Consider the following 67,958-nt stretch of genomic DNA (forward strand, 5'->3'; position numbering starts at 1 on the left):
TTCAGTACTTCGTTCAGGAATTGTTTAGGGATTTGTTACGGGTATAAATATTTGTTACAATTATAAGACAGAATAATTGTTAAATGTGTTATAAATTCTATATTCGTGCGTTCTTTGTGTTCTATGTTTTATTTTAACTTGTAAATATTCCCCGAGCTTTAATATACATTTATAGGGTTCTGGAAAAATAGAGGCCCATGAAATGCAATCCAATATTGATTGCCAACTTTCGGGCTATTTCGGGCAGCGGTCAAGTGCTAGAGATGTAAACCTTTCCCTGCCACGGACTTCAAGTTGTTGAGCTCAAGTATCGAACCCTGAAACGGGATGCCCGATTAGGATTAGTTTTCCTAGACAAAATCAAGCTATGAACACAGTAACAACTACTGTGGACTAAGAGGCATATTGCCAACTAAAATACAATTCCAGGATGACTGATGGACCCAAACCAATAAATGAAACCTCGTCATCCTGTGATCGGAAGATGTTATCAATCTGGATAACAGGGCACATTTATGTTATGTGTTGTGCTGCGTCGATTTGTAATGTTCCTAATTTGTGCATTTGTAAGGTTTTATGTGTGTCGTGGTATGTTGATCCTTTAATAATAATTAATTTCTTTTATTTTTGTAACATGGCGCCCAACGTGGGGCCCTTGCATTTGTAGGGTTCCGTGTTGTGTTTTGTAACATGGCGCCCAACGTGGGGCGCCATGTTACAAAAATAAAAGAAATTAATTATTATTAAAGGATCAACATATCACGACACACATAAAACCTTACAAATGCACAAATTAGGAACATTACAAATCGACGCAGCACAACACATAACATAAATGTGCCCTGTTATCCAGATTGATAACATCTTCCGATCACAGGATGACGAGGTTTCATTTATTGGTTTGGGTCCATCAGTCATCCTGGAATTGTATTTTAGTTGGCAATATGCCTCTTAGTCCACAGTAGTTGTTACTGTGTTAATAGCTTGATTTTGTCTAGGAAAACTAATCCTAATCGGGCATCCCGTTTCAGGGTTCGATACTTGAGCTCAACAACTTGAAGTCCGTGGCAGGGAAAGGTTTACATCTCTAGCACTTGACCGCTGCCCGAAATAGCCCGAAAGTTGGCAATCAATATTGGATTGCATTTCATGGGCCTCTATTTTTCCAGAACCCTATAAATGTATATTAAAGCTCGGGGAATATTTACAAGTTAAAATAAAACATAGAACACAAAGAACGCACGAATATAGAATTTATAACACATTTAACAATTATTCTGTCTTATAATTGTAACAAATATTTATACCCGTAGGAATCCCTTAGGAATTCTTCTTGAAATTGCTACCGGGATTCCTTCGGGAGTTTCTTTGGAACTCTTCTAAGGATTCCTCTAGAATTTCTCAAAGAATTCCATCTGCAATTTTATCAGGAATTATTCCTGGTATGTCTTTACGAATTCCTTGAGAGATTCATCCACTAATTTCTTCAGGAATTCCTCTACAAATTTTTCCAGGGATCTCTCTGGGAATTCCTGCAGAGATTTTTCTAAAAATTCCTCCAGGAATTCATCTAGAGATTCCTCCAGAAATTCCTCTAAAGATTTTTTTCCAGGAGTTCCTCTAGAGATTTCTTTAGTAATTCCTACAGGTATTCCTCTTGTATATCTTCCAAGGATCCCTCCAAGAATTCCTGCAAGATTTTTTTCAGAGATTCCTCCAAGAAATCCTCCATGGTTTCCTCAATATATTCCTTCAGTCCTTCCTCAAAGGTATTCCTCCAGAGATTCCTCGAGTAATTGCTTCCGGGATTCTTCCAAGAATTTCACTAGGAATTCATACAAAAAAAATATCCAGGAAATCTTCAAGAGATTTTTTCCAGAGACTTCTGCAGGAATTCCCCCAAAGATTTCTTCAGAAATTACTACAGGGAATCCTTCAAAAATTGCACCAGGAATTCTCCTAGGCATTCTTCCAGGAAATTTTCCAGGCATTCTTCCAGAGATTCCTCCTTGGATTCATGCAGAGATTCCTCCAGGAATTGCATCAGGGACTCCTCCAGGAGTTTCTCCTGGGATACCTCCAGAAATCCAGGCAGGTATTCCTCCAGGATTTCATCCTGGAAATCCTCCAGGAATTAATCAAGGAATTCCATCATAAATTATGTCAGCAATTCATCCAGGAATTTCTCCAGGAAAAAAAATCTTCCAGGATTGTTCCTAAGAATACCTTCTAGAATTTTTTTCAGGGATTTCTCCAAGAATTCTTCAAGATTTTCCTCCAGGAATTGCTACAGGGATTCCTTTAGGAATTCCGCTAAAAATCTTCAAGCAGCTTCTTCAGGGATTTTTCCAGGGATTTCTCCACGAATTTCTCCAAAGATTCCCACAGGAATTCCTTCGAGGATTTTTTTCTAGAAAAACCTCCAGCATTTTCTCAGCATTCCTCCAAAGATTCCTCCAGCAATTTCCAAAGGAACTCCTCCAGGAAATTCTCCAAGAATTACCCCAAGAATTTCTTCAGGAATTCCTCCAGCAATTTCTCTAGGAATGGCTCCTGGAGATCCTTTAGAAATTATGTCAGCAATTTCTACAAGATTTTTTTCCAGAAAATCTTCTGGGGATTTTTTCAGAAATTCTTCCAGGAAATTTTCAGGGATTCCTCATCCAGGCATTTCTCCAGAAATTTCTCGTGAGATTCCATCATGAATTACTCCAGGGAATTCTCCTCGAATTTCTCCAGGGATTCCTCCAGAAGTTCCTTTAAGGATTCTTCCAGAAAATCATCTAGGGATTTCTTCAGTAATTCTTCCAGGAAATTCTCCAGGAATACATTCAGAAATTTTTCAGGGATTCCTCCTGGAATTCCTCTAGAGATTCCTCCAGAGATTTCTTCACAAATTTCTTCAAGGATTCCCGCAGGGATTGCTTTAGAAATTCCTCCGAAGATTTCTCGAGGAATTCCTCCAAAAAATCCGCTCCAGGATTTTCTCAATGGATTTCTTCAGAAATAAAAATAATAATAGAAATCTCCCAGAATTCCTCTTGAGATTTCTCTATTAATGTATGCAGTAATTGTTTCAAGAATTCTCTAGAAACTCCTTCAGTTTCATCACCTCCAGGAATTCCTACAGGATTTTATCCAGGATTTTTCCAGGAATTCCTCCAGAAAATACTCCAGAAATTTCTTCAGGATTTCCTCTAGGAATTTTTCCAGGAATTGCTCCTGGACATCCTCCAGAAACATTGTCAGCAATTCCTCTAGGAATTTCATCAGATTCTTCCACGGATTTCTCCACGAATTTCTCCAGGGATATCCCAGAGATTCCTCCAGGAATTCATCCTGGAATTTCTCAATGGTTTTTTTTTTTAGAAATTTCTCCAGCAATTCCTCCTTGAATTCTTCTGGAGGTTTCTCCAGAATTTTTTCCAAGGATTGCTCCAAGAATTCATCCAAGAAGTTTCTCCAGGGTTTCTGCTGGGTCTCATCCAAGAATTCTTCCAGGAATTTGTTCACAAGTTTCTCCAGGCATTCCACTAGGAGTTTCTTTAAAGATTTTCCCAGGAATTGCTTCGGAGATTCCTCCAGCAATTCCTTCAGGGATTTCTCCAAGAATTCCTCCAAGAGATTTCTTCTGAAATTTTTCTAGGGATTCCTCTCAGAGTTCCTCCAGGAATTTCACCAGAATTTTCTCCATGGAATCTTCTAGAAATTTATCTAGAATTTCTCATAATTCATATAGGAATTGCTCCAGATGAACTTTCAGAAATTCGTCCTGGGATGCCTCCGGGAATTCCTCCAGGGATTCTACAGGGCATTTATGTAGGAATTTCTTCAGAGATTCATCCAGATGTTTCTTTTAGGGATTTATCCAGGATATCTTCCAGGGATTACTCCGGAAATTCTTCCAGGGATTGCTCCACGAATTCCTCAAATGATTTCTTCAAAAATTCCTCTCAGGTTCTCTTCAAAAATTCATTCAGGAGTTCCTTCGGAAATTTAATTAATCCTTCAATCATCTTTTCAGGGATGTACCCAAGAACTTATCCAGGATTACCTGATGATTTTTTAAAATTATTTCAAGAATTTCTGGAGGAATTCTCCAGCGAATAGTATTGGAAGCAGTGCTGCAATTTTTCGACAGGCCTTTTTGATAGCGATATTTTGCTTTTTTCATATTCTCCGTTTTGGTTTTCCTGTCAATGTTGCTTTCCGATCAGCGAGCTCAAAGCGAGAGCTAACAGGGCTAAACTTCCATTCAATTTTCTGTAGTTGAGTGTTTTCACCCGTGGTAGCATATAGGGCACTCTCTCTCACAAGCCACCGCTTGAGATGAATGGCCTGTCAGCATGAGTAGTGTGTGAATAATTGGGAATTGACCTTGTTGGGCCGCTCACGAATGAAGCTCTCGGACTCTGTCAGTTCTCAAATCGAGGAACTGAAAACGACTGCTGCAGTCATTCATTTTCGGCTGAAAAACAGGCACTGACATTGATAGTTTGCAGGCCTCATTGGAAGATAATTTTAAAAGGACGCATACAGGAATCATGGAATTCTAGGTTAGTCCTCAAAAGAGTTCATAATTTCCAAAAGAGTTCAGCTATAATTTCTTATGAATGTGTTGTAGACATCCAATTTATCAATTAAACGTACTTTGCCTTGAAATACTTCAAATTTTTACGTCTATTCCAGGTATACGGTATAGCCGGAAAAGGGTAATACATTCACATTCACTGATATCCCTATCTTTCTTCGCCAGCAAGAGCTGTCGTGGTAGCGATATTCTTCCTTTATTGTTTTTTATCTATATTGTATTTCCTCACAAAATGATTTGATCGTCTAAAGAGAACGCAAAGGTGAAGCGTACAATAATTTGTAAATTAAATTTATTTACATACAAGAAAATAGAACGCGCCAATGCCATCAATTATAGCTTACACACATTCTTGCGATGTTTGTACCTATGTGTAGAGTAGATGTGACGCTCAAGCGTAACAATAGCGTGCTCGAATACAGAGGGTAGTCAGACGTTTATGTACTTGGGGATATGTAGAGAGAAAGAGGCAATAAAGAGTTCAGTTGATTGTTACACACCAAGCGACGTGGTTGACTTTAATTCGTCCGAAGACACTACAGTTTCTGGCGAGAGGATTAAAATTACTCGGCTAGTTCGACGGGTTGTGAAGTGCTACAAATTATTTTTAACGGTCGTTTTAATAAGTGTGGAAGGTGAGTCCATTTGGATGAAATAAAAATATGCTCCGAATCTGTTGAGAATAACAGAGTGAAAAAGGGCACAGGTCGTGATTTCTGTGGGCTAAACAAAATGGCGGGGATGAGTGCTGGTTTCATATCTGGAGTCGAAGTGCGAATAGAAACGGAAAATGTGGGGTCGAAAAATATAGAGAATATTTCGAGTTGCGAATCCTGATCAGTGCATGATGAAGATAATTGGAAAAGTGGGAGATCAATCATGATACCAGGGAAATGGAATAAGAAGTGCAAATATGCTTTGAGTGTCTCTCTAAATAGCGTGTGGATTTGAAAAAAAGAAAAGTAAATGGGGAAACCGGTGCCACATGGTGGAATTTGTGTAGATGACCGTGGCCATAGCTGCTCACCACGTGTGTATGGTAGAATAAAACAACGGTGTGTTGGTGACAGGTAAGTCAATTGGAATATTATGATTAAAGTATGGGGAGAGCGGACCGCTACGCAACTGGGTGCGAATGAGAGAGGCAACATAGTGCCACAAACTTAGTAGGCAAAAGTCGGGAACGCAACTGTGTGCGAAATAGACTGCCGCTTGGTGGTCAGCTTCAGCAACATAATACATATATCATTATATCAAATATACTATATTAACAATATAGGTCACTCTTACGATTTTTTGGCGACACCTTTTTAGTGAATGTGGCGCCACCAAGCGTCAGAAGAGGTACTACTACACACTAAATGCATGCGCTATCCGAATGACGTTTATTCTGTCGAACTGTCATTGCATGGTGGGGATGCCCATTTCTTCTGAAATAATCGATTAAACATTAATCGATTTTTTTCAACTACTCAACCTAGAACAAATTTAATTCTAACTTCTTGAACAATTTCTGGTGTATATTATTGTTCGTTCAGTTGAAAATCGGAAATTTTGACACGCGAAAATCGATTTTTCTCCTAAACCGTGTGTCGGACGTACGTCGGACACAGTGCGCTGGATAGAGGGTCAGGTCCGCTGTCCAGCGCACTACGTCCGACGTTAGGTTTCACGTATGGATTTTGAGAAAATTCGATTGTCGGGTGTGGGGAAACTTCGGGTTTCAACCGCGACGACAATATCGTCGCAGCACCAAATCGAAGTTGCGACTCGCACGACATGCGAAAATGCAGATGAGAAGTAAATTTGAACCGATAAACGTTCATAACAGACTAATACACAGACGACCCAAATCGAACTTTCCGTTAGCGAGTTATGAACGGTATTTTCTCCAGAAATCACACAAGAATTTCCTTGTGGGATCCCTTTAAGAATTGCACCCTGGATTTTTTTCTCCAAAATTCTTCCAGAAGCTCTTGGGGGATTCTCCTAGAAATTATTCTGGAATTATTTTAGGAAGCGTTCCTCCTCCATCCTCCAACATTTTTTTTTATCTGGGATTACATATCTCCATGAATAAAACGTGGAAATCCTTAAAGGACGGAGTGAATTCCGGTAGGAACGTTTGGTTGAAATTCCCAGGAGGAATTTTTCAATGAACTTTTGGATAAATCCTTGAAACAACTCCTGCTCGTTCTTGGAAAATTTTGGAGGAATTCCAGGAGGAACTCCGGGAGGTATTCGTAAAAAAAAACTCCTGAGGGAATCATTGAGGGAGCTTCTGCAGGAATCCAAGAAAGACTCCAAGAAACTCCTATAAGGAAATCCTATAAGGAACTTTTTGACGAATCCTAGAATTCTTGAGGATTCTTAGAATTAATTCTTGAAGAAACATCAGAAGAAATTGCTGGAGTGATTTCAGTAGGTACTCCTGGGGGTCCCTCGAAGGAACCTCTGGAGAAATTTAAGAAAAAAAAACTTTAAATCAATCTCTGAAGGCACTCCTGGAGGAACTTCACAAAAAGCTCCAGAATGAATCTAAGAAGAAAAAAAAATTAGGAGGAAACCAAGGGGAATGACATATCCTTTTCTAATCGGAAAATCCGCATATATCCTTTCCTAACCGTTGCTAACCGCTGCTATCTGAGCCGCAGGTACAGTTAGACGCGGTTAACGACGGTTAGCAACGGATAAATGCGGATTTTTCCGATTAGCAAAGGAAAAGAGAAAACTTAGAAGGAAGTTCCGTTAGAAAATCAGAAGGCATTCAGAAGGAACATCTTAAGGAATGCCTGACTAAATTTATGGAGGATTAACACTCTGCAGCAGGCGAATTTGCCAGAATATTTTTACTAAATTGAAGCACAGAGAACAGACGTCCAAGCTCATGTAGTGCTATTGTGTAAAGCATTGCAACGGTTGTTTTGAAATAACTGGGAATGTGGCCATTACGCGGCGCTGTCAAATTTCGAATCGGGGTACAAATTTGCCGTTTTTTTACCTTTTGGCGCTAGTGTCACCAAGTGTGCACCCTAGTATAGTTCCACCAAGAGAATGTGGTGGTTTTACTTGGAAAACAAAAATTGAATTATTGTTCAACTTGTTTCTAATTGAAAATAATGAAACTAATAATCAATGAGTTGCTCAAATGTTGTAGCTGGATTGATGAAATAATCATAAACATCTTGTTATTTGAGCAAATACAGCTCAGAATTTGAGTAGGAAAATTTGAAGGTGCGCTAGTGAAATATTTCTTTAGAAAACGCCATCATGGTGTCGAAACAAGTTTTTGAGTGGGAAAGTCACCGTCGATGTCGCTACTGAGCTTGTTTTTTCTTTACACAAGATTTTCAAGCAATTTTGTTCGAGCATGTTCGTCTGTTCTCTGTGATTGAAGTCCGACATTTATCCAAGGTTGCTATGATTCAAGTTGTGTTGGTCATTTGTTGGGCTTGATTGGCCAAATATTTGTCACGTCTAATGGGACCTTAACTGAAGTTCACCCAGTAGCCCATGACTGTATATTTAAAAATAATGAGCTTTGTAAGGATTTCGCGACGATCGTGTAAATGTTCTATCTTTGCCAGCCAATGTTCACACATCCAACAACAAAGTCCGATTAGTCCGGAATAAAACAATCAGCATTCGAATGAACTCACAGTTCACTTAAGAAGAACAACGAAATTAATCGAAAATAAATTTGGCGAGTTCTATTCTCAGGTCCGGCCCCGGAGCTCATTTTTTGTAAGCACGGAACGCTCACACGTTGAAATTATTAAGTTCGTGCATCGGTCCATTAGCTTGTGCACCCTTGAATTCAATGTCTTGTTCTCTGCCACGAGAAATTTGACGTGCACTTGGTTGGTGATCTTCCGGATTTTTTGTAAGCTATCCAATCCGATGTATGTTTGTCAGCGTGGACATTAAGAAAGATGATATTAAAAGCCTTTGTCAAGAGAAAATAGCTATCATCAGGGCAAAATATAAGTTAAATTTGAGGGTGAAAATTTTGAATTTTGAAGTGAACCGATTTCGGTGGCGTTACAATGATGGCGTCAAATTCTTCTATAGATGTATTCGTAGATGTCATCTAATGAAATATTATTTTGTTTGTGTATATTGTTAATCGATTATTTAATAATCGATTATTTGGGAACAAAAAACTTTGACACCCCTAACATATTTTTTCGAGAAATGTCACCTTGCACGGTAAACAAAAATTGATCAAAATACAATTATTGACTTTTTCTGACAACAGGTGGTGCTGTAATCATTCGTAAACGGCGTCTCCATGTCGTTGTATGTGAAAACACGAAGTGACCTATATTGTTAATATAGTATATTTGATTATATGGAGTTCACAACTGTGTGCGAGGGGTTTGGCAACTGGGTGCCACGCGGTAAATGTCCGTTTTAATTGGGATCGCAGGCAAGAGGGAAGGCAACTGTGTGCCAAGCGCATGATTACATAAGAACAAGAAAATCGCAACTGGGTGCGGATACAGCAGCGACGGTGTATATAGAGTAAAGATTGGTAATGAATTTCGCAACTGGGTGCGACGTGGGAGGGAAGTAAGTGACACGATGGTTAGGAACATTGATTGCAACTGTGTGCGTGACTAAAACAACTTGGTTCTTCTCGGATTATGCAATGAATACATGTACAATCGGAAAAAAAGATGCGGAAAGTAGTCGAATGAACTGAAAGTACAGGGATGCCAGATTGTTGGTGAATAACATGCGCAGAAAGTTCTAGTTGGTTTTTGGAAACGATACAGGAAATGTAAATAAATTGAAACAAATATATATACCAAATAATTCAAATTGAGATTTTACCTTATTTATATAAGAAATATTTAGGGGCACAATATTATTTGCACGATTCCAGGTATGAACTCAGCAAAACAGAAACAAAAAAAAGTGGGAGTATAAACCAGGTTATTTTATTCTCGACTTTTAGAATGGATTCGTTCCGGAGGATCAAACCGTTCGAAATGGGGGCTGATCGGTCGCAATTGCCAACCGAGTGGCAGAAATGGAAAAGAGAGCTTGAGCGTTATTTCGATGCAACTGGGTTATCTTCTCAGTGGGAAAAGCGATCGATGCTTTTGCATCTGGCAGGGCCCGAGATACAGGAAATTTTTGACCACTTGCCAGGAGTCGATGAAATCCCGCAAGTCTTGATCGATCCTCCGTATTATGACGTGGCAATCCAGAAGTTGGACGAACACTTTGAACCGATGCGCAGGAAAAATTATGAGAGGCATCTGTTCAGGCAAATACTGCAAAAGTCGGAAGAGAGGTTTGCTGATTTTGTTCTTCGCTTACGTATTCAGGCTAAGCGTTGTGAATTCGACAAGTACGATGCCAGAGAGGTTGAGGAAAGGATTATTGAACAGATTGTGGAGGGATGTAGATCAACAGAGCTACGGCGCAATATTTTGGCCAAAGATTTGAGACTAGAAGACATCATAACACTTGGGACTACATTGGCGGATGTGCAGGAACAGATGAAGCATCTGGATCGCAATGATGCGAAGCCGTCAAGCGGAGGAGGCAATCATTTTGGGGTGAATTCAGTGTTCAAAAAGGGACCGGCATCCAGATGGAACACCACTGGAATCCAACGTGATAGAAATCCTCACAGTTGGGTCCCGGCAGCAAAATCGTTCAACTCAACGGACCGAAAATGCTTTGCTTGCGGATATAGAGGTCATCTGAAGGGAGATTCTACTTGTCGGGCAAAAGGTGCCAAATGTCTGAAGTGCGGGCAGCTGGGACATTTTATGAATCGGTGCTTGAAGCGCATCAACCAGCCGGATATGACAATGGAGAAACCAAAACGAATCCGATTGGTTGCAGAGGAGGAAGAACCGAAGGAAGGGAACATCTTTTTCGCTATGGGGAATAACTTGTTCGAATTCATGGTGGGTGGTGTGAAAATCCCCATGATCATAGATTCCGGGGCGGCTGCGAATCTTATCGACAAAGCTACATGGGAACGAGTTCGGAAGACAGGAATGAAGATTAAAGAATATTGGGCGAAACCGGACAAGAATTTGCTTGCGTACGCTACGAAGGAACCGATGGAAATTGTGGGTATGTTCACGGCCGAAGTCCAAGCGGGTTCGATTAAGACGGATGCTAAATTCTACATCGTCGAACACGGACAGCACTGTTTGCTGGGAGACAGCACAGCAAAGGAGCTGAAAGTGCTAAGAGTCGGATTTGATATCGGATCAGTTGGAACGGCCAAAGACGCATTCCAAAAAATAAAAGGAGTTCTAGTTGAGATCCCGATCAACAGGAAGGTTCAACCAGTGCAGCAGGCGTATCGCCGAGCGCCAATTCCCTTGGAAGAACGGATTTTTGAGAAGCTGCAGTATCTTTTGGAAAAGGACATAATTGAGAAAGTAGAAGGCCCATCAGTGTGGGTGTCACCACTGGTTCCCATTCTGAAGGAGTCGGGAGATGTCAGGCTCTGTGTGGACATGCGGCAAGCGAATCGGGGTGTGCTTCGAGAACATCATCCGTTCCCGCTGATCGAAGAACTGCTCGGAAGGGTGAATGGAGCGGTGAAATTTTCAAAGGTTGATGTTAAGGACGCTTATCATCAGCTAGAATTGTCGGAAGATTCGCGGGTGATCACTACGTTTATAACGAAGTACGGCTTGTTTAGGTACAGTTGTTGATCATTTTTAGTTTGCTTGATTTATATTACGAATGTTGAAATAAATGCTTCTGGTTTCTTTATTATTTTGTATTCATTATCCAGATATAAACGCCTAATGTTCGGTATTAGTTGTGCGCCTGAGATCTTCCAGAAAGTCATGGACACGATTGTGGCTGGTCTGGAAGGAGTCATTGTTTATTTGGACGACGCGATGGTTTTCGGTAGAACACCACACGAGCATGACCAAAGGCTTAAGGCGTTGCTTGCTCGTTTCGAAGAATACGGGGTCTTACTGAACAAGGAAAAGTGTTCATTCAATGTGGACAGCCTGGAGTTTCTTGGTCATCGATTAACCCCGGAAGGCATCAAACCAACGGACAGTCGAGTTACATCAATAACTAAGTTTCGAGAGCCTGAGAATGTAGGAGAGTTGAGAAGTTTTTTGGGTTTGGTGACCTATGTTGGTCGATTTATACCACATCTGGCCACCAGAACCGATCCACTCCGAGCTTTATTGCGGACTGGAAATAAGTTTGTTTGGTCAGCGAAGGAACAGGCAGCGTTTGATGAGATCAAAGCAGCGGTTTCCGACATCAATAATCTTGGGTTTTTCGATCCTCAGGATCTCAGTATACTTGTCACTGATGCTAGTCCATCCGGACTTGGAGCGGTCTTGCTTCAAGAAGATGCAAAAGGAGAAAGGAGAATTATTGCATATGCGAGCAAGTCTCTATCCGAATTGGAACGAAAATACTTCCAGACCGAACGGGAAGCTCTTGGTCTAGTTTGGGGCGTAGAACATTTTCGTCTCTACCTAGTTGGAACCAAGTTTAAACTGGTGACAGACTGCAAACCCTTGCAATTTTTGTTCAGTCGTCGTTCTAAGCCCTGTGCACGGATAGAGCGTTGGGTACTTCGGCTACAGTCTTTCGATTACGAGGTGGTTTACGAACCTGGAATAACTAACCTAGCGGATGCTCTATCGAGACTTTCACCGTCGGAACCCAAAAGCTTTGATGACGAAGGAGAAGAATATATTCAGTTGATCATAAAATCGCCAGCTCCAATAGCAGTGGCTCCAGAGGAGATCGTCTCAGAATCGCAAAAAGATGAACAAATCAAGGAGGTGATTGAAGCGCTGAATAACGGTAGTTGGGCGGATTTTTCCAAGGAGTTCAAGCCGTATGCTGCAGAGTTATACCAGTCAGCAGGAGTATTGCTGCGAGGTGATCGGATTGTCATTCCAAAATCGTTACGCCAACGTGTTTTGGAGCTTGGCCATGAAGGCCATCCCGGTATAGTAGTTATGAAGCGACGGTTACGGCAGAAGGTGTGGTGGCCAGGACTGGATTCGGAAGTAGAACAACTGGTGAAACGCTGTAAGGAATGCCTACTTGTATCATCAGCAGGACCTCCAGAACCACTAGTGCGAACGAAGATGCCGGACAAGCCATGGGTGCACATTGCGATAGATTTTATGGGGCCGCTTCCTTCAGGCCACAACCTGCTGGTTATGGTGGACTACTTCAGTCGATTTGTAGAGGTTGCCATCATGAAGGAAATAACAGCGAAACTAACGGTACAGGCACTGCATGAATGCTTCTGTCGTTATGGCATACCAGAATCCATCAAATCGGACAACGGTCCACAATTTACGAGTGATGTACTGCAGGAGTTTTGCAAAGAATATGGAATTGAACTACGGAAGACAACACCCTATTGGCCGCAAGCGAACGGGGAAGTAGAGAGAGCCAATCGTGCTCTAAAGAAACGGTTACAGATAAGCCAGGAGACAGCAGGAGCCGATTGGAAATGGGATCTAAGAATGTACATTCTTATGTATAATTCTACACCCCACTCAACAACTGGAGTAGCACCATCCTTACTGATGTTTGGAAGAGTTTTGCGTGACAAATTACCGGCAGTTCCACTCACGGGTTTGAAGTTAGTTGAGGACGTCCAAGATCGGGACCGCGAAAAAAAGGAAAAGGAAGCGGAATACGCGGATATACGACGACGAGCGAAACCGAACGCGCTCAAAGAGGGGGACGTAGTATTGGCGAAGAGAATAGCGAAAGACAACAAACTCGCAACTAACTTCAGTCCGGAAGAGTTAATCGTATTGCAACGCAAGGGAGCGGACGTTACACTACATTCTAACGAAACCGGAAGAACGTTCCATCGAAACGTCTCGCAATTGAAACGAATGGAAGTTGGATCAAGGGACAAGCCGACAGGTTCAGAAACCCTTGAACACATCCCGAAGCTACATCCAGAAACTTCAACTTCAGCAGAATTGTCAGATTCGTCAGCAGGTGTGACGTCGACGGGAAGACCTCGCCGTGAAAGCAAGCAACCGCAATACTTGAGTGACTATAGATTGGGGACAGTTACAGACTATCCAGAAAGGGGGGAGATGTAGAGTAGATGTGACGCTCAAGCGTAACAATAGCGTGCTCGAATACAGAGGGTAGTCAGACGTTTATGTACTTGGGGATATGTAGAGAGAAAGAGGCAATAAAGAGTTCAGTTGATTGTTACACACCAAGCGACGTGGTTGACTTTAATTCGTCCGAAGACACTACACTATGTACCTACAGTATGCTCGTTCACATCCAAACGGTCTCTCTCCGGTATGAGTTCGTTAATGTTGTATCAGTATGCACATACTGTCCTCTGGAATTTCTTCTCGCAGATGTCGCACTGGTGTTTCTGATGCTCGCCTCTGTAAACCTCTTCATGTCTGCTCAAATGATTCGCATTTCAATTGAGGCTCTTCATTATGGGACAGCTCGTGGGCTTTGACCAAAATCTTCGTTTGGAACAGTTTGCCGCAGTTATTTTCGTTGTATCTTGGCGTGATTTTTCACGTGAAAATAGTGTCGACGTTTTTTGAGGAAACGTTGATCACAAAGCTTGCATTGGAAGAATTCTACTTTCTCATCGGCATGTTCACTAAGAGTGTGACTGACCAATTTCTTGTGTCGTTTGAACTCAGCCGAACAGAACTCACATCTATTGCTGCTATCTATCGAGCTACTCGGTTGACAGTCCGATTTTATATGTTGCTTGTAGAAGGACGCTACGCGATATTGTTTCCCACATTTCTTGCAAGTGAACGGTTTCACCGAGGTATGTGTAGCATGGTGTCGCTCCAAGGAAGTCAGATTAGCGAAGCTACCGTCACAGATGGTGCATTTGAATGGTTTTATTCCCTTATGAGCGTCCTCGTGCTGTTTAAGATAGCTCAGCGAAGGGCATACTTTGCCACAATGTTGACAGGTGTAGACTCGTCGTGTTCGATTAACAATCCGTTTTTCGCCATCGTTATGGACATCCGCCTGATGGATTTTCCTCGCTGTTGCGCTAGAGAATCCTAAATTGCAGTGCTTACACTTGAACGGCCTTTCATTGGAGTCATGCTTCGCCATATGTTTGTTAAATGCTATCAAATCCCAATACGATTCGCCACATTCTTTGCAATCCAGTGTTTCATCAGCATGTTCGAGAAGATGTGTTCTTAGGTCGTCGTTTGATTCGAAAACCTTTACACAAAGATAGCATTTTTGGCTGTTTGGCTTCCTCAGGTAGATTTTTGGTTCTTGTTTTTTGTTTGGATTCCTAGATTTGTAAGGCTTCCTTGGCTTTTTGGCACAAGATTTTTCTGTACGAGCTGTACTTTGCGCTTTTTCACTTTTCTTCGAATTTGTTTTGTCTTCGCACTCGATTGGTGGGTCATTGGGAACGTTTTCTCTTCTGTTAGCCGAATTCTCTGCAAAACGTGTTGGACCTTCTTCTGATGTCAAAGTGAGACTTTCGTCAGTTTCTTGAGATTGAACTGATGTTTCATCAACAATGGCTGGCGTACTATCTAGCAACTCAACTTCCAGTGTAATAGTTGAAAGTGATGACTGTGAACAGAATAACAAAATTTAGTTCTCCAAAAAATTTGTATACAATATAACGCCGCCGTACCTGTTGTGACTCGATCTGTATGATCGATGGGTTGTTCTGTGTAGCTGTCGAGATACTGAACCACGTTCGTTTTTCTGCCTTCATAAAAGTTTCCATTTTCTTACTAACGCCAGCCTGTTCGGCTATCTCTCTAGTGACGGTCGCCATCAAGTCCAATCGGACCAAACATGGTTGGCAAATGCCGTTGAACAAATCATCGGGAAGTGGCTGGTCTGTTCGGAGTATCGATTGCACCAGTTGTTTAATGTTCTTGTCACCGAGCGTGATATTTTCCCAATTGAGGACGATTTTATTGAAGAGAACAAACTTCAGGCATAGTGAGCAACAGGTGAGACGGATTTTGTGGCATTTACTGTAATGTTGGGAGAAAAAATAGTGATAATAGTGATGATTTTGAGTTTCACTTTCACTCATAGGTATGATTTTAAAAATTTGCCCAGGTGTGCAGAATGGTTAGGATTCGAGGCCTTAACTTAGTTTTGATGGACATTTTTATTTTATAATACCTAACGGTCTGTGGGGGCACCGTGGGTTCAGCTTCTGAAATGAGCTGTAGTGTAGGTCATTGAATCTGGACATGTTGAAATGACATTCTCAGCACTGGCTGTGATTCACATACCTATACTGTCTCCGATCGCTATGTTGAACACTCTTCGTCAATCGGACAGGATCAGTTTATTCAGAAAAAATTGAAAGGGTCCAGCAGGAATAGGGTGACCATATGGAAAACAAGCGAGGGAGGACATTTAGACCAAATTCGGTTGAAAAAGGAGGACATTTGTACAAAAAGGAGGACACTTATTAAAGCAGCAGTAAATACAAAACATATTTTCCTCTAAAAAAGTCACTTTTTTGTATTTGACTTATAATGTATTCAACTGAATAGCATTTGATCAAGAGTATCCAGATTATTCAATAAGCTGAATCGGTCGGGTCAGAAAAATAATTCAAATCTCAAATGACATCATTTCTAGTAAACCTACTGCAACTACTTTTAAAATGCATTTAAATTCTGTATGTCCTTCTTCGAACTGTCATTCTATTCTATTGAGTAATGATAGACCAATAAAAATTAATACTGTGCATTTATTTATTTGATAAGCAAAACAAAAATATAGGAAGCAATAAAATTATTTTATTTTCATAAAAATAATCTCTTCAAATTGGGATCGAAGTAGGCATCGCCGCGATCGGTCGTGTTTTTGTTTTACTTGTCCTATGTTATCCGGAAGCAGACCGCGAGTGATTGACGAAATTTGATGGGCGAAAAAGGCGGATGATTACATTTCGAGAAGAGAACTGTGTTAGCCCAGCACCAGCTGCATCTGACAGAATTTCGTCTAATATTCGGAGCATCGTCGTCGATTTCTGCAACTTTCTGTAATGCGCGTGATTTTCTTTTCTTATCGCGAATCTGTGTAATTAATTACCCTGTGAAAGGTTGTGCCACATGAAAGGTGAAAAAATCTACAATTCACCTATATGCCAGTCAAAATCAAAATAAAATTAAGTGACTTGAAAATAATTTAAAGAAAAGTAAACAATGTACACCCATCTAACGCGTGCTTTAAGGTTGAAGGATTCGTCATTGACATAACCATCATCATCGAAAATTCAAAAGCAGTTTTCTCGTTCAAATCTAAAATTTTCGCAGTGAAAATGTATTCACTGTGTTGCGAGTGGAGAATGAAGTACAGTGAATACATTTTCAATGCAAACATTTAAGTTTTGAGCGAGAAAACTGCTCTTGAATTTTCAATGATGACGATTTTTTCAATGACGAATCCTTCAACCTTAAGGATGACTCAGTTAAATCAGTTGACAGGAGACCGGTAACATCATAAAGACAGTGCCACCTTGGATGAATTTCGTTTATGGCAAGTTCCAAATTACTGAATTCAAGTAACATTGAAGAAAACGGTAGTGTTGCGTGAAGCTATAGTTTTGATGGTGATGGATGATCGTGACAGGATGTTGTAATGGACCTCCGGTTGAAATTTGGTGAGATCAGTCTGATTTTCATTATTTATTATATGTTTTTTATATATTTTATGACAAAATTTAGAGTGCAATTGCGAGGGATAGGTTGTATTTTTTGTTTAATTTCAGAGAGCGAGTAAAGGCGCTTAAGCCTAGGCATAAGGGCCAGGACACGGACCAAATACCTGTGTTTCATCCCAGGAAGCGACGGACCAAGGGGTGACATTAACCTTCTTAGCATCGTCACCCCCATCGATTTTCACGTATTTTGCTTTCTCAAGAGCTGAGCGGTTGGTACGAGATGTCCCCACTCAATGGCTTTATTGTAAAACCAATAACGCTGCACAGTAGGCCTGGCTGCTTTAATGCTTGTAATGCATCTCCGATGTACTGCAAGCATTAATAATGACAAGAAAAATGGTAGAATTAGTCGATTTTATCATTTTCCAGGATTCTTTCAATGAATGGCTGTGTATGTGTAGACTAGACTAGACTAGACTAGACTAGATAAAAATAATCTCTTCAAATTGGGAAAATAGGAAAAATAGCATTATTTCAATCGTTCAACTACCCAATTATTTGTTTTCCGCTGTATAACAGTCGAATTGAAGCAGTAAACGTTGAATAACAAGTAAGCAATGTAGAACAAATCATATACAAATTCACAGCTGCTATAAAACCATCTTATAGTCTATTTGTCTTATAGTCCTGGAATGAAGAACTTCTCATTTTTGATACTTTAACTGCACTCTATTCCAACTTCTGGAGATTTGCCAGATAATTGATTACTATAATTTTATTAAATGTTAAAAAGGAGGACATTTTCGAGGGAAAGGAGGACATTTGATTTTTAATCAAAAAGGAGGACTTGTCCTCCTTTAGGATACCATACCCGAGCAGGGAATGAGAACAAACCTATAACAAATTGAAAACTCATTTTGTTATTGATAACAAAATGAAATCAAAACAAGTTTTCGTTCCTAATTGTTTTTATTTAATATCAAATTGAGATATAATTTTGTTATCATTTCAAAAACTCAATGATAACAAAACTTGATTTCAAAAATCCAAAATAGGTATAATATGCTTTATTAACATTAATTATATTATCAAAATGCTTGTTAAATCTACCTGAGTATTGTACTTACATGTTGACACAAAATTTATAATACCTTTTAAAGTTTTCCCGCGTAGGAAGGATTCATTGTACCTCCGTACAAAAATGATGAATCCCGTGAAGTTTGATACAGTTTTGAAAATTACACAGATATTTATCATACATGAAGAAAATGATGAATGACATTTCACTTATTGTTAGGCCAAACGACTATTATGCCAGCTTATGCCATTTGCATTATGCCAAAAGACTATGCCAAACCCGTTAGAAATAATGTAGTAAAATATTTTTCCAATCGGATGTCTTTTTTTAAATGTCATCATTTTTCCGCGGGTAACGAGGGAAAGAGCTGAGAAGCCGAATGCGACTCAATTCGTTGCTCGATGTCATTTAATTTGAGTCCCGATGCCTGTGGCTCTGGGATGTCGTGAACATCTCCCACATTTGTTTTACTACAGTACATATAATCAGAAGGAAAAGCTGAAATATAATTATACAAAAATATTACGTGCAGTTGTCCTTTGACACCAAATTTACTTTTCTTTGTCACTTCAATGCCCATCAGGGCCCTGTAGCATAATCGGGCTAATAATATTAGCTACAAGTTACAAGTGCTAATATTACAAGTGCTAATAATTTGTGTTGCATAAAGGCTCAATTTTCCACTAATATTATTAGCACTTGTAATATTAGTGACCATGAAAATACAAGTTGTTTTGGTTCATTTATCTGTCAAAATTCAACCGACAGTTCACTATTATTTTGAAATTGCAGTTGATGTTTGTTTATATTCTGCATTGTCCGCGTAACATCCGGAAATAACTTCATTTATTCCGAAGTTTTGCATTCTTTATACGATAGATGAAGAAGAGCATGTGCTGTTTGGATAATTTTCGGCCGCTTTGACGATTTTTTTTTACAAAGTATGGCACTGTAAGTACCTAGATTTTTAGTAAAATGTCCCAAAGACTTAATAGTACTGGGCCCTGTAGCATAATCGGGCTAATAATATTAGCTACAAGTTACAAGTTACAAGTACTAATATTATAAGTGCTAATAATTTGTGTTGCATAAAGGCTCAATTTTCCACTAATATTATTAGCACTTGTAATATTAGTGACCATGAAAATACAAGTTGTTTTGGTTCATTTACCTGTCAAAATTCATCCGACAGTTCACTATTAATTTGAAATGGCAGTTGATGTTTGTTTATATTCTGCATTTTCCGCGTAACATCCGGAAATAACTTCATTTATCCCGAAGTTTTGCATTCTTTATACGATTGATGAAGAAAAGCAGTGCTGTTTGGATAATTTTCGGCCGCTCTGACTAAATATTTTTTTACAAAGTATGGCACTGCAAGTACCTAGATATTTAATAAAATGTCCCAAAGATTTAATAGTACATACTGGTTGAAAAACAATGTATAAAGATTTAGCAACATGTGTTATGCTTCTTGTTAAAATCCGAAGTGATCTGGGATGCAAAAATTGAGTGAATGTATATTGTATATTGTAGCTCTTGATTAGCTTAAGGTGAAACGGGACGCCGTGTTATTTTTCCTATCTTGCCTATCTTTCTAACAATTTGCCTCACGATTTTGAAGATGGTAATCTCGAGTTCTATCGCACTAAAGATGCTGAAAAACAATCAGCATATGCACTGCAAGTGAGCATACACAGTGATAGGTTTTTGTTGCAAAATATGAAGTAGAATCTGAGATTTCCATCTTAGTAGCAACAGAGCAATGGCGGATATTTCCCCGACCGTCCCGTCCGCCCTTAATGATGTGCAATACAAGCAATTGATTCAAATTTATTTCGCATCTGCAACTTTACCTGTGCTTATGCAGTGACCATAATATATAACTTTACCAAGAACCTCCAATCAAAGATGGGTATTGTAGAAACTGTGGAGAACTTGAGAGACTCAGCAGAAATTATATTTTGGATACAAAGTGTACATCAACGCAATTTTCTCTTCAATGAGTTTCGAATACATACTGCCAAATTTAATCGTCGAAAACTGGAATTAAGGTTGACATGTTAGATAAATAATATCTTTTGAGTTCATCAAAATGGTAAATCGATATATTCAAAACTAAATATGACTTCTGCAATACTTTAAATCTAACTTGTAAATTATTTTACAAGACCTTTGAGACTTGTAATCAAAAGTACAAGTCATAGCTAATATTTTATACTTGTAGTTTGTTTATGCAACATACACTTGTAAATTCTACTAATAATATTAGTTCAACCGACTTGCAGTATTGGACTTGTAACTTGTACTTGTAGTATTTTTATGCAACAGAAAATTATAAGTTACAAGCTACAAGACTAATATTATTACTACAATTTTCATTATGCTACAGGCCCCTGGTTGAAAAACAATGTATAAAGATTTAGCTACATGCATAATGCTTCTTGTTAAAATCCGAGTGATCTGGGATGCAAAAATTGAGCTTTTACCTGAAGAGATGAACCAGCCTACACACCAAATTTTTTGAAACGCTTCCAGCACAAAAAAAATCAGCAAAATAAATTGCTGAGTTTCAGCAAAATTTTTGCTGAATTTCAGCACAACGTTGCTGAACAACTGTCAAAATTGCTGGATGGTTCAGCAAGTTGAAAAATAATTGCTAATATTCAGTAAATTCGCATTGCTGAATGAAATCAGCACAAAAAAAAATCAGCAAAGTTTGCTGAATACCAGTAAACAGAATTTGCAGTGTAGGGCTGAAAATCTCTACAATAAAGTAATAATAAAAATAATAGCTTTCACCTACTTTTATATGTCGCAACTCGATTCGAGTTAGTGTATGTATATTGTAGCTCTTGATTAGCTTAATGATGCGAAATACAAGCAATTGATTCAAATTTATTTCGCATCTGCAACTGTGCTTATGCAGTGACCATGATGCATAACTGTACCAAGAACCTCCAATCAAAGATGGGTTTTGTAGAAACTTTGGAGAATTTGAGAGTCTCAGCAGAAATTATATTTTGGATACAAAGTGTACATCAACGCAATTATCTTTCCAATGAGTTTCGAATAGATATTGCCAAACTTAACCGTCGAAAACTGGAATTAAAATTGACATGTTAGATAAATAATATCTTTTGAGTTCATCAAAATGGTAAATCGATATACTCAAAACTAAATATGACTTCTGCAAAACTTTAAATCTAACTTGTAAATTATTTTACAAGACCTTTGAGACTTGTAATCAAAAGTACAAGTCATATAGCTAATATTTTATACTTGTAGTTTGTTTATGCAACATACACTTGTGAATTCTACTAATAATATTAGTCCAACCGACTTGTAGTATTTGACTTGTAACTTATACTTGTAGTATTTTTATGCAACAGAAAATTATAAGTTACAAGCTACAAGACTAATATTATTAGTAAAATTGTCATTATGCTACAGGCCCCTGGACGCAATCAGTGAAGTACTAGATTGAAAGTAGTGAGTTGGATTTTTGTATGGTGAGATGATCAAATCTCCATTCTGCAATGGAGTGCAATCAGTGTAGGTTACATGATTTCTTGACTAATTTTATCCTGTTTGAGCAAAAGTTTGGGTAACTGTGATGTTGTATTATTTATTTCTTGCAACTTCAACAACACAGTTATCCAAACTTTTTCTCAAACAGCATCAAATTAGTCAAGCAATCATATAGCCCACACTGTTTGCACCATTCCATTGCCGAAATGAAGTTTTGTTCATCTCACCATACAAACATCTAGCTCACTACATTCAATCTAGTACTTCACTGATTGCGTCCTGTTAGTTGAATCATGGTATAGCTATGCTGCATATCTATGAAGATATCATATCCGATTTCCATACAATTTTTCTTCGTGTAGGCTCCAAGTTAGAAATTACTATTTATGAAATGTTAATGTTACAATCGATAATACTACGCCATTAATAGCGGCCATATTCTGATGATATCGTATCAAGCAAAACAAGTTTTTAATCACGATATTCTCCTGAATTTAAAATAGAATCTCATTTAAATTTTTACTTATTTATGTAATTTAATGCCCAATAAAATATCAAAATGAATACTAAATTTGTTAATAATTTTTAGTTATTACCCTATAGATATGATAACTCCCTGAGAACTGCGTATGATATCAAGTCGTAAAATGTAGATAACAAAATGAGATATCAATTTGTTATCAATGAGAACTCATTCTGTTTTCAATTAGATATTCCAGTACATTGTTTTGTTTTCATTTTTTGTTATGTTAACACTTAAGTCATACAAAATGAAAACTCACTTTGTTATCAAAATTCGTGATATCTAAGTAACTCAATTTGTTTTCAATTAGTTCTCATTCCCTGCTCGGGTATGGTCACCCTAAGCAGGAATAGGGTGACCATATGGTATCCTAAAGGAGGACATGTCCTCCTTTTTGATTAAAAATCAAATGTCCTCCTTTCCCTCGAAAATGTCCTCCTTTTTAACCCTCTACTTCCCATGGTTGCTCTAGAGCACCATCGATTTTCGGCGAACTCGAGACAAACGGAATCAGATGAATATGATGCAATAGTTTTTAGAATATGATTGTAATCCCATTAGGTAAACCCAACTCCCAACTACTTGTTTCAATAGTGGAACTATTGATAAATAATCAAAATACTATTGATTTACACCTAAGTTTTTTTTTGTTGATTTCGAAAAATTTTACCAATTTGCAATAACTTTTGTTCAAGTACTTTTTTCGGAAACGCATTCTTGGCATAGAAATAGTCGTTCAAAGTCGTGGGAAGGAAAGGGTTAACATTTAATAAAATTATAGTAATCAATTATCTGGCAAATCTCCAGAAGTTGGAATAGAGTGCAGTTAAAGTATCAAAAATGAGAAGTTCTTCATTCCAGGACTATAAGACAAATAGACTATAAGATGGTTTTATAGCAGCTGTGAATTTGTATATGATTTGTTCTACATTGCTTACTTGTTATTCAACGTTTACTGCTTCAATTCGACTGTTATACAGCGGAAAACAAATAATTGGGTAGTTGAACGATTGAAATAATGCTATTTTTCCTATTTTCCCAATTTGAAGAGATTATTTTTATGAAAATAAAATAATTTTATTGCTTCCTATATTTTTGTTTTGCTTATCAAATAAATAAATGCACAGTATTAATTTTTATTGGTCTATCATTACTCAATAGAATAGAATGACAGATCGAAGAAGGACATACAGAATTTAAATGCATTTTAAAAGTAGTTGCAGTAGGTTTACTAGAAATGATGTCATTTGAGATTTGAATTATTTTTCTGACCCGACCGATTCAGCTTATTGAATAATCTGGATACCGTGATTTCGGGTGAAATTGATCAGTGGGGTGAAATTGATCGACTTGAGGGTCATTTTTATTTGTTGAAAATAAAGCTTTAAACTTAAAACAATTTGTAGCAAATGACCATCATCTGGCACAAGGAATATTGAATGATGAGTTACATGTTTTACAGCCAATTAGACACATATTTATGTATAAAATTAAATATCTTTCGAAACTGCGTGCTAGACGAACTTCGAAGACATTTTCAAACTTTTGTTACCGTAGCTGTATCGCACATGGAATGAATATTCGAATAGATGTTTATAGCTGCCAAGTATTCGCTAAACCCGATTTCGTTATCAAAAACTCTATAAATATTGAAACTCATACATAAAATTGTAATTTTCCAGAAGTAATGACAATTTAGTACACAAATTGCATACTTTCAGGCGTTTTCTTTTGATTTATTGAACTTTAAACTTAAATAATTTAGAATTTATCAAACTTGTAAAGGTTTTGCATAGCTTTTCACATTCTGGGGTGGTTAATTCTGTTGAAAAATTGATTTTCAGCACTTACAAAGGCATTTCATTGACTGATCAATTTCACCCCGAAACTAAAATTTCTGATTTTTTATTTTAAATGATATTTATTGCCATAAAATGATTTGCAGTAAAGTTTCAACGTCGTTGACTGATGAAAACCGTGGACGTACTTGTTTTAAAGCATTGAGTTTAACCATATCGATAACTATTTGAAAATTTGAAGCCAAAAACTGTGAAAAGTGATCAATTTCACCCGAAATCACGGTACTCTTGATCAAATGCTATTCAGTTGAATACATTATAAGTCAAATACAAAAAAGTGACTTTTTTAGAGGAAAATATGTTTTGTATTTACTGCTGCTTTAATAAGTGTCCTCCTTTTTGTACAAATGTCCTCCTTTTTCAACCGAATTTGGTCTAAATGTCCTCCCTCGCTTGTTTTCCATATGGTCACCCTAAGCAGGAAGTCCTTTTGTAAGTTATCAGCAACTTGCTCTTTCCTCGAAAAATAGACCGGCTGGATGATCTTTTTTGGATGCATTAACGAATGAAATCAAATCGTATATCAACATGCTTCAGACGTTTATGCTCCCAAGGTTTGCACTTCTATAGTAATGCTCTAACGTATCAACAAGCTATGTTCTGCTAACGACTTTAATCTAATCCCTAACTATTACTCGGGTCAACCAATCTCTCTTACCTTGACGACGGTGAGCCGCGGTTGAAAATGACCGGTTCCCCGTAATCGTTGCCCTCGACGAAATGCTGCTGGCAAATTTCCGCCGTCAGAAAGTCGATATCACCCGCCAAGGGCATTCCCGTTCCCAGCTCGATTGCTTCCTTCCAGCGTTGCGAGAGGAGGTAACTTTGCGGAAAGTGCAGCGCGAAGCATTGCCCCTGCGGGTCGCAGTTCGGTACCACACACGGCATTTATCTTGCCGGTTTCAGTGATGGCGTTTTCACGCTAGTGCTGTTATGGATTGATTACCTGAGAATTGCAAAAAATCGTGGTTGAAATATCCATAAAATTCGGTTTATTTTACGGAAAAATCTTACCTTTTTGAAAACTTATCGGTTTGTTGATTACTGATTGCCACCCACAGAAAGGGAACAAAACAAGCAAAACAAAAACACAAAAACAAAACAAAAAACAAACAGACGATTTAGTACAAATCTAGATTAGCTTTTAAAAAGAGAACAACAGAGAAATGCTGCTCAAAAGTCGATCAGAATGTAAAATTTTCAGGGGGTGACGAAAGGATGGGCGCGAGTTGAGAAGGTTGAAAACGTATTGATTCGTTTAACGTTGCTCAAATAAAAGCTACCTATCCAGCAGGCTCATAATGTATATCTAATATGTATCATAAATCCAGTTTCTCTCTAAATCCCGAGCCAAATGATCTATGTACATACACACACAAGTCTACACAGCACAACTGGAGAACCGTGCTGCGGATTTTCCAGAAGGTGAAATCGTGGAAGATCAAGGGAGCACCATTACGAACGCCTCCATCGCCACCGGCGAGAATAAGTTGGGTAGATTTGGGTAAGCTATACGCACTCAGAGAAACCATTTGATCACAGATGACACCTAGAGGAAGATAAAGGAGCGAAGGAACGTCAAAGCCACTAGCCACGATAGAGTGAGCAAAAATACGAGAAGCCAAAGCCGTAGTCCGTCAGCGCTATTTGGCTTTTGAGAAGGAAGTGAAGCGCCTTAGTGCTACGATGCCCGTAAAAAACGCTGGACAACTATTGATCGACCCGACTAACCAGCTGAAAAGCTTTTTCAAGTGCCGGCCACGCCCCCAACATCTCAGCATGATCCGCCAAGAGTTCGACGCACTTACCTTTGTCAACACTATGTATCAGTGGAGACCACGGTTTCAGGTCTTCATCAATAGATATCTGCGGTATATAATTCATGCATGGTGGCCACGCAATTGGATCTCCAACATGGAGCCCCATCGTCGATGTCATCAAAAGTCGATAGCGACAGAAACCTGGAAGCGGATGTGGATGTGGATCAGCCACACTCAACGTAGGGACGGAAACAAAATCTGCAAGCAAGCGTTAGATTGGAATCCAGAAGAACATCGCAGCAGAGGCTCATTGCGGTGCAGCCTCAACAAGGAAATCAAGGAAGTCGACAGAAATTATTTAACCTAGCCAAAAGTCAAGGCCATGGCTGGCAATCGACCAGGATGGAGATCTTTCAATTCGGCCCTCTGCACCACCATGGGTGCTCAGGACTGAAAGTTTTTTTTTTAAGAAAATAGTAAATACTCGATTTTGTCAGCTCCATTTTGTAATGAACTTTTGGCCCTTTTGGCTCTCATTATCTCCCAGTCAAACTTTGACCAATGGATCACTAAAATAACTAAAACGGCCGCTATGAAATGAACAGATAGCGCCACCGTAGCCTTGTGTGTTTGACGTAACTCGACTGCTGTCACTGTGTTACCGTCCATATACGGTGGCGCTGTTGTTTTTATGCGGTGATTGGCGGAAAAGTTGGCTTCAATAATCCATTCATCCATGTTCATCATCAAGTTTGAAAAAACTGTTTAAATTGGTGTGGAACAAAAAATGTGCTCCGGAATGGGGCTGACAATATCGGGTCACTAATGAGTAGACCCAAGAGAAAACTGGCTTGGTGGGCCTGTAAAAGCGTAGAAAGCAGCATTGTCATATCTAATAAACAAATCTGAGTGAGCTCAGTTTTGATGTAGACTTCAAAGCGAACAAATTGATATTTATTACTTATCTGACCGCGTGCATCTTAAACTCAACACTTCTTACCAGCATCAAGAGTGAGACATACTTGATAATATTAAAAACCTAAACCTAAACCTAGATATTCCTTATAGATCAAATATCAAAAATATTTTGTAAAACATAAAGGGTAAAATGATAGAAATTAACTCCCATTGGCCGTAAATTGCGATCTTCTCAGGACAGTTCGGATCAATGAACACACCATACCTTACTATCAATCATTCATTTCATCCTCATCGTCACCCATTTCATCTTCCTCGTCGTCTTCGTCGCTCTCGGAATTATCCTTTCCGCGAGCTTTCTTCTTTCGCTTACCTTTACGCGGCGAAGGACCTTCCCGATGATCCAATGAATCGACCGTCCTTATCATCCCACGCCAAAATTCCATCGGCTTAGCAAACTCCACCAAGCTACGGAACTTCCTTGCCATCGCCAGAGCTAATTCATGCAATCGCTCTTCGGCAATTTTATCCAAGGCAGGATCTACCCTAGCAATGTAACTACGCACTTGTTGCTCGAATCCGTGATACACGGCGATCATCTTCTCCACGATGGTTACCTGAAATTAAAATCGTACGGTCAACACCATAAGTTCCGTCTACTTTTTAGCAAAACCAACCATCTCTTGTTCACTCTGCTGGAGAGCCATTTTAACTCGCGATTTCTTCGTTGGTGATGGACCTTCTTCTATCGGTACGGGCGGGGCATCTTCGTCGTTGGCCGCGGAAGCAGCGGCCTTGGCCAGTCGCGCCTTGTCCCGATCCTTCACCAGCACCATCTTCGTGAAGACATACAGCAGATCGATCAACGTCCCTGCTCCGGCGTGACATTCGACATACTTTTGCTGACTCAGCTGCGCGTTGATCTTGTTGACGTTCTTCAGCAACTTCAGCAAACTCAGATCGTCGATGTTATCGACGAAGAAGTCGTAAATCAAATTACGTTTGCTGAAGGCCTCTGGTTCATTGCCGGCCAAATCGCACGGCTCGTTGTCTACTTCGGACGCCGGAAACATGTCACTCTCCGCGTGCTGCAGATAGTTGTTGAACACGTAGACACACTCCAGCAGGGACACCTTGAGCAGCTTTTCGTTCTTCGAGTGAACGTACAGCTGAATGACGTAGAGAGCCTGTGCCGCGATCTGGCAGTTTTCGTCGACAATTAGTTTGAGGATGTTGAGCAGCACACGGCCGCGCATTTTGACGTAGTCCTGAAGGATCAGTTCGTTCAGGTTGTTCAACGCCACGCTGCGAACTGTCATATAGCTGGAACTTAGCTGCAGTATGACGGTTTTGATCGAGGAATCTACCAGGGAGGTATGCCTAGAACAATGTGAGGGAAAACTTGTATCTAAGAAGGTGGATTCGTTTCGAAAGCCTTATCCAAATTGAGGGTTCGATTAGCTTTACCTTTTGCAAAGATCCGAAAACGAAGTTATCAGCGTACAGATGATACTCTCGTGGATGTTTTTGAATTTGAGGATCTTGTTGAAGTCGGCTATGATCGTGGATGCTAGCGATCCGTCCCTCAGACCGAACCTAGACAAGACGACTATCGTAACGCAGATTTTCCTGTTCTGATCCGTTTGAAGACTAACTGTGAGATTGAAGTTGCGTACGTTTTAGAACATCCCAAATTACCGTACAGCACGCTCTATACTTACTAAGCTTTTCATCTTCGGCCACCCGTTTCAGGTAGTGCAGCAGGATGGTCATGATGCGCTCGTTGGGTTTATCGTTCAAATCCGTACTGGTTTCGGCGTACACCAGCAAACTGATCAGATACCGCTCATTCGACATGTGGAAACTGGTGTAGTGCGAGTGGTAGTGCAACAGGTACTCCGCCGTGCTGTCCCGAATGCTACGGATCCAGGTCTCGTCCACCGTTCCGTCGGACTTTTCCTTGATGGCACAGCACAGGCTGTACACATCGCTGACCAGCGAGATGGTAGTGCTGCCCGTTCGGAGCAGATCGCTTAGGATCTTGAACAGGTGGTTCAGCCCGGCGTGGGTGAAGTCCTCCAGCCATGCTTTGATCACACACAGAATGTACTGCAGGCAGATTGGTGAGTTGTACTATGAAGAAATATGATTCATTTATTAGGAAGCCACCTAAGTTATAAGTCGCAAAAGTCTGTTGATCGAAAGATGGAAGTTACACTCCAACAAACAACGCCGAGAAACTCTTTTTGGTCGAATCCAATCGGAAATGTCTCTAAAATGCGGAAAATCGGCCAATAATTCTTAATTTTCCTCTGGTATCAGACAAAACTTCGTGAGAACCGTGAGAAACAGAGTACATCATCTAGATTCTAAAGGAATGATGTTCAACACGCTGAAAATAAAGATTTACTCTCGTTATACCTGTCTAAAAGTTTAAGCGAAGTTCAAGGGTCCAACAACGGCAGCTGGAATGTGCCCTGATAAATTAGTGGTAGTTGAGGAAGGTCTCTTTGCAAAGCGAGAGCACGACTTAAGCACACGGCCACACGTCGATAGGATGGAAGCAGACGCCAGAGATGATGAGCATCTTATAGTGGCAAACATGGCGTTTCCGGACATGTTCAGGACAGTGCTGTAGAAATGTCTGGACAATCACTACCTGCTTTCCAAACATATGATAAATTCAATGACTAGTATTGCTGCCAAAACCAGGCAAGCCGCCAGGACACCCAACATCGTACCGATCGATATGCCTGCTGGATACTCTTGGCAAACGTCTGAAGAATATCATCCTAAAAAGGATGGTGAAGTGCACAAAGAGCAAAAGCGGACTGTTTAATAGGCGGTTCGGGCTATGGAAAGGCGAATCGACATTGGGTGCCCAAGAAATAGAACAAGCTAAACAACAGTTTCTTAAACTAAAGTTTGCTTAAGAGTGGTTTGCTCCACTCTTAAGTGCCCCACACAATGCATCCGTTTGCGTGTGCGTGACAGTAGTTTGACACATTTCCCATGGGAAAACTGTCAAAAAAAACGCAAACCTCGACGGAACGGACGCTATGTGTTCCAGGCTTTAAACAGCTAAAATGTTTGTTAGGTGTGATCCAGACGATCATTGCGAATACGAAGAAGGCGTCAAAGCAAAAGAGAACCTGTAGTGCACCGTAGAAGCCATCTCAACTAACATTTTCAGCGCTATAAGCTTCAGTCATTTGCTTTATGTTGTGTAACCATGGAGTAAAAGCAGTCAACGCTGAATAAAAGGAAAGCTAGTCAAATATAAATCATAAGCTAATACACGACTGCAAAACAAGCACCATACAGCTACCAAACGCGGTTTTCAGAAATCCATTACTTGTCACTGGGGCTGCCTTTACTCCACCCTATTCCAACTCCGGGAGATTTCCCGGAAGATGTGAAAACTTGAACACATCGAATAGGAGTCCCCACTAACAAAACAGCTGCTACTATACAGTACAATTCATTATACTGACAAATCCCCAAACCAGCAGCGCTTTAAAGGCCGTTATGCGATTTCATTACAGCTAGAAGCTGTAATAAAGAAACTGTTGTTTTACCAACACGGCTTGTCGGATGTAAACATTATTGTCAAAACAAACTTTATGCGGAATATATAGCTACTACACAAATTCTTTACAGCTATCCATCTCTGTGCTGTGAAATTATTTGTGTTGCTTTTATTGCACTTTAATTCAATGCCGGAAGATTTTCCGGAAGATGTGCAAATCGAGTAGGAGTCCCAGCCACTACAACAGCTGCTTTTATACAGTACACAGTTAGAAAAAATCACCGACTTCGGTAATGTTTTACCGAAATCTCAACCGTTAAGTTTGTTTTACAGGAAAAATTCGGTAAAGGTAGCAGCTTCTACCGAAGTTCGTTAGAGTTTGACACATAAACGATAACATTTTACCAAATTTGTTATTTTTTTACAGAATTTCGTTAAAAATCCATTACCGAACGCTCAGCGGTTGAGATTTCGGTAAAAATTACCGAACGCGATTAGCTGTGTACGTTTTGTAATGTTGCCAAAACACAAAACAGCAGCGCTTCGTAGCCGTTTATATAACACTCTTTCAGCTAGAAGCTGTGAAGAAGAATCTGTTGGCGCAATCACACAGCTTGTTCAATGTAAACATTATTGCGTTTGACGTTTCACAAGCTTTTGCAGCAAGATGAAGTTGGGTAAGGTTTCTTGTGGCACAATTATGAAGCCTTGTCTGGAGTAAAACAAAATGGGCTATTTTCTATGTTATTTATATATAGCAGTGTGGCAGCGAGGACATCATCGGGACCAGTGGATACGGAGATCGGGAGTTCGATTCCAAATAGCGGCAAGTACTTTAATTATTCAATTTTAAGTGATAATTTCAGTTCCCCATGTATTGCGTCACGGTATCCATAACCTAATTATATTTAATCGTTTAATTTGGGGATGCCGTATAACTATTATTTAACAACTGCGGAAAGGCTGAAAAAGCGGCTTCTTAAGATGTTATTCCGTTAGTGGTTACATAGGAGCCGAGAAAAGAGCTATGACTTGGTGGCATAGAAGCTTCTCGCACAGCATATACATGCTGATTAAGTTCGCCAGATTCATTGCTATAGGGCTTGCATAGAAGCTTCCATCTATATGTACATCACAGTAACTCAGCATCAAGCCGTATTGAGGACGCTTTGTTGACGTTTACATTCACAATAAATGTTAGTTGGGATAGATGTGAAGACGCATTTAAGGACAAACGTCTTGAAATCCCGCTTCAACAGTGCATCAGAACTTCAGACGCACAAATCTCAAAAAGCAAGCTTCAAACTACAGTCACAGAGAACAGACATCCAAGTCCAGTTCAAAAATTGTGTAAGGAATTTAACGGCCATTTGGAATCGGCAACACAAGTGGCAATATCGAGGCGCTGCAATCGGTTGATTTCCCATACTAATTTAATTCACCACTTGAAATGTTCCAATTCACCACTGACTGTGGCAACATGATGTTTAGTGGCGTTAGTGTTTTCATTATGCATTGGTTTGCAACCTTACTCAAGTGAAGATTCAAATCTTTACACAACTTTCTGAATGAAATTTGTTCTAGCCTGGATGTGTATTATCTGTGCTACAGTGCATTTTATTATTCTGTTTTTGCTCACTTGTAATAAGCTTAAAATAAGATCAAGTGCGCTGGTTTTGTTTACGAAGAGATTTGTGCGCTTGAAATCGTGAGTAGGTTCCAAAGCCGGCCATTGTGGCGGCCATTTTGGGATTCTAACAAGTCTGTCCTTAACAGTGCTTGCTAAGAGGCTATTGCAACAGCAATGCACATGACCCTGGAAGAAGTAGAAATGATGACGACGGAGAGATCGAGCTTAAAGAGACATGTATGATTCCAGTCAAACTACAATTTGCTTATCACAAGACAGGGATGGTGATGGCCAGCAACTGCAAAGCAGTTCAGCAGTTCAAAATCAGAGTTGGGGAGGTGCAACAAGTAGCAAGTGGCATCTTCTGGCGGGAGCATCAGCCTCTATATTCAGGAATGGAGTTCCGGCCTAGGCTGCAACATTGAGGTTGAAGCGGAACAGAATGAAGCTAACAAGCACGTTCAAGCATCGTCCTAGCCGAGGATGTGGACTGTTCAGTTCATTTTAGAAGGTGAGACGTTTGGTTATAAGCTGCACTGCCGGTGGAAGCATAATTGGTCCATCCCAACTAACATTTTCAGCGCTATAAGCTTCAGTCATTTGCTTTCTGTTGTGTTACCATTGAATAAAAGCAGTCAACGCTGAATAAAAGGGAAGCTAGTCAAATATAAATCATCAGCTAATACACGACTGCAAAACAAGCACCATACAGCTACCAAACTCGGCATTCAGAAATCCATTGCTTGTCACTGGGGCTGCCTTTACTCCACTCTATCCCAACTCCGGGAGATTTCCCGGAAGATGTGAAAACTTGAACAAATCCAATAGGAGTCCCCACTAACAAAACAGCTGCTACTATACAATACAATTCGTTGTACTGACAAATCCCCAAACCAGCAGCGCTTTAAAGGCCATTATACGATTTCATTACAGCTTGAAGCTGTAATAAAGAAACTGTTGGTTTACCAACACGGCTTGTCGGATGTAAACATTATTGTCAAAACAAACTTTAAGCGGGATATATAGCTACTACTCAAATTCTTTACAGCTTCCATCTCTGTGCTGTGAAATTATTTGGGTTGCTTTTATTGCACTTTAATTCAATGCCGGAAGATTTTCCGGAAGATGTGCAAATCGAGTAAGAGTCCCAGCCACTACAACAGCTACAGTACGTTTTGTAATGTTGCCAAATCACAAAACAGCAGCGCTTCGTAGCCGTTTAAAGAACACTCTTTCAGCTAGAAGCTGTGAAGAAGAATCTGTTGGCGCAACCACACAGCTTGTTCAATGTAAACATTATTGCGTTTGACGTTTCACAAGCTTTTACAGCAAGATGAAGTTGGGTAAGGTTTCTTGTGGCACAATTATGAAGCCTTGTCTGGAGTAAAACAAAACGGGCTATTTTCTATGCTATTTATGTATAGCAGTGTGGCAGCGAGGACATTATCGGGACCAGTGGATACGGAGATCGGGAGTTCGATTCCAAGTAGCGGCAAGTACTTTAATTATTCAATTTCAAAAGTGATAATTCCAGTTCCACGTGTATAGCATTACGATATCCATAACCTAATTATAATTAATCGTTTAATTTGAGGATGCCGTATAACTATTATTTAACAACTATGAAAAGGCTGAAAAAGCGCCTTCCCAAGATGTTATTCAGTTAGTGGTTACATAGGAGCCGAGAAAAGAGCTATGACTTCGTGGCATAAACGCTGCTCGCACAGCATATACATGTGGATTAAGTTCGCCAGATTCATTGATGTAGATCTTGCATAGAAGCTTCCGTCCATATGTACAACACAGTAGTAACTCAGCATCAAGCCGTATTGAGGACGCTTTGTTGACGTTTACATTCACAATAAAACTTATTATAAATTTTATTATTATTTAATGTTAGTTGGGATGTGCATTTTTGGCAATATTGAGATTTTGCAGCCCATGACCATGAATCGTGGGGTACCGTGCGGTACCCATATTCTGAACGGTTAAGGGAATCTCACAACAAACACTAAAATAAATGGAAGTTCTTGTTGCTACAGACAATGCATCACATTACCATCAAGTGTGTTTGTTGTCTAGCTAAATGTATAAAATAAATTAAATCTCATAATAACTTCCAGTCTCTGATCTTGACATATTTTTGTATGTGGACGACGTGTTCCTAATTATGGACACCATAAGAAGCCGTGGTCCTAATTCTGAACACATAGTGTTACTTACTATGTACAAACACATTATCTACGTTTGCAGTTCAGTCAAAAACTATATGTTTTGTAACGATTGGATAATAGAGGGGCTTAATAAAATTAACACCTCAACTCTCGATTCAATATATGCTTCATAAAAGGAAAATCTATTTTGCGTTAGCCGACTGTGCAGAATATGGAGCTGTCTATAATATGGTGCTCGCACGGTACTATCATATGGGGAAATAAAAATAGGTAGTTTGTTCCGAAAATTGTCGAAAAAATGCATGGCCGATTTGTAACATTCTTAAAAGTGGACGCATAAGCGTCACGTTTCATTGGAAATCCTATGGAACTATAAAATCACTCTAAAACAAAGAAATACCGTCGTGCGGGGCTTATTTTTACACTTTTTCATGGTTTTTCGACTTTATGACATTATAACTCCCAGAACCGGATGGGGGCTACTTTGGACATTTTTATCTATAACAAAATTGCATTTCAAATTCCAGGTTTATTTAGAAAACTACTTTGTACCAATACTGTAGTATACTATATCAGACATGATTTCAATAAATTTATGCGTTTGAAGATGGTCCTGTGCTACCTTTGATATTATGAGCAGCGTGATATTGCTATATAAATAGCCTGAAAAAAGGGACCATCAATCCTTTATTTGGGTGAAATGGTCATTTATAATGCATAACGATACAAATATTCGATTGTATATGCTACATTCACAATACGCGCGACGTGAGACGAAACATAACACTTATAGTTCTTACAATCGTCAAGATATTAAAATTTACCTTTCGTCGACCGGTTTCGGGCGCGATGTCGCCCATCAACAGGACAATGATGGGCGACATCGCGCCCGAAACCGGTCGACGAAAGGTAAATTTTAATATCTTGACGATTGTAAGAACTATAAGTGTTATGTTTCGTCTCACGTCGCGCGTATTGTGAATGTCGTTACTGTTCTTACGTTGGCACAAATCACGAAAATTTGATAGTGTATATGCTACGTTGATATATTTTGAATGAATTGATCAACCCTTTGAAATTTATGAACTGTAGAAACAATGCTTACAGACCAAATGTTCTGATACGTTATGTATATTTTATTGATTTATTCGATGTTTTTCCGCGTCCTGACAAGCAATAAACGGTCTGTTTTAAAAATAATTTCAACCAAATGGAGGGGAAACTATTGCTTCATAATAGTCCCAAAGACATCAAACAGATTTGAACCATATTAAAAAAATCCATATTCAAAAGTGTCCAAAGTAGCCCCGCACGCCGGTAGTGCACAAATTAAAAATTGGTTGATGTTAGAACACGATTCAGCACTTATACTTCATAGTTGAGACAATTTACTTTTTTCGAACTTTGGACGCGATTTTGCACATGGGACATTTATGCGTCCACAGGCAGTGCATGACTCGATGCAGCATCCCCAAACACGCTCGTATTGAAGATCACTTGACTAAAAAGTTCATACAATCAACTGTTACGTTTGTAAATTGTTGTGAACATTTTGTCAGTTTATTTTATAAGTTATACTAAGCTGTCGTGAATCGCATATCTGTCCCATTTGCATAGGAAACCCAGCAAGGATGGGACTGATATGCGATTCACGACAGTAAGGTTTGTACATCTGTCCCTGAATTTTAAAGTGCATTTGTATCGCTCCAAACATTTCAGGAGTGATTCAGTACAAAACACGCAAGCCGTCCCCTAACACGGACATCAAATTGTAGACGGTCTTGTGTCGTTGCCCGAATCTAGATGACCCCTTAGGATTAGAAATTTCTAGACCAAACACAAGCTTGTATGTAAGCAAGTAACGCTGCAAACAAAAAGGCAATCCGCCAGAAGAAAAACGATCACAATATGATTGACTGATGGTCCAAGAACAATAATGAAACCTCGTCATCCTGGGATTGGACTTCGTTATCTATTTAGATAACAGGGCACAATTAATGTTGTGTGTTGCATGTTTGTGTTGTGCGCATTTGTAATGTTCCATTTTGTTGTTCGTATCTAGTTCACAACGTGAGGCGTTGTGTATTTATAAGGTTCCGTTGTATTTTTCCGTTACACAACGCTCAGAGAAAGACTTGTGCCATTCCCGAAAATATATACCTATGTATACAGAATGCTTACCACATCAGCCTGCAGAATCTCATTCATCGTTTTGATCACAACATCCGGATTCCTCGACTTCATCTTGTTAGCAATGATGGACAGAATGATCCACGCTTCGCTGCAGTTGACCGTAAAAATGTGCGACTCTATGATCATCAGATTCTTTTGCCTGAAATTCGAAAAAGAAAACATCCTCAATCGAGTGAACTTTCGTTCGGGATCATAGAAAGACAAAACCTACGTCAAAATCGACTTTTGGATCCACGAGTCCACCGCTGCTTTCAGCACGTTGATCTTGCCGAGCACCAAAATCGATCGGACAATCATCCACGGCGTAAAGATCCGACTGGACGAGGAATCCTCGAACCGGCAGATGTTGTCGAACACGTTGCATTTGAGGCTTTCCAGTGCCGATTCTTTCAGCTTCTGGTCGGGGTCGTCTAGGAACAGCAGCAAACAGCGAGACCATATCCGAATCAGTGGGAGGTGGCTAGGGTATCTGGAGAGGAGCTGATTGAGGACGTTCAGGGTAGTGCGTCGCATCAGCATGACGGGGTCCTTGGCCAGTTTGACGACGACGTACTCGAACACCGGATCGTCAATCCGGTTGCGGTTTAGCTCGACGATGCACTCCAAACAGGATAGTGCTATCCGGCGGATGGAGGAGGTGGGCGAGAGGGTGGCTTCGTAGATTACGTCCATCAGGGAACGGAGCATGGTTTCGATCTTTTCGATACCTTTGACGCTGGATACGAACTTTGCGGATTGCGATTCTGCGGGATTCGAATCATCTGGGGGTTTACAAGGGCTAGATTGATTTGAACTTAGATTGAAATTGAAAGCGTTTCGGGAAATGCCAAGTTCGAGTTCCGCCGTTCGATAGAGTTCCTCGACGTCGTTCATCTGCAGGTAGCTTTTCTCGTCTTCGTCGGCAGTGGCGCAGAAGAAAGTATCCTTTATTATTTGCTTCATCACTTTGTTGCCGTTTTGAAGTATTTTCAGCAGACATTGGAAGGCTTTCAGCTTTACGGTGGACGTCTTGTCGATCAGTTTGTTGTAGAGGATTTCGATCATTTGAACCTCTCGTGGAACGTCGGATATTTCCGCTTTGAACACTTCCCAATCTACGGTGCAATCCGTAACAGCCAACTTTCCTAAAAAGTCCACAATATTCACTCGAGTGGTTGCTTCAGTATGGCCTTCGATATCTTTGAGATAGGGAACGATGGACACGTTGCACTTGCTGTACATGGCCGTTTCATATTTCACGGCGATATCGCTCAGGTACGCGTAGTCTTCGGCTCGGGAGAACACCTGCGGATATGTATACATTTTTAAAGGTGTGTAAAGGAAATGCTTTGAAGAAGTGGTGCATGAAATACGTATTTGTTAAAGATTTTGTTTTAGCAGAAATTACCTTTGGAGGATTGGTAAGTACAGATTTGACAAACACAGTTAACACCTCGGGAGTATCCTTCGGGTACTGATCCAACATCTTCAGGAAAAAGTTGTACATTTGAAAACATGCAGGGTAGTTCTTGTACTCCAACTTGTAGAACATGGCCGTGCGATTCAGAACCAGCTGAATAGTTTTGGCACAATCGTTGTGGTCATCGTGCTCAGGCAGGCAGATTGCTTCCAACGTTTCGAAGACCTTTTCAGCGACGTTTTCCGCTACACTTCGATTCTTGGCATGTTTCATCGCGTAGTTGAGTGCCGTTTTTAATCCGTTGATCAACTGCGCCTTAATACTGTCGCAACTCTTCAAAGTCATGCACTTCAACAGCAGTTGAATCTCGTCCATTATTTGGACATACTCCATCAGCAACCTTGTAACGAAATCGAACCGCTCCACTTTCAGATAGTCCTCGAAGATCGGGTCCAACAGTAGATCGGCCAGTTTGAAGATGTCCAAGCACTTGAGCAGCACCGACTCATTAAAAACGGCCGTCTGTTTCTGTCCCGGTGTACCCAACAACACCAGATAGGCCTTCACGGCTGCCGTGGCCAGACGCCGATTGATGGCTTCGGTCGGGTCATACTCAGCCAGACAAACCAACCCGTAGATAAACGCTAGAAATTGTCCAACGTCCATCTTCTTGGACAGATACTGCCAGTTGTCGTACTGGTCAAACACGCCGGCCTTGAGACGCAGCTTCCTCGTTTCCATGCATATATCGCTGAGCAACTCCAACAGCGTGTTGGAATCTTCCACCGCTTTTCGAATCATGCCGCAATCCCGTAAATCTAGCACTCCACCCCGTTGATCCCCATCCTCGGCACTGGAATCACTTCCATCGTCCGAATCATCAGAAGCCGTGGTCGCTCGTCTCGACCTGGATCTCGACGAGCTGCTGGCGGGAGCTTGCTCCTCCCCAGCGCATATCGAATCGATTCGTTCAATTGTCAATTCCGGGTCGAAGTACCGCGGCAGTTGATTCAGTAGCATGTGCACGTGCGGGGGAGCCATTTCCACTACGATTCACTTCACTTTCGAATCAATAAAACATTTTAAAATCACTTAAAACATAAAACTTTTTCAACCGCCAAACACCATCAGAAACACAGGCGTCGCGAACTCGCGAATTTTATGCTCGGTTGTTTACGAATGGTACGCAGCCAGGAATGTTGCGTCGCAGCGGTCGCAGCATACAAATTTAGCACTGGTGGGAGGGCGTCTTCCACCGCGGTTTAGTACCAGGGCAAGCGCGTCGCGGCGCCCTGTGAAAAGTGGAATCAAAACAAACGCAAACACTGATGCGACGAGAAGTCAACGGTTGTTTTACGAGTGAAATCCTAGAGTAGAACTAGTAACTGTTTGTGCCGGAAAATGGATAATGCCGCGTTTGTGGAAAGCTGGAACAGCATCATACCGCACAAGATCAGGCCGGCCGAGCTGGAACATCCGACGGAATCGTTCATGTGCCGCTGTTTGGTCAGTTTCTTCCGGATGATGAAGTACGACGTTACGGAGTTTGATCACGTAAGTATTAGGCGCTCCCGCGCAGTAAATATACGTTTACGTACAGGGCTGTAAGCAGGGCTGCATTTATATGATTTTGGAAGTTTCCTTAAGGTGAAACGGGACGCCGTGTTATTTTTCCTATGTTGCCTCTCTTTCTAACAATTTGCCTCGCGATTTTGAAGATGGTAATCTCGAGTTCTATCGCACTGAAGATGCTGAAAAACAATCAGCATATGCACTGCAAGTGAGCATACACAGTGATAGGTTTTTGTTGCAAAATATTAAGTAGAATCTGAGATTACCATCTTACATATTTAAAAACTCATTCTCTTTCTTCCTTTCCTCCGCAGTAAGCCCATTAGGGATGACTTCGAGAAGGGGGACGGGACATGAGTACACTAAAGGTCTTTTTTAAGACGGTTTCTCGAATAATTATTAACACGGGTTTTTTAACTTTCTCGCGATGTGTACTAGGGAGATGTTCTAGGACATCCGAGAGCTTAGGCTACCCACGGACTTTCGCGCCTCAAGATCTACAAGCGTAATCAATGGATTGTTGTTACTTCACTGATACGGCACAAAATCCAACAGGTCCTTAGAGCATAGTTCTGTATAGACGTAGTTTTCAAAGATATTTTAGGACCTCCAAGAACTCCCGCGAGTACAGGCCTGAAAATCTACGAGCGTAATCAATTATTTGAAGCTACATTACTGATTCGGTGTAACATCCTACAAATCCATGGAGTATAATTCTGAAGAGAAATTATTTTCAAGGATGTTCTAAGGCATCCAAGAGCTTCTACGAGTAAAGGCCTTCAAATCTATAAGCGAAATCAATGGGTTATTGCTACATTACTGATGCCGATGTTACACGGCATAAACCATTTTTCTCTAAGGACTAATTTCCAAAGATGTCCTAGCTCCAAGAACTACCACGAGTAAAGACCTGAAGATCTACAAGTGTTACCAATGGGTTGTTATTACATTGCTGACGCAGTGTAATGTCTAGGTCCACTCTTGGACCTAGAAGATCTTCGGAAATTATTTCTCACCAGAACTTAACAGCTCTATGGATCCGTAGGATGTTACAACGCTTTAGTAATGTAGCGGCCTTAAGGAAGTTCTTTGCATTCCTACATGTTTGAATATTATTTCTTTACAGAACTATGCTCCATGACCCTGTAAGACGTTACACTGCATTAGTAATGTAACAACAATTCATTGATTTCGCTTGACTCTCTTGACGCTCTTCAGGCCTTGACTCACGGAAGTTCTTGGATGACCTTAAACCTCTTTGGAAATTAGTTCTTTGCAAAACAACACTTAATGAACATGTAGACCTATTATGCACCGTATTAATAATGAGCGATTCCAAGCAACAGCATCAAAATTAAGGAAAATTTTTAATTCATGATTTTCTATTGAACTGAAACTTTGCACAGTTTTTCAGTTCCATCTAAATCGCCATTTTTCGATATCAAATTTTTATTTAGAGCCACGACTAACTTTTCAAAAGGGTGTATGTGAAAATGGTTCAAAAATATTCAAAAATATGCACAGCAAAAACGGATTGTTCGATTGTTATGAATTTTTCAGCAAAGTTAGATACCGTCAAACGGGGTGACTTGCAACACTTTTCAGCTTCAACTAACAAAATATGTTGGTTAAACTCAATTTTAAAGTTCAAACTATTTGTAATAGTTTTAATAGTCGGCCCCTCTATAAAATAGAGTGATCAAGTTATAGAATAATTTATTTTTCCATGTTGAAAAAGCCAAATAAGGTCGTTTTTGATACAAGACGTCGTGCGGGGTGACTTGCAACACCAAATGTAAATCCCTTTTCAAACACGTAGATATTAATTTTTAGTTTCAAGAATATTTGATAAGTATTCTTGCTACTACTGTAATATCGTTTGGGCTGACATACTTATTTTTGTATTTGTTTTTACATAGGAAATTGAATTGTGAATTTTTATATGGAAATATTGGGCTCAAAAACACCAAGTTACTGATTGTTAATTTAACATAAGTTTTAATGTATTTTTCAGTTCATATGATGATCCTTCAGACTTTTGCTGGTGAATTATTAGTTAAACAACAATATTTCGTTTTTCTGGACTTTGAATTGTTAAGAAAATGAGTGTTGCAAGTCACCCCGTCTAGGTACAATATTTCAAAACATATGAATATAACAAAGATATTGTGATATTTTTATAAAGTAAAATGGAAATTCATATAGCACATTATGTATAGAATCCGCATATAGAACATTACTTTTGGGAAATTTTGTTTTCATTATTTTACAGGCAACGATTCGAGGTTCACATTTTTGTTACTTTTTCAGATTAATGTTAAATCTATGAATATTTTGTTGAAACTATTTTCATAAAAGCAAAAATCGTGGCTACTACTCATATAGTATGTGCACTTCATAGTTCAACTGAGTTTTGGTATGTAAACGTCCGATATTTATGTTTTGTTGATTAACATAGACAGAAGACATCAAGTGTTGCAAGTCACCCCGCCGTTGCAAGTCACCCCGTTTGACGGTAGCTAAATGGTGATTTCTAAGAAAATATACACTGTGAAAAAAAATCTATTTTATCATTGAAAAACATCATTTTTGTCACAAAAACTCAAATATCTCAAAACCCTATCTTTTTACCAACTTGAATTTTTTAGGGAAAACGGTCCATTGTATTAGCAATCTACCATAAAAATTTGGTGATGGTAAACTAATAAACAAAAAAGTTATAACATTTCAAAAATTTCACAATTTTTACATTTAGTAAAAAAAAATTTTCTGTGTAAATTATTTCGGCCGGGAATCGCGATTTGATGTTGATTTTATTGTTCAGCAAAGTTAGATAACTAAATGGCGATTCCTAAGAAAATATACACTGTGAAAAAAATCTTTTTTAACATTAAAAAATATCATTTTTGTCACAAAAACTCAAATATCTCAAAACCCTATCTTTTTACCAACGTAATTTTTTAGAGAAAACGGTCCATTGTATTAGAAATCTACCATGAAAATAAACAAAAAAGTTATGACAATTCAAACATTTCACAATTTTCACATTTAGTAATAATTTTTTTTAGTGTAAATTATTTCGGCCGGAAATTGAAGTTTGATGCTGATTTTATTGTTAATGGCCTTGCGTGAGTAAAACAAGTTGTTTTTATTATATATTATATATACATATAATATAATATACTATGTACCGTAATGTTCCGATTTTATCACGCCCTCCGCGCATTAGTCGTTTATTCATTAATTTGCTGTTACATTTGAGGACAAGTGTTTTCCCTCTTCTTCAAGATGAATGTTGAAAGCGTGTTTTGCAACGTTAAAAATATTGAAATGGGTATAGATGTTGAAGAATATTACAGGGCATTTTTGAAAAGGGGCGTAATTAAATTGTTAAACAGATGTCGCTGATGGCAATTTCTCAGTTGTTGTCGTTTTCGAACTTCCTGCGCCCTGCTTTACCGATGATATACAGATGGCTCGTTTGTCAAATTCTAGACGGCAGGACGTGCAAATGCGTAATTTTGTACACAATGTGGACATTTGGGCATAACCAGTCTCTTTCAGTTTATCTATGGTGCTTTCGGTGAGATTTCGTAACTCTTTTGAACATTTTTTTTCATCAAACGGTCTACAAGAGAGCGTTGAGTTGAAGACCTTTGAGAAACCGACTGTTCATCTTGTTCGTTAGATTATAATAAACAAAATCACTTATTAATTTTAACTTACTTGTTTGGTGTTGGTGGCTGAAGAAAAAAAATACTATACAATTTTTAATATTCATAGCGGTAGTATTTTTTTGTTTTTTTCGTGAGCATTGTCAGGTATGTATACAGACAAACAAACGTAACACTGGCGAAATTTTCATTGACCACGCCTTCAACGATCATTTTGAATCTTGGTTGTGGCTTTCATAACAAGAAAAGCGCCCATCGTTTTTCTTTGCGTTTGACGTTTCACACTAGCGCCTTCTGATGACGATATTGCACAACGCAGTGTTTCGTGAAACATTTCCACCAGGTGGTGATAGTGTGAACTGGGCGATGAATTTTCACTAAAATTGTTCTAGGCGTTTCGTCTGTTTGTCTGTGGTATGTACCTCTTATGCATTTGTTGTTGTTGAAGTTACTCGCATTCTTCCGATCATAAAGTCTGTTCTCTACACACTTAATTTTGATTACCGAGTTCGGTAATTTTTTGACAAGATTAAAACTGCTGAGCACCGAACTCGTTCAGCAAAAATGCATTGTTTACCTTTTCCATACGATTTTGACAGTTGTTTTACTGAGCCTCAGTAAAATCGATTACCGAAACTACCGAGATCGTACTGCTGTTATAATCTCGTCAAAAAAGTACCGAACAGGCAATTCAGAAATAAGTGTGTAAGAGGGATTTTTTTTGCGGATAAACTAGACGTATACGTGTATAAAAAAACTTTTATTATACAGCTTTTGTCTTAAAAATAAATTCAATTCCATTTTTCTTATAATCAACAGCTTTTCAACACTATCAAGGGATTTTTTCACCAGTCACGTACAATAAAAAGTATGACAATCTCAATATTTTTGATCACAACACTGGATCGCGTCTAAGTTTCAAATAGATACTATAGTAATTACGAATAATCAAACTAAAGTATCATGAAAACAACTTGTTTAATTCAGGCGGTAGCCTTTACAATAAAATCAGCATCAAAATATAATTCTCGAAATAATTTACACAGAAAAAAATTTTTTTTTGTTACTAAATGTAAAAATTGTGAAATGTTTGAAATGTCATAACTTTTTTGTTTATCAGTTTACCATCACCAAAATTTTATGGTAGATAGCTGATATAATGGGCCATTTCCCCTAAAAAATTGAAGTTGGTAAAAAGATAGGGTTTTGAGATATTTGAGTTTTTGTGACAAATATCATATTTTTTCAAAGTAGAAAAAGAAATTTTTTACAGTGTATATTTTCTAAGGAATCATCATTTAGTTATCTAACTTTGCTGAAAAATTTATAACAATCGAACAATCCGTTTTTGCTGTACAGCTTTTAGAATATTTTAGAACTATTTTCGCATACACCCTTTTGAAAAGTTAGTCGTGAGTGAATATGAAGGTTTAATATCAAAAAATGGCGATTTATATGAAATTGAAAAACTGTGCAAAGTTTCAGATATTTTTGAAATGGTCGCTCAGGATCGACTGACATGACTCCGTGGAATTCCTCTAATGGGTAACTCTCGCTGAGACCGTCCCACTATTTACACTGTCTTTAGAAATGTTTAAGGTGATGATTTTCTGAAAGTCCTCCCCAAAAAAGTAAGAGAAAATGCATTTGGTTAACCAATTTGATGGACCCCCCGTTAGTTAGAGCCACAACCATTTTAACGGACCCCTCGATTTTGATCAATTGTGCAGATTAAGAGGAAAAAGATACATCTCTAAATTTTTGATATGTTGTGTAAAAATGTCCCCGCTTTCGATTGACGCAAAAATTTTGAAAATCGGCGGTTGCCAACATGGTGAAAAAAAAGTTTTGGTATAAAAATCCAAGATGGCGGCCAAAATCAATATGGCCGACCCATTTTGTTATAACTGTAAATAGTAGCCCTATATGTATTTTCTCTTTTCAACATTTTGTTATTAATTGATTTTTGGATAAACTTCTGAGTTATAACAGTTTAAATGAGCCAACAATTGATCAAAATCGAGGGGTCCGCAAAAATGGGTGTGGCTCTAACTAACGGGGGGTCCATCAAATTGGTTAACCAAATGCATTTTTCTTACTTTTTTGGGGGGACTTTCAGAAAATCGCCACCTTAAACATTTTTGAAGACATGGTGTAAATAGTGAGACGGTCTCAGCGAGAGTTACCCAATGTAACAACAATCCATCGTAGGTATTAAAGCCTTTACTCACGGAAGTTCTTGGGTGTCCTTAAACAACCTTTTCTACACTACCCCCTCCCTTTCCGCTTTAACTATCTAATGGCCGATTTCTTCACCTCGGCTTAACCGGTAAGCCAGGCTTACCCATACAGTTAAACCTGGCTTAACGCTTAAGCCAGGGTGAAGAAATCGCCCCTAAAACAATCCTCGGATATCTGAAACATTTTCAACACTTTCAGATTTCTCTCAGATTTTTTCCACGGGTTCCTGAATTAGCACAGTATTTTTCTACACGGTTTCGTGAATTAACACGATTTTTTTACACGGTACGTATCCCCCGTGTAAAAAAAAGACCTCAGTGTACTCTCTAATAAGCGTTTCACCAGTTCTCCACAGAATCCTGACAGGATTCTCCACAGAATCCTGACAGGATTCTCTACAGAATCCTGACAGGATTCTCCACAGAATCCTGAGAGGATTCTCCACAGAATCCTGAAAGGATTCTCCACAGAATCCTGACAGGATTTTCCGCAGAATCCTGAGAGGCTTCTCCGCAGAATCCTGAAAGGATTCTCCGCAAAATCCTGAGAGGATTCTCCACAGAATCCTGAGAGGATTCTCCACAGAATCCTGACAGGATTCTCCACAGAATCCTGACAGGATTCTCCACAGAATCCTGACAGGATTCTCCACAGAATCCTGACAGGATTCTCCACAGAATCCTGACAGGATTCTCCACAGAATCCTGACAGGATTCTCCACAGAATCCTGACAGGATTCTCCACAGAATCCTGACAGGATTCTCCACAGAATCCTGACAGGATTCTCCACAGAATCCTGACAGGATTCTCCACAGAATCCTGACAGGATTCTCCACAGAATCCTGACAGGATTCTCCACAGAATCCTGACAGGATTCTCCACAGAATCCTGACAGGATTCTCCACAGAATCCTGACAGGATTCTCCACAGAATCCTGACAGGATTCTCCACAGAATCCTGACAGGATTCTCCACAGAATCCTGACAGGATTCTCCACAGAATCCTGACAGGATTCTCCACAGAATCCTGACAGGATTCTCCACAGAATCCTGACAGGATTCTCCACAGAATCCTGACAGGATTCTCCGCAGAATCCTGAGAGGCTTCTCCGCAGAATCCTGAGAGGATTCTCCGCAGAATCCTGAAAGGATTCTCCACAGAATCCTGAGAGGATTCTTCGCAGAATCCTGAGAGGATTCTTCGCAGAATCCTGAGAGGATTCTCCGCAGAATCCTGAGGGGATTCTTCGCAAAATCCTGAGAGGATTCTCCGCAGAATCCGGAGAGGATTCTGCGCAGAATCCGGACAGGATTCTCCATAGAATCCTGAGAGGATTCTCCACAGAATCCTGAGAGGATTCTTCGCAGAATCCTGAGAGGATTCTTCGCAGAATCCTGAGAGGATTCTCCGCAGAATCCTGAGGGGATTCTTCGCAGAATCCTGAGAGGATTCTCCACAGAATCCTGACAGGATTCTCCACAGAATCCTGAGAGGGTTCTCCACAGAATCCTGAGAGGATTCTCCACAGAATCCTGAGAGGATTCTCCACAGAATCCTGAGAGGATTCTCCACAGAATCCTGAGAGGATTTTCCACAGAATCCTGATAGGATTCTCCACAGAATCCTGATAGGATTCTCCACAGAATCCTCTCCCCTCCTGGAGGCTCGGGTCTTAGCTAGTACTTAGACTACCCGTTGAACTCAAGCTCCTGGATAGGGAGGGGAGGGGGGTCAACTTAACTAGCTGTTGTTCGGCTCGCCATTTTCTATGTAGTTCAAGTACGATTCGAGAACCTATGGAAGTAACGGAATCCCACCTGTTCGCCCCCGTACACATCCTTTCAACAATGTTGTCAAGCATGATATCTCTACCGCATATCTCCTGCATATTCGACCTTTGCTTCACGAAACGTGAGCCACAGAGTGATCTCTGTGATTAGAGTGTCACGCCTGTTTGTCTGTGCCTACAGTATACTTCACTATCACTTTGGATACTGATATTGTTGTTTATTTTTTTTTATTTCCAGATGTACAGCGAACCAAAAGATTCCACCATGCGGAAAAGGGTACAACTGGTTGCCAACACCAATCATTTTTACCAACTGTGTTTGGGATCCAAACAGAGAAACTTCCTGTATGTCGATCTAATAAAACCTTGTAAGATACCTCCTTACTTCAGTGTTGCTTCTGCTGAACTTTTAACGATATGCCTGTTCTTTCAGCACCCAAGAAAACTATCCACGTGCTGAACATCCTGCTCAACTATCTGTTCTACATTAACATGGTCCGGGACGAAACGGTCGAAAAAGCCACACAGTGCACTGCCAGGTATCACGAACTGGAAGCCAGCATCAATCAACAGAAACGGGAGATGGAAAACCACAAGATCAAAATCAATAATGTAAGTGTTTTATGGTTTTGTTTTTCATATTCAATTTGAGACACCCTGTATATCCTGCAGATCGAGCAAAACATCAGCAAAATGCGACACCAGCTGCCACAGCTGGAAGGAGAAAATGAAAAGCTCAAGGAGATGAAACAGCAACTGCTGGAGAAGATCGCAGCCACGAAAGCCGCGGACGAAGAGCTGGCCGAAAAGATCACCAAACTCAAAATGGATTATGCCATGCTGCAGGATCGCCGAGTAGATGACGAGGAGGCCGCTGCTTTGATACGGTAATGTACCCTAAATTTCTTATCAATAATAAAGCAGACAAGACATCAACGCAAATAACAGTCCTTGAAAAATGTAATTCTGCGTCGAAACGTCGGATAGGATACTTATAAATTGCACTTCACCGACAGTTACTTGGATCCCAACAAAATCTAAGATGATTTGATTCTATTACAGCAAAAACGAAGAACTGGAAGCGGAAATTGAAGAGTACGAAAAGCAGGAAAAGACTCTGCAAACAACCAATTCAGAATATGCCACACTCATTAGCCAGATAAAACCATGCATGTTTGCTGCGGAAGAAATACTACAGAACCCGCCAGATGATTCACTGATGTGAGTTTTGAGACCGCAAATGATATAACCTTTAAATTAATCCTCCAACTAATTTCAGGAAGCTCAAAAACCAAGTAGACACCCTTCGATTGAACTACAGCAAACTGGAAGCAGAGTGCGCTAGGAAGACAACTACCCTACAGGCGTTGCAAAAGAACTGTGAAGCAATTCGGGAGTATGTCATCGAAATGGAGAAACAGCTCTCGATGGGGCACAAAACCAAACGAAAAACCGAACGTCAAACCATTAGGTGAGTTTGGTCCATGTTGGTCAAAATGAAACTTCAAAATTTAATAATTGGAATTCATTCTGTTTGTAGCGACCTTGGCAAGCAGCAACTACAGCTGGACGAACTGCACGAACAGAACGACGTCTATCTGGAGCAGATCAAGGCTCTCAAGGAGGAAATGCTGCTGATAATGCAAATGAGCGAACAGGCGAAGGCTTTTCTGATGCGGGATCCAGTGAACCGGCCGGTTTCGACCAAGTAGTGGTCGAAGGTCGCCTTCCTAAGGTGGAAGGAGATTCTGCGGCACGTGAATACATTTTTGCATGAACATCGAGCTGACCAGTATTTGATACTAAATAAAAACAAAAATTCACAGTAATCCTTATAAAAATATTTTCCATTTTGAGTTTGTATCATCCAGCATAAGGTCAAACACCATATCGTAAAAAATGTCCATTTTGAGTAAAAATACGCAAAGGTTAACAATACATTCTTTCACAGCCTTGTACGCAAAATCGATCTCTTCCACCTTTCCTGCATTATGGACGATGTGAGTTCTTGGAATTACATTGGAGACTTGGCCCCATGACCCCCTTGTGCATCAATAAAATAAAATAAAACTGTTCTAGTAAAACACGATTTGCCACATGCAGCGAGGACACAACTCCGGATAATCTAAGTCTAGAGAATGTGTAAAGACGAGTTTGACAGGAATGCCGTTTCATCGGTTGTTACCCACAGTCTTGGAGATACAGAGGAGGTGGAGCGTGGACTCGAAGAGTGGCTAGTTCAGACTCCAAGCATGAGGTGGTCCCAGGCTTCGGAGTCGCCTACGTAGGTAATACATGCCCTGCGGTCGAACTCCTTATAGCGTATAAGTGATCGCGGGAAGAACATCCTGGTAGCGTTGCTGTCGTGTCTTTGGTCTACTGGGTTGGATTCGAGGCCGCGGTTGGAAAGGGGTCTCCGGCAAGGTCGAGGCAGGTGGAGACCCGATTGTCATCAACTAAACGTAAACGAAAAGAGACTGGACTGCTGACGTCTCTTCATTTGGATCAAAAACGGCCAATACGTCGCCGGAGAAGTGCAAATTTTTCGCTTCGCTCGCAAAGGAGTTCAGAGATCCGTACACGTTCCAATCTCTGTACGTAAGTCTCGTTCGGCCTCTTCTAGAAACCGCGTCGACAGTATGGGATCCCTATCACGGCATTGTGGCCTCTCGAATCAAGTCTGTTCAGAAGAGATTCGTCAGATTTGCACTGCGTAACTTGTCGTGGAATGATCCACAGATTCTGCCACCCAAATGAGAGTCGATGTCAACTAATTGGATTGGATACGTCGATGCGAAGAAGAAAACGAGCTAAGGTTATCTTTATAGCTAAACTAATTGCTGCTGAAATTCATGCGCCAAACTGGCTGGTGCTGGTTAACGGTAATATTCCTGGCTAAGCTACTCGCCAACCCTAATTCCTTATAGATTGTCTTTCACGATATGCTTCTCGCTCCAGAACCAATTCGAGCAATGATGGAATGTATTAACTATGTGGTGCACTTGCAGGCTGCAAATATCAGATCATCATAGATGCAGTCATTGTGAGTCAAGCCACCGAAAAGCAGAGGAATCTGAGCATGGCGTACATCGACTACAAGAAGGCGTACGGCTCAGTACCGCACTCGTACCTTCTTACCCTACGTCTCCACTAGACAGAAATGTCTTGCCATTTTGATGCCAGAAAGAGAAAACGTAACAGAAATGATCAACACCGCTGCTTTCCGTGCAAACAGCGAGAGAACATTTCTGTCATGACACATCTGTCCAGCAAAATGGCAAGACATTTCTATCTAGTGGAGACGTCGGGTTAAGGTACTGCAGTTGCACAAGGTAGACGGGAACGTTATCAGCTGATGCAACACGCTATGGATATGTGGAGCAAGTCCCTACAAATTTGTGCTCATTCTGCGAATGGAGTGACGTGAGAAAAGTCGGAGTCGTATATCGAGATGAGGAATCCACTCTCGAATGAAGTGACTCGCCGTGTAAATCAAATGGAGAGTCACCTCATTCGAGTCGAGATTTCTCACCTCGATATACGACTCCGACTTTTCTCACGTCACTCCATTCGCAGAATGAGCACAATTACCGACGGAACAGCTGTGTGGTGGTCCAGAACTCTCAGCTTCAGGAGGCGGATATTTCAAGGCGACACGTTTAGTCCGCTATGGTTCTACCTTGCGATGAACCCCCTCAGAAGAGCACTCAACCATTGCAACTGGCTACCAACTGAAAAGTGAAGTGGGGGAAGGAGTACAAGAATAACCCACACCTTTATGGACGATCTGAAGCTGTTTGCGGAATCAATACAGAGGCTGCATCAACTGTTGCAGCTGGTGACGGTGTTCAGCAACGACATCTGGATGGAGTTTGGAATTGACAAATGTCGATCAGTCCATCTTCGCCGGGGTCAAGTATGTAGTGGACGCCAGCTGCTTCCGCGTCAACACACAGAAGAATATTCGGAATATGGTTGAAGGCGAAGCGTACAAATACCTCGACTTCCTGCAACTGAGAGGTATTCGCCACACAGCGATCAAGAAGGAACTGCAGGACAAGTTCTTGCATCGTGTCAACTGTGTTCTGAGGAGCTTTCTGTCAGCCGGCAACAAAGTGAAGGCGATCAACACGTTTGCTGTGCCCCTGTTGACCTACAGCTTTGGGGTGGTAAAGTGGACCAAGACTGACCTTGATACGTTAGAACGAGCAGTACGTGTGGAGTTCACCAAGCACCACATGCGCCATACAAAGTCGTCCATCGAGGGAGTCACCCTGCCACGCGCAGTAGGAGGAAGAGGCGTCACCAATATTCAGGCACTATGTGTCTCCCAGATCCCCCTGGCCAAGTTCGCAGGGGTTGACGGTATTAAAGTGAAGGAGTTTCATTTTGATTATTATAATGTAGTGTTCTTTAGTGAAACATATCACCTTTTTAACACTTTAATGCGCCTCCAACGGTTCATCACGAACCGGCTGCTGCAGATGGAGTATGGCTGATCATATGCATCAGACATGCTCGATAAACATGGAGGATCCGCCAGGGCTCATTAGAGTCTATTCCCAAGCAATAGTTCCAAGTCGGTTGGATTTAAGAAGGTTTTGATGATCGTTACAAATCCTAATAAAAGTATTGTAGGATTTGTGACAGGTTTTGGAACCTTTTACAGCCAGCTGACTTCAAAATGTTGTTTGGGCTCTATTTCCCACGTTTCTCGGTTGATTTTGATTAGTAATTCATTAATGTCATAGTCGCTTTTTCGAATTTTTAGAATGTTAGTTGGTCATATTTTCTTTAAATAAAGCAATTAAAATCGACCGAAGAATTAATAGTGGGAAGGAGATTTGCAGCACTTAATTGTGCTGATAGATTCGAAGCTAACGTGCGAACACTTGAACGCATTGTTGACGTCAATGCGTTCGACGTGACATTTTGGACAAAAACTGACTGCTTTTTATTAACTGAACAACGTTACTTGTGTATGACTAGGTTGACATTTCTTGGCTACACTTGAGAAAATGACATGGTTTATCTATGTAGGACCGATAGGACAATTGAACGAATTTGAACATTTTTCATAGTATTTGTAGGGGGACGAATACATAATAGTTGACAAGCAATCTTTATTATTTTAAAATTTTATTGCAATCAACTGACCAACTTGACGTATTTTTGTTTATCTCTTAGATGGTATTTTGAAACCAACAGAAAAATATCAGAAGTTCAGTTGCATGTTTCGGTGGGTTTTGGACCGATGACAATTTAAGGACACAAGAGATGAACACAGAGAAGTAGAAAACGACTAGCGAAATCAAGAAAACAATTTGACACAGGATCTACTATATTTTAACATACACACTGAAAAACAAGAGAACCCAAATTTGAGTATTTTTAAACTCACTTTTGAGTTCTTTTTTGCATCCTGTTTCATTCGCTCTCTTTATTGTTGTCAGAGAGTGAATAGCAAAACAACCCAACTTTGGGAGTTCGATGCGGGAAGCCAAAATTGAGTAAGTGGCACAGTACCGAAAGTTGAGTAATTTTAACTGACGGTTGAGTAAAAAGAACCTTGAGTTTAGGTACTTTGGCCGTATACGCCTAAATGCAAACTACCTACCTAAACATCGACTCCCGCAACTCAAAATTGGCTTCCCGCACGCAACCTCGAAGTTGGGTGGAATGAACTCACTTTTGGGTACTTTCGTTTTTCCGTGCAGGGTTTGATTGATTCGATGAAAAAAAAAAACAAACATACGACAACTGACTTAACGAGAAGAAAAAAATATTGAATCATACTACAAAATCGAACAAGACGACAAACACAAACCGTGTGACCATAACACTACATAGGCAAATCCTGACTGACTGACCAACTGAAAACTTTCCAAACTTCTACCGTAACTTTCTGAGTCAGTAGGCAACAGTGTCTTAATGGATATCATTTTCCGCGTACGGCTGGCAAACTGCTTCTGAAAGATTACGTACTCTTTTCTATCTTCGGGTCTAGTGTAGAGGTTTCAACTCTATTCAGAGTGCAGCTAGAAACCTAGCAAAAAAAAAAAAAAAACTATGTGTCTCCCAGATCCAACAGTTGCGGGCATATTTCATAGGAAGCCAGAACCGTCATGAAATGTATCACACTGTATGTGAAGCTGACCACGGTTACAGCGCCCTGCATCTGGCGCAGGAGGATTACCAGCTGAACTGCGACATCAAGACCGTTGACGAGATGATCGTAGCGTAGAAGCAGAAGGAGTTACATGGGACGCACCCCCATCAACTGGAGCTCGAGCACATCGATAAGGCGGCGTCGAACGCGTGGCTGGTGCGCGGTGACCTCTTCTCGAAGACAGAAGGTTTCATGGTGGCCATCCAGGACCGGGTAATTGCGACGAAGAACTATCGGCGGTAAATATTGCACGAAAACGTGGAGTACCGCTGCAGGAAGTGCAATTCAGTAGGAGAAACGATCGAGCATGTCGTTGCATGCTGTTCAGTGTTAGCTGGATCTGCCTACCTCGATCGTCAGAACGAAGTTGCCAAGATTGTACACCAACAGCACAACTTGGTCGACAGATTTGTATCCTACTACAAGTACCAGCCGGACACGTTTCTAGAAAATAGTTGCATAAAGCTGTACTGGGATCGCGAGATCATAACGGACGTCCTCATTGGTGCCAATCGACCCGACATTGTGGTTTACGACAAAAGGATGACGTGGATAACCCTCATCGACATCGCTGTACCATTAGACCATAATGTCCAATCAACGTTCTCCGGCAAGATAACCAAGTACCACGACCTAGCGGAGGAGTTGAAGCAGATGTGGCACCTAGAGGACGTTCGTATAGTTCCGGTTGTCCTCTCGGCAACCGGGGTTGTCCCCAAATCTCTCCTAAGGTCCCTAGACGAGCTGGAATTGAAGAAGGACCTGAACAGCATCCTGAAAGCGGTGATTCTTGGAACCTGTAGTACAGTAAGGCGGTTCCTGATTCACCACAACTGACATCCGAAGCAGACTCATTAGGATATAGGCAAACCGGCTAATGAGATCCACTGAGCCTAATCCCCTTTGGCATTCAGGTTGGCCAGCGTAGGTGAAAGTTTCCAGCATTTTCCAGAAAGTTCCCTAAAATGTTTTTGCATATTCGGATTCTTTGTAAAATTTGCAGTGATTATTATCAGTTGAACAAATAGTTTTCATTGGAAAAGCTGATTAAAAATGAGAATGAATAGCGTGACGTTACAACGTTGTAAGGTCACGCTATTAATTCACATTTTGAACACACTGTAACCTAATTGTTCAACAGATCATATTTATTGCAAATTTTACAAAGAACCTGAAAATGCAAAAAATATTTGAGGTTTACCGTCGTATTTATGAGTTATAGTGGAAAATCTATTCAAAAAGGGGTCAAAACATTGTAACGTCATGGTAGAACGTGTCATATAGCTATTGCTTAGCTTCACTGCATAGTACTGTTCGTCATGAATGCACCCAGCAAGGAATTTCGGATGATTCACTCATCTTACGTATCGATAAAACATCTATATATTTATATAGTCAAAAGACATGCACACATGATTACGTACCCACAACAGGTCCACCTACATCCGTCTTGCAAACGCTTTTCCGATGCTTGCACAGCGTACTGTTGTCAGCGAACCGTTTGCCGCACATTTGACACTCGTACGGTTTCTCGCCGGTGTGCGTTCGGCGGTGCGTGTGCAGCTGATTCGACTGTGCAAACCGTTTACCGCAGAAGTCGCATTCGTGCTTCTTGATGCCCTGATGGAGCAGCTCGTGCCGCTTCAGGTTGGCCACGTGGCTGAACGTTTTCGAGCACGTTTTGCACGTGTAGCCCCGTACGCCGTCATGCATGGGTTCGTGCGCTTTCAACGCTTGCAGCGAGCTGAACGCCCGGTCACAGTAGCCACACTGAAAGTTCTTTTCGTGGTTTCGCTCGTGCGACTCGAAGATCGCTTGATCCACGAACCGTTGTTCGCACGTTTGACACTGAAAGAATTGTACCTCTTCGTTTGAATGGGTTCGCTGAATGTGTTCCACCAACAATGAGTGACGTTTGAAAGTGCTGGTGCAGAAACGGCAGCAGTTTTGGGCCCGAGGAGCCAAGGCAAGACCCGTTTGACTCTGAGCAGACGAACTACCGTGGTGACGTATTTTGTGCTTCCGCAATAGGGTGGTAGATGTGAAACGAAGTTCGCATCCATTGCAGGCGTAGGGCGTTTCACCGGAGTGTAACCGAAGGTGATCTTTGTACATAGGAGATTGACGGAAGGCTTTACCACAAACTTCGCATTTGTACGGCTTTTCCGAAGTGTGAATGAGATGGTGTCGTTCGAGATTGTTCTTGTTGGCAAACAATCGGCCACAAGATTTACACTCGTGTCGTTTGATACCAGCGTGGGCGTCTTCATGTTCCTTCAAGAACGACAACGACATGCACTGCTTGCCACAGTGCTGGCAAGTAAACTTTCCTTTCGGCCTATCGGCATAACTAAACGTTGTTACCGCATGATCTACGTTGTGTTTCAACTTTTCATGACGTCTTTTTCCCAGTCTATCGGTAAATCGAAGCTCACAATGGTCACACTTTATCGGTCGTTCCACCGGGTCATGCTTGGACAGGTGCCGATTGTACTTGGTCAAGTTGGGGAACGATTCATCACAGGCTTCACAGGTTAGGTTGTGATCCACGTGCTCGACCATGTGTGAAAAAAGCTCTTCTGCTGTCTCGAACAGCTGAACGCACATGTAACATTTTCGTTCGGTCAATCCCTTCAGTTTACACCTTTTTCTACTCATATTAGGCTGCCCGGAACCACGTGGGCGTCCTCGTTTTCGTTTCTGTGTTTTGGGCAACTCATCGGATGCATCGGCTTCGTTTTTCGCTTCAACAGAAACGTCTTCATGGGCGGAACCATCCTTGCAATCGTCGTCCTGCTCAATATATTCCTCTTCTATCTCCTGATCGTCATCTTCCTCTACAATGTCAGTCAAATCGAGATCAATCATTTCAATTTCAGGCTTTGTTTCAACTTTGACGAGTGGTTCTACAGCAACTAAAAATTCGGAAGACCCAACTTGTTCATCCTGTAATACCTGTTAAATTGAATGTATATAAATAAGTCTATTCAACACATATGATCAGTTCTAAATTCCTCAGGGCCATATCGCTAATATAGTTAAGCTAACTCACCTCCTCCACCACCTCAACCTTGGGCACTCGCTTGTACCTCAGCCGGTTCTCTTCCCTGATGAAAAGTCCCATCCGCTGAAAGCTCTTGGAACACTCGAAAAACTTCCGTCTTAGGGCCACAGCCAAATCCAACCGGACCAAGCATTCCTCGCAGATGTTGTCCAGGAAGTCGGAACCAGTCAGTTGTATTCCGCAACCGATGGCCTTGAGTGCTTCGCCGATGGCCATCGTGCCAATGGTGGTCGTTCCACTACCGGCCGGAATAAACTTCTCAGCGTAATCGAATTCCAAGCAGAGTCGGCAGCTCGCCAGATGCACTTGTCGGCCCAAGCTGAAAAATCCAAAAGAATCGATTGTTGTTTACCATTCCAACCTCCCGTGTTAAAATATGTGAAACCTCGCATTCTGGAAAATGATGGGTTCGCTGTACTCGTCCACCTCTTGAAAGTGCTGCTGGCAAACCTCCGCCAGCAGTGGATCAAGTGGGTCCGGTAGTGCTACGCCCGTGCCCAGCTCGATCGCTTGACACCATCGCTGGATTAGCAGCTGATTGCGGGGAAAACGGAGTGTGAAACTTTGTCCATCCGGATCACAAAAGGGGACTACACAGGACATCCCCGGTTGGTTGAGGACCTCTTTTTCACGAAATATTTATAAAAATTGTAAAAACTAAAACAAAACACGACATACCTAGACCAAATTTGATAGCATTGGTAGCTTCTGTTTACATTCACAAATCAACAAGACGGGTCTTAGCCAGTCGTCAAGACAAGTTCAAAGAAAAAAAAAATCAACAAGACGTTTGACGTACTTCACCCAGTGGGTGGTGGGCGGCTGCCGGAGGGCACTGGGGACTGGCGACGTCGTGAGCTTCGGCGCCGCGGGTGTTCTCACAAAACAGGGTTGAATTTAAATTTTGTACTAAAATTTAAAACGGGACACACAGCACTCAGCCACACACTGAAGAAAACTGACGCGAAGAAAAAATCATCAAGCATTTTTTTCAAAATGACGTAGGTACAGTAGACGTCCGCTCGGTGCAACCGAAGACGGCTAGGGTGCTCATTAAGGTGGCCCACACTTAGGGTATTTTAGCCAATAGTGGACCCCTTACCTATAGTGGACCCCCTTATATTTTTCCTAATTTTCCTGCTTAAATCTGTTTTTACCGGTGAACTTCCACCGGGAGACGATGGATCATGTTCCTAGCCAGTAGTTACAAGTGGTGGAGCTACGCTGGAAAGCAATAATTTGATTTTTTGATCAAATTTGTAAATGTAAACAAATCTGGGGGACCACTATTGGTTAAATCCAAGGGGGTCCACTATTGTCTCCGTTTTAACATGGTAAGAGAATACGATTTATCCTATAGTGGACCCCAACAATCCTATAGTGGACCCCGGGGGGACCACTATAGGATAATTTGAGCCAGATTTGAAATGATTATTTTATGGGAAATATAGGGTGGTTTGGTAAGGTTTTTGTGTGCAATGTGCAGGAAAGACATAGAACTTGCTGTGCAAACGTTGACAGGGGCAATTTAATTGGAATATCATACTGTTTTAACGATCAGAGCAATTTTCAGCTACTAAGGGGTCCACTATTGGTTAAAATACCCTATATGAAAAACAAAAATTTCGAAAAATGCCAAGTCTTACCTCCTCAATCAGTTGTTTTGGACTCCCAAAAGCTACGTTCAAAATTTGAGCAAAATCGGTTAAGCCTAAGGGGGCGCTCAAAACGCTTGAAGTTTGTATGGGGAAACTTGGCCAAATGTATGCAGAAATTTTAAGTATTCGAATTTTGTTGCTAGGTGACGCTGTAAGGTGACGTCCAATAATTAAACCCTTTGGTGTTATTGTAGGTTACTATATGCCAAACAACTTTGTCGAAGGCCGCAAAGTGATTCAACGTCTGTGAAAAAAGTTATACCCTAGGTAAAGTGAGGATAAACTTTATTGTTGTTTTTCCAATACAGTGGGGATTCGTTAGTTGGGTCACGATTGCGCCCCGATTACCGAATCGTATTCGTTAGTTGGTGCAAATGACAGCTGTCGAAATTGTGCTAAAATTGCACACATGCACATCAGTTACTTATAAATCAGTGCACACAAGCATAAATGTACTAAAACGGCTGCGTCCTTGAAACGTCAAAATCATTTTGACATAACATTATGACATTAGAGTGCTTTTTAGTTGGGATTTGACCCAACTAGCGAGCACCCAAACATCGGGCCAACCCAACAAACGAGCTCCCAACCAACGAATCCGCACTGTATTTGTATTTATTTTTTTATAGGTTTTGTAGGGATGAATATATAAAAGTAGACAAATAATCTTTATCATTTTTATTTTTGACACAAAGCAGCTGATCTTTGTGTCAAAAATAAAAATGATAAAGATTATCACTGAACTGACTGAACTTTTTTTGTTTTCATATTCTAGACGGTATTATAACACTGACCAAAAAGAAAGCATGCATTTAGTTACATGTTTCTTTAGGACTTAGGACGGTTGACAATGTAAAGGGTTATGACTTATGGTGGATATAAGAATAGGCCTTTTCATGTGACAGATCCGTGCATGCATTTGTTTACAAAGCTTGAACAACAGCTGCTAACAAGAACGTGTCATCTTCATAGAAGAACTGTCAAACGCCCGAACAATCAGCTGATTTAAGACGTCAAATGAAAAGGCCTATACTTCGGACTGAGATGATCACAGATATGCAGAAGACGACTAGCAAAATCAAGAACACAATTTGACACATTATAGACTATATTTTGACACACAGTAACGATTCGTTCGTTGAGAGCTCGTTAGATGGGCTGTCTCGATGGTTGAATGTTCACTGGTTGGTGCAAAACCCAACTAAAAAGCACTGTCAATGTCAAAATAGATGTCAAAACGAGTTTGACGTCTGACCGCCGTCGCATCACAGCTCCTGTATACAGAACGTTTACGCAAGTATGTGAGTGTTCCGTGATGTATTTCTCGTCACTTGCGTGTGTCTAGAGCATTTTGATCAGTTGTCAGTTGCCCCAACGAACGAACACGATTCGCTAATAGGCTCCTAAAGGCCTATCTCAATTTCTGCATAATTTGATCAAGCATTGATTAAAACGACATGTTTACTTATTTTTTAAGTATTCCTATTAGGTAAAGCCCATAAAATATATTTTCAAAAATTTTAATAATTTTTGCAACACTCCTTGTTTAGCACTCAATTTTGGGTAAATTTTGTTTACCGTGTATGTCAAACAGGAACATTTGTTGTCAAAAGTGAGCCAACACGCTCATTGAAAACTACTCTAAAGTGAGTCGTTTTCGACTCACTTTGGTACAAAGTGCATCAGCTCATTTTAGAGTAAATTGAAGTTACTCACTTTTGCGTAACTGTAAGATTTTCCAAAATTAGAGTAGTTTTCAACTCACTTTCTTAATTTCAATAAAAGCAAAAGTGAGTAAGTGCTACTCACTTTTTTATTTTTTTAGATGACATTTTATATTATAAAAAAAAACAAGCAAGTCAATAACATTCATTATTTATTTATTTCACCATAGCATAATTAATGTCAACAGTTTTCAAATTAAAAAAATAATAATAAAACAGCTGAATCTTCCTCTTGGTCCACTTGATTGTCTGGACCTCGGTCTGGACTCCACCCCGACTTTGATTTTTGGTGGTTCCAGCGCATTTTGGCCAAAGCGGATTCTTTGGAAGGTGACACCACGGGGACACACACAGGGTGACTTTCGGGGCTCATTCATTTGGCATGTTCGTCTTCGACATGTTTTTTCATCACATGGACACGGTCTTCCATTTCGGACAAGTTCCTGAAAAATATAAACATCGGCACAATTATGTTTTATTCCACAGGTTTGTCGATCTCAACTTACCAGATTCATTTTCTTCAACACTTTTCCGCATGAAACTAGCTTAAATATATAGATTTTTCAATAATAATTGAAGTCCGTACCTCGGTCCGGACTTATAGCATGTTTTTTTGTAAGTTTTCGACGGTTGAAACTGAGTTCTTTTCTGATGCCGTTACTCAAAAGTGAGTAAAGCACTGATTTTCCTATAAGAGAGTGGTTAATAACTCACTTTGACAAATGCATGTTACTCACCTTTGACAGATTTAGCAAAAGTTTGAAAGTGAGTATAATTTACTCACTTGAGAGTAGTTTTCAACGAGCGTGAATGTGGTGTCTTTTGCAACCCGCCGTTTCACTTTCGTTACGTCAAGGTTGACCTCGAATGTCAAACAAGACTTGCTCATCATTATTTTATTTTCGAGTTTATTAACTATTCTGTTATTGTTCAAGTTCGGAAAAATTACCATTGAAATCAGAAAACCAAGCTCTTTCGTGTTATGCACCAAAAGCGCGAAAATATTTTTCATTTTAGGACCCTATTGGGGCGCAGTCGTGACCCAACCAGCGAATCTGGACTGTATAGGGTTTGACTGATTTGCAACATCGAATGGAAGCTCAAAAAGGGTTATCTAACACTAATATGAAAGTTATTTGGGGATGATGCTAGTGCTGTCAATGACCAACATCGGATATTGACACTATTGGTAATCAGCTTGAAATAATTTTCAGAATATATTATAAAATAACTTAGGATATTATAGCGCATTTAGTTCACCACTGGACTATCGCACTAGTTTTCACGAGTGCGAAAACGCTAATTAAAGTGCGCGATTGCATCAAATCAACTCGGTGTCTTCAGAGCACTTGTTCTCCATAGATTGAAGAAATAGTGCGCCGAAGACATCAACCTGATTTGATGCAATCGCGCACTTTTATTTACGCTTTCGCACTTATAATGTCGCAGTTCGCAGTCCAGTAGTGAACTAAATGCGGTATATTTGATTGTTGTTTGGAGAAGCTGTCAGAAAAACTAGTTGCCCATATCGGCAAAAACGCTAGGTCTGGTAGCTGTCTCCGAATAATTTTCAGAAATATCAAATCTTTAAAAATTAGCTATGCCATATATTTTTTTGCTCTTCTTTGTAATATAGCGCATTTAGTTCACCACTGGACTATCGCACTAGTTTTCACGAGTGCGAAAACGCTAATAAAAGTGCGCGATTGCATCAAATCAACTCGGTGTCTTCAGAGCACTTGTTCTCCAGAGATTGAAGAAATAGTGCGCCGAAGACATCAACTTGATTTGATGCAATCGCGCACTTTTATTTACGTTTTCGCACTTATAAAGTCGCAGTTCGCAGTCCAGTAGTGAACTAAATGCGGTATATTTCTTAGAAATAGTACTTTGAAGCGTTAACGTAGACACCCTTTTTTTTTCTCTGAATGTTGTCCAGTGACCACGGAGATTTTCGATTATTGAATTATTGTTCAATTATCAATTCATCTTTGGAGCTTCCATTCGGGCAAAACACTAGTGCGATGGGAATAGTTAAAACAGAGCATTTTTTTAAAACTACTACCAGCGGCGTCATGGTCGCAATTTTTTCCGCAGTCAAGTTCGTAGATTGTGAACAATCCTCGGTACTCACTTTACGTAATTTATGTTTAGTCCCTTACTGTCAGAGCTGTCAGATCAGTGTAACACGCTAAATAAAATTTACACAAAAGGCAATTCACACGGAAACAAATACACGGTTATGAATATTTATTGGGTACCGGACTGGTCACCGAAAATTAGATCGTTTTCTTTGGTACATCGAGGTCTTGAAATTAGTCTATGCTACTACGACCCAATACTAATTACTACACACTTTGCTCAAGTTGACGACATCGTCTAGTCCATCGTGAGTATTGGTCCTAGTAGGGGAAAAGTTGGGAAAGGGTCCAGGCTTTGCTATCAGCTGTCCTGCAGCTCCACCTGGGCCCTGTAGCATAATCGGGCTAATAATATTAGCTACAAGTTACAAGTTACAAGTACTAATATTACAAGTGCTAATAATTTGTGTTGCATAAAGGCTCAATTTTCCACTAATATTATTAGCACTTGTAATATTAGTGACCATGAAAATACAAGTTGTTTTGGTTCATTTACCTGTCAAAATTCATCCGACAGTTCACTATTAATTTGAAATGGCAGTTGATGTTTGCCCCAAGTAACAATTTTAATTTTATCAAAGTTTTTTAGCGAGTCAAAAATCCTAAACATAAAACCATTAATGCCGACTTGAAAATGCTCTCGAGTTCTTGTATGCCTCAATAAGCCCACGTTTTGGCTAGTTGGCCCAGTCTTATTAGGGTCTACAGGACTTCGTATGCAAACCGGCTTAGGATTTCGGGTTGTATCATAGTTTTATCAATCTTCTAAATAAAACCATCTTCTGACTTGTCAAATAATTGTTTTGATTATTTTTCACTCTCAATGTTCGATCGTTAGAATAAATTATGCTTGGTTGTTTATCCAGCCATCAATTGGAAAGATGCAGATATGGAATTCAGATTTGTTTTCCTATTTAATACGTGTCAGGAGACATGCCACGGAAAATTTGTGGTGAATGTGACTGTGATAATGACAAAAACTAAGTGCGCCACACAAACTATACATAATTTGGAAGTTAAATGCATTTAATTTACTCGGTGGAATTGGGTGCAAAAAAGGTTTTTTCAACACAGAGTTTAAAAGACATTATGTAATTTTTCTGACAAAATAAAATGACGGAAACGTGTTGTATGGTTTAATTTGATCTTAAGCTGTACGTGAAATCATAAAATAGAGTAATATTTTTTTCTGTATTTACATAAATTATCCCGGCTAGGCGACATATTTTTCTGATAAAACTCTGTGTTCCTGATGATTCCTCCAATAGGGCTAACCCTCCTGAGGTAGTCATAACTGAGCTCATGATAGAACTAGCGGTTTTATCACAGCATTTTTTTGGTTTATGTTACGGCCACGAAATCTTTTGTTGGTTTTATGCATTGCCTCACAGTTTTGTGTATTTGTTTACAAAAAAAAATCTCACCGACAACAACCGCAAATGCAAGTTTTATTGAAATGGTATATAATAAGTGATAAAACCAATTCATGCCTACTTGCAAGTCTTTAACTGAAGATGTTCATAGCAGAAGTTATATGATAGTTTTATGGAACGCCAAAGGTTCAAAGTAAAAAACTACCACATAAAACTAATTTAGAACAACTAGATTTTTGACATGCTCGTATAAAACCAGGATAAAACATGAATAAACCTTCAAGGCACGCTGATTGTTACTTGGGTGTTTATATTCTGCATTTTCCGCGTAACATCCGGAAATAACTTCATTTATTCCGAAGTTTTGCATTCTTTATACGATAGATGAAGAAAAGCATGTGCTGTTTGGATAATTTTCGGCCGCTCTGACGAAATATTTTTTTTTACAAAGTATGACACTGCAAGTACCTAGATTTTTAGTAAAATGTCCCAAAGATTTAATAGTACTGGTTGAAAAACAATGTATAAAGATTTAGCAACATGTATCATGCTTCTTGTTAAAATCCGAAGTGATCTGGGATGCACAAATAGAGCTTTTATCTACTTTTATATGTCGCAACTCGATTCGAGTTAGTGTATGTATATTGTAGCTCTTGATTAGCTTAATGATGCGCAATACAAGCAATTGATTCAAATTTATTTCGCATCTGCAACTTTACCTGTGCTTATGCAGTGACCATAATATATAACTTTACCAAGAACCTCCAATCAAAGATGGGTATTGTAGAAACTGTGGAGAACTTGAGAGACTCAGCAGAAAGTATATTTTGGATACAAAGTGTACATCAACGCAATTTTCTCTTCAATGAGTTTCGGATACATACTGCCAAATTTAATCGTCGAAAACTGGAATTAAAGTTGACATGTTAGATAAATAATATCTTTTGAGTTCATTAAGATGGTAAATCGATATATTCAAAACTAAATATGACTTCTGCAATACTTTAAATCTAACTTGTAAATTATTTTACAAGACCTTTGAGACTTGTAATCAAAAGTACAAGTCATAGCTAATATTTTATACTTGTAGTTTGTTTATGCAACATACACTTGTAAATTCTACTAATAATATTAGTCCAACCGACTTGTAGTATTGGACTTGTAACTTGTACTTGTAGTATTTTTATGCAACAGAAAATAATAAGTTACAAGCTACAAGACTAATATTATTAGTGAAATTTTCATTATGCTACAGGCCCCTGGTCACTCTTCGAAAAAAAAAAAAAACTTGTTTCTGTCGATTTGAGGCCTTTTGAACTCCACCCACACACCTCACCACTACTAACAGAAAGCGCAAACATCAAGCTTTCTGTTAATGGTGGTGAGATGCGTGAGTGGAGCTCAGAAGGCCTCAAGTCGACGGAAACGTGTTTGTTTACGCAATGTTGATGGGGCCTTTTCAATAGTTGGTCTTGAATTACCTTATGACAACAAAAATGTGTAACGACTTCCTAAATCAGTGCAGGGAATTCCTTAGGAATTCCCACCTAAAAACAACTGACAGCATGTAGCGGTGTCATGATCAAGAAAAAGAGAGATTTCTGCGCTCGCGATAGCAAGTGGATGGCACCACTCATAGTTCTCCCATAACACCAATCCAGGTTGTGAAACTAATCTAATGAGTATGAGACCGGCGAAGTGAGATGGCCCACACCCGAGTGATATGGATCACAACTGGGATCCCGGCTTATATGAGAGGAAATATGAAAATAGGCTCCCTGGATCGGGGTACGCGGCATGTGATGAAGAGCTGCTTTAAGGCTCAAATGAGAATCGCATATTATCCGAAACTGAAAAGGCACTTTTCTCCAGAATGACAAAAAAGCGAACAAAACCAGTGTGTCCGATTCTCATAATTGACTAAATAAACAATCGGACATTCTTATTTTCTTTGATTTGTTGATCATTTTGGAAAAAAGTGCTTTTTTAGTTCTGGGATATTTTCCATTCTCAATGGAGCCTTAATCTGCTTCGCAGATCTAGACAAAACCGAACAATAGTTGTTTACGCAAATTTGTACATTTGCCAGGCCTAGATGAGGTGGCGTGATTCTGAAGGCGACAATCTTTCTTGTGAAGTCAAGCGGTCAACACACGTTAGTGTCAAGCTTTAAGAATTCTCCAAACAGCCATAGCAATTCAGTGCCCAGTAATTAGAAACTGTGAGGTGAGACTAATCTTTTTGGAAACATAGCATTCAATAATAACGGTGAATTGTACAGTTTGCAGCCAGTTTAAAATTGTTATAACTTACGGTTACCTGTGAAAGTGTGAACAAAAAAGCGTTGGTAAGCCTAATTGAGACGTCAGAAATTTATAAGGTGCTAATTCGTTGTGGGATAGCTTTCCCTTCAACGAAGGGTTTTTTTTTTCTGCTCGAAAACCCGAGCGAATAGGTTTGCCGTGTATCCGCTACGCGCCAAGTGATCAGCCAGTGAACTTCCGGTGGAAATAGTGAGATCTGAGACCACGACGCCAAGAAGCACCTCCCCTCTGCTGGCATTCGCCCAGCCACAAGACGCCCAAACCGCTCCCGCTTAGACGGTCGTAGCACTCGGTCAGGCCACAGCATCCAAGTCTCATTCCACCCCGCCGATCACGTTGTCACCCGCCGAGCGTCGGATAGCACTCAACCAGACGCACCCTCTCTGCTCTGGTCGTTGAGACGCGAGCACCATCGATTGGTCACCTCTTGCCTTCTCGGGGAATCAGTACCTTGCCTCTTTCCATCGCCCGAGAGAAGAGCACGTGCTACATCTCCTCAGCTGCCACGAGGTCTACATGTGACACCGAAGACGAACGAGCGTGTCGCGGGCGGTGCATCTTTCTGTCGCACGACGTCGGGTAAGGCTACCCGAGTATCACCATCGATTATCAGAACACAAACTGTAAGTCTTTAACTAGAATAGATCTTTGAGCTCAAAGTAGGGACCAATAGCCAACAGAACGCAGATAGTTGCTTATAAACTGTAAATTAAGTCAGGTCCAAATACAGTGCTTTCTTCCTAGATTGTTTGACGTTTTCAGAATTAGTTTTTTTTTATTCAATTTTTATTCGGAGATCCTTTTTTCTATTTCTTGGATTCGGTTAAGCTTCCGTTTGGGTTTGTCGGAGAACACGACGTGTTTGAGCCACTTTAGAACTCGCCCTGATATTGAGTCTTTTGCCGGGCCGGTAAAAAAGCGTCAGCAGTCTCTCTAACCCGAGAGTGGCGCTTAAGCTGCTGAACGTTGTGTGCACTACATAAGCGTTACAAATGGTCGTGAGTACAAATCTCACCTGAGCTGTGGATTTTTTTGGAGTTTCACTAATAATTAATCCATCATTTTTATATGTGTATGTTGAGTTCACTAAAATATCATTACCTTACGTGAATGGTTGTACAGTTGGAGAAAGATTCCCATAGTAAACCCCATACAAATTTCAATCGCAATGCAGAATATGGGGACGCAACCAATCGCTCCCAAATTCTGCACAGTTGCTTTTGCCCGAAAAAGCATTGCTCCGGGTTGATGCGATCAAATTTCATACAACTTTGACCCACTCAGTGACTGTTGTTCCAACTGGTTACCTATCCGATTATAACAACAATTAGAGTAAAATATTCAAAATGACATAAGGATTTTCACATTATCAAGTTTGTATAGCTGTAAATCATGCTTAGTAGGTAAACATACTGTTATATTGTTCATTGATAAACTGTAGAAGATAGATCATAAAAATATGTAATATAACTTATCAAACAATAGCTTCATAACTTAACAATATAAAACTTATCAATTTGAACTTACGCTTTATTTTTACCAGACCCAGATCGAATTACCGATCCATTCTTCAGTCCTCATAGTACCCTGGATTAAGGTACAGCACGTTGAAGAATCCTCTCTGCTCACTGCCCAGCGTTTGCAGGGCATTGTTCTGCTCCGTCCGATACGTACTGGAGTCCTTGCCCACCAGCTTCATCAGCTGCTCCACGTCCGTATCGTGAGCATGCTTGGACCAAACCTTACACATACTCTCCACGAACCACGATCCGTACTGTCGGTCCCGATGGGCCGCGTAACCGGGTACCGTCGAGAAGCAGATCAACATGTCCGCGTAGGTTGGCATATTGTTCGGGGGATCCTTCTTCATGTTGATCATCCCGTCGCGTTCGGTGTGCTCCGCCAGCCGTAGGGTTCCGTAATCGGGGGTGTCACCGCTGTGAAATTAAACAATAGATTGGAGTGTTGCACAGAGAGGGTTAATAACATCAACCTACCGGCAGATGGAAAAGAAGAACAACTTCGGTCTCCGGATCAGCTTTGGGCAGTTTGCGTTATTGAACAGGGACAAAATGTCCTCGACGTATAGGACTGAGTTGTCGTTAAGGTAAATTTTATCCCGTCCCTTGGTATGGTTGCCGTGCGCTAGGATATAGAACGCGAAACATTCCGTCGATAGGTAACTAGACTGTTTTAGTTCTTTAACGAGGTTGTTGAATTCCTAGAAATAAGAAAAAGCTACATTTTTGTGAATGCCTTGAGAGTTTCGGAAATGCGGTTTTTTGAATTCCTAGCTGAAGTTCAGGAGAAACCCTCGAAGCAACTTATCCTAAGAGGAAATATTTGAGTTAATACCAGAAGGAATTTCTGGGAATAACCCAGAAGCAATCTTAGA

The 67,958-nt window shown here is 40.3% G+C and overlaps 6 protein-coding genes across 7 annotated transcripts; 2 read left to right on the top strand and 4 right to left on the bottom strand.

The window, feature by feature from the left end:
- Positions 1 to 9,552: 9,552 nt before the first annotated feature.
- LOC134290869 (uncharacterized protein K02A2.6-like) lies at positions 9,553 to 13,686 on the top strand. The gene is made up of 2 exons (XM_062858083.1): positions 9,553 to 11,270; positions 11,367 to 13,686. Exons 1-2 carry the CDS (start codon positions 9,553 to 9,555, stop codon positions 13,684 to 13,686), a joined length of 4,038 nt encoding a protein of 1,345 aa, XP_062714067.1.
- Positions 13,687 to 13,872: 186 nt separating this feature from the next.
- LOC109412034 (zinc finger protein 2) lies at positions 13,873 to 25,330 on the bottom strand. The gene is made up of 4 exons (XM_062843119.1): positions 25,246 to 25,330; positions 24,890 to 25,177; positions 15,240 to 15,591; positions 13,873 to 15,175 (listed from the first exon to the last, which is right to left on the bottom strand). Exons 2-4 carry the CDS (start codon positions 25,117 to 25,119, stop codon positions 14,102 to 14,104), a joined length of 1,656 nt encoding a protein of 551 aa, XP_062699103.1. The 5' UTR covers positions 25,120 to 25,177; positions 25,246 to 25,330; the 3' UTR covers positions 13,873 to 14,101.
- Positions 25,331 to 27,175: 1,845 nt separating this feature from the next.
- On the bottom strand, positions 27,176 to 39,017 carry LOC109412035 (condensin-2 complex subunit D3). The gene is made up of 7 exons (XM_029865155.2): positions 37,823 to 39,017; positions 36,647 to 37,719; positions 36,424 to 36,574; positions 28,631 to 29,042; positions 28,377 to 28,563; positions 27,587 to 28,289; positions 27,176 to 27,526 (listed from the first exon to the last, which is right to left on the bottom strand). Exons 1-7 carry the CDS (start codon positions 38,873 to 38,875, stop codon positions 27,182 to 27,184), a joined length of 3,924 nt encoding a protein of 1,307 aa, XP_029721015.2. The 5' UTR covers positions 38,876 to 39,017; the 3' UTR covers positions 27,176 to 27,181.
- Positions 39,018 to 39,105: 88 nt separating this feature from the next.
- On the top strand, positions 39,106 to 48,916 carry LOC109412037 (uncharacterized). The gene is made up of 7 exons (XM_062843120.1): positions 39,106 to 39,388; positions 47,349 to 47,478; positions 47,544 to 47,722; positions 47,783 to 47,997; positions 48,173 to 48,331; positions 48,390 to 48,581; positions 48,651 to 48,916. Exons 1-7 carry the CDS (start codon positions 39,236 to 39,238, stop codon positions 48,820 to 48,822), a joined length of 1,200 nt encoding a protein of 399 aa, XP_062699104.1. The 5' UTR covers positions 39,106 to 39,235; the 3' UTR covers positions 48,823 to 48,916.
- A 5,728-nt stretch (positions 48,917 to 54,644) lies between these two features.
- On the bottom strand, positions 54,645 to 57,139 carry LOC109412039 (zinc finger protein ZFP2). 2 transcript variants are annotated; one of them, XM_062859636.1, is made up of 4 exons: positions 57,022 to 57,139; positions 56,729 to 56,966; positions 56,332 to 56,662; positions 54,645 to 56,234 (listed from the first exon to the last, which is right to left on the bottom strand). In XM_062859636.1, the coding sequence occupies exons 2-4, from the start codon at positions 56,944 to 56,946 to the stop codon at positions 54,696 to 54,698; spliced, it is 2,088 nt and encodes a 695-aa protein (XP_062715620.1). In that variant the 5' UTR covers positions 56,947 to 56,966; positions 57,022 to 57,139; the 3' UTR covers positions 54,645 to 54,695. The 2 variants fall into 2 exon arrangements, with proteins under 2 accessions (XP_062715620.1, XP_019541226.3); XM_019685681.3 differs by having other exon boundaries at positions 56,729 to 57,086.
- A 9,820-nt stretch (positions 57,140 to 66,959) lies between these two features.
- On the bottom strand, positions 66,960 to 67,784 carry LOC109412040 (caspase Dronc; the record flags this gene model as incomplete). Its single annotated transcript, XM_062859637.1, is given in 2 exon segments — positions 66,960 to 67,500; positions 67,561 to 67,784. Coding segments are annotated over 2 exon segments (591 nt in total), but the record flags the coding sequence as incomplete, so codon positions are not given.
- Positions 67,785 to 67,958: the final 174 nt, after the last annotated feature.

Source organism: Aedes albopictus, chromosome 3, assembly GCF_035046485.1.
Source record: "Aedes albopictus strain Foshan chromosome 3, AalbF5, whole genome shotgun sequence".
Lineage (NCBI taxonomy): Eukaryota > Metazoa > Arthropoda > Insecta > Diptera > Culicidae > Aedes > Aedes albopictus.

What these genes read in the sequence shown, in the direction of transcription:
- LOC134290869 (XM_062858083.1), top strand. Translation starts at nt 9,553, where the DNA reads ATGGATTCGTTCCGGAGGATCAAACCGTTCGAAATGGGGGCTGATCGG. An exon ending in ACGAAGTACGGCTTGTTTAG is followed by an intron (nt 11,271 to 11,366) that starts GTACAGTTGTTG and finishes TTCATTATCCAG; the next exon opens with ATATAAACGCCTAATGTTCG.
- LOC109412034 (XM_062843119.1), bottom strand. Translation starts at nt 25,119, where the DNA reads ATGCCGTGTGTGGTACCGAACTGCGACCCGCAGGGGCAATGCTTCGCG. An exon ending in CGCGGCTCACCGTCGTCAAG is followed by an intron (nt 15,592 to 24,889) that starts GTAAGAGAGATT and finishes CCAACATTACAG; the next exon opens with TAAATGCCACAAAATCCGTC. An exon ending in TACAGATCGAGTCACAACAG is followed by an intron (nt 15,176 to 15,239) that starts GTACGGCGGCGT and finishes TTCTGTTCACAG; the next exon opens with TCATCACTTTCAACTATTAC.
- LOC109412035 (XM_029865155.2), bottom strand. Translation starts at nt 38,875, where the DNA reads ATGGCTCCCCCGCACGTGCACATGCTACTGAATCAACTGCCGCGGTAC. An exon ending in TTTTCGGATCTTTGCAAAAG is followed by an intron (nt 28,290 to 28,376) that starts GTAAAGCTAATC and finishes ACATTGTTCTAG; the next exon opens with GCATACCTCCCTGGTAGATT. An exon ending in AGCAGAGTGAACAAGAGATG is followed by an intron (nt 27,527 to 27,586) that starts GTTGGTTTTGCT and finishes TTTTAATTTCAG; the next exon opens with GTAACCATCGTGGAGAAGAT.
- LOC109412037 (XM_062843120.1), top strand. Translation starts at nt 39,236, where the DNA reads ATGGATAATGCCGCGTTTGTGGAAAGCTGGAACAGCATCATACCGCAC. An exon ending in ACAAGATCAAAATCAATAAT is followed by an intron (nt 47,723 to 47,782) that starts GTAAGTGTTTTA and finishes TATATCCTGCAG; the next exon opens with ATCGAGCAAAACATCAGCAA. An exon ending in ACCGAACGTCAAACCATTAG is followed by an intron (nt 48,582 to 48,650) that starts GTGAGTTTGGTC and finishes TTCTGTTTGTAG; the next exon opens with CGACCTTGGCAAGCAGCAAC.
- LOC109412039 (XM_062859636.1), bottom strand. Translation starts at nt 56,946, where the DNA reads ATGTCCTGTGTAGTCCCCTTTTGTGATCCGGATGGACAAAGTTTCACA. An exon ending in ATCATTTTCCAGAATGCGAG is followed by an intron (nt 56,663 to 56,728) that starts GTTTCACATATT and finishes TGGATTTTTCAG; the next exon opens with CTTGGGCCGACAAGTGCATC. An exon ending in AGGTTGAGGTGGTGGAGGAG is followed by an intron (nt 56,235 to 56,331) that starts GTGAGTTAGCTT and finishes TCAATTTAACAG; the next exon opens with GTATTACAGGATGAACAAGT.